The following is a 69,858-nucleotide window of genomic DNA, read 5'->3' on the forward strand; positions in this document are numbered from 1 at the left end:
GAAAACACGTATATTGCCTGGAAATGGTGAAGGAGAAGAACACCGGGAAAATAGCAAAAGTGCGTTGTGCTGTGGTTTAAAGCTGCAGGGGCTGGAAGGTGGAAGAGGTGGGAAGCCATTTCTTAAAGATGTTTTGTTGTTATCAGGACATTCTTCCCTTTTTTTTTGAAATTCGTTATCACTGCTCGAGTTGTTCAAGTTTGATCCCTCCTCAATAGTCATTGACAACTCAAGCCTTTGACCTTTGTCATGGTGTTTACTAAGCATGCAATGAAGCTTGCAATTATATTGCAATAATGAAAATAAAGGAAAACTTTCTGACGAATTTTGTTTTTTAAATACTTCCTTGTTCGATATATTTCTATACACTATATAATACATTACATTCGCAACAACCGGCATCGAAGAGGTAAAGTACTCAAAGCGTGATAACGGGAAGTTTTCTGACAATTTTCTTTTAATTCTAAATACTTCCTCGTTCGATTGATTATATATGTACACTGTTGAGTAAATAACATACACAATAAACGGCATCGAAGAGGTAAAGTGCTCAAAAGTGATAAGTCGAGCCAGCTCCTCAATATTTATTTAAAAATCGAACCTTTGAACTGTGCCGTGGTGTTTAATAAGGCTGCAACGAAGATGTTGCAATAATTTCTGACAAAAATTGTTTAGAACCATTACTTCCTCGTTCGATATATTCCTATACACTGTAGAGTATATTACATTCACGACAAACGGCATCGAAGACTTATTAAGGTAAGGAATATGTTCATGGGGTTTTTATTCATTTATATATTCTTGATTTGATGTTTTATCGTTGATTAAAGTTATTATTGGTAGGCTTTATTGAGAATATTTTGACAGAATAACATTAAACACACGATAGCGACTTCTTTCGAAAACTCAACTCAAGGGAAATTCCAATACCCCATTGTACATCTATATCCTATAGAAATCAAGTTCGGAATTTGCAATGCGTCATTGTAGGGTTCGCACGTTTCAAAACGGCGGATGAGGCTATTGAAATTGCCTTAAGTTGATTTTTCAAAGGTCTTTACGATTATATTCACAATGACCATTATATCGATCTCCATCCATACACAACTAATCATCAACCATCAAAATCACTCACAAATATCATAATTAACTCTTTGATATACATTAAAATATAAACTCAATAAATGTGATCATGAAATGGATCTCATCATCTGGGTAATTTTCCTTTAAACATCTCATAGGTTCATCATCTCGAACTACCAAGGATCGAATAAAAGAGGCGATCATGCCACCAGCAGATGTTTTTAAGCTGGGCGCCATGCTCTTCTGCTTGCTTCTTATCATTCCGTCGATATACTCAGCTCCTCTCTCCTCCTACCTGGTATCATCCTTTACCAGTCCTGACCCCACCCTACCATTCAACCACATCACCATCAACAACATCACTGGAGATGTCTATATAGGAGCACGGCAGAGACTCTATCAACTCAACTCAGACCTGACTCTCAAACACACTGTGGATACTGGACAATGCCCTTCACCAAATGGAAATACAAACAACAATAAGCTTCTTCTTGTAGCTCCATCACCTGAGGACAAGCTCGTCACATGTGGCAGCTGTGATGGTTTCTGTGAGACAAGAAGCCTGACTAATATATCACATGATGTAGAGAGATATGATTCTCATTATGCTCAGCTTGTTGTGACAATATCAGATGCACCCACTGTTGGAGCTGTTGTTTTGGGTGCTGACTTGGTAAGGAATGGCGAGGGTACTGTAGATGGTGGATTGTACTTATTCACAGGGACCAGTGATGCATCAGTGAGTTTTGCATCTGTCTCAAAGCACAGTCTTGTAGATCTGACACCTGTACAAAGGGTATCACCACCTCAATCCCACACCACACAGAACATTTGTAAACATTTGATCAATTACATGAAATATCTCTACTATTTCATTTCAAGGGAAGAATCTGTATACTTGGGGCGACTGTGTCGTAATTCATTAGATGGGGATTTCGCATCCTACACAGAGATAGAACTACAGTGTAGATCTCACAATGTGATCCTGTCTGCTCATATCGGACTGGCAGGATCCCAGTTAGGTGACTCATTGAATATTGAGAGTACTGATGACCTTCTGTATGCTGTATTTACAAGTGGGAGTTCATCTGCTCTTTGTATCTATACGATGAGTGATGTCCAGCAGAGCTTTGAAGATGCTGTCTTGGGATGTATCCAGGGAGGCGGAAACTGGTTAGGAACATCAAACGACTTCCTTCAAAACAGCTTCTGTGACTCAGTAAGTCAATTAAATTACAAGATATATGTGAATATGTATCATCATAATCATCAGAGTTTGTTGCAGTTCTTAGATGTGCACACCTAATTGTACTTCGATTGAGTTGAGTTGGGTTTATTTGATTTGCTTTGCTTTGATATGATTTCTTATAATTGTAAATGATTATATATTTTGAATTTATTTGATTTAATCTGATCTGATCTGATCTGACCTGACATGATCTGAACATGATAACCCCATCAAGCCCATTCACTCTGCATTTGCCCCCCCCCCCCCAACATTAAAAAAATCCTTTGTGTGGCGGCCATGCCTTAAACCATAATGCATGGCCCTACAGAGGAATTTTTCCTGTTGGGGACCAGGGGAAAGTGCAATGAATTATTGATAATTTATTGCGTTTTATTTTTTTATTTTTTTTGTATTTGTGAGGACGGCGACGTACCCTGGCCCCCGCTGCGTACATTCATGATGTGGCTAAGCAATGGTCTTGTTACTGTGAGGCCCCAGAATAAAAACCGTGTCGATCAGCTATGTTAGTGCCCTTTTGTGAGGCATTAATCCTCATTACGATCAGTTATGACTTAAGGACGTAGGTCCGCTAGTTGATTAGCATAGTAGCACACACATGCTTTAGCAGTCACGCAAAAAAAAAAAACTCTGGCAAATTATTATTCAATAAAATCTGAGAATGTATACTATTATCTAGATCTATTAGGAATAAATTATTGTCAAAATCATTCCATAAATTGGGGTAAAAATAAATATTCCACCTTTATGACCAACAGTGTATATGTAAATAATCGTATCCGAACACCTACCCCCTGAACATCTACCCTCCCGGGATAACCACCCCAAGTCAACTACCCCCTATAGGACAACTACCCCCTAGGGCAACCGCCCTCTATGACGACTACCCCCTAGGACAACTACCCCCAGACAACCCCCATAGGACAACTACCCCATGACAACTACCCCTTAGGATAGTTGTCCGGGTGTAGTTGTCCTAGAGAATGGTTGTCATAGGGGGTAGTTGTCTGGGGGTAGTTGTCCTAGGGGTAGTTTTCTGGGGGTAGTTGTCCGGGGTAGTTGTCTTAGGGGGTAGTAGTCCTAGGGGGTAGTTGTCTGTGGGTAGTTGTCCGGGGGTAGCTGTCCGGGGAGTATTCGTCCTAGAGGTTGGTTGCCCTAGGGGTTAGTTTTCCTAGGCGGTAGTTGACTGGGGGTGGTTATCCGGGGGTGGGTTCCCAGGGGGTAGGTGTCCTAGAACCGCAAATAATATCCCTTTCAATTTCTGATTCAAGTCAGAAGACAGATTTCTCTCTGTTGCAAGTTCAATCAGAAAATGTAAAACCTATTTTGTGTAGTATTTGGAGCAGTATCCTGAATTTATTTTGTATACAAATGTTTTTCACTGATGATATTGACACCGACATTTTAACTTCAATATTGTAAACCCAGGCCCCTCACCATACAAGTTTGGGCAGTCATCGCTGACTCATAGTGACTTGTTACATACAACCAATCACAAAATCTGTAAAAAAGCTCTCTTGCAAAATACAACATTACACATACGAGTAAAGTGATTACATTTTCTCTCTTTGCCTCGTCCATCATCACATCTTCTGTCATGATCCCCACCTCCATAGAGAGGGCACCATGTTAGGACTGTCATTGGAGATGATGTTTACGTGCTCCCTTTTTTTGCTGACCACTTTTATTGATATGATACCTCCACCTTACCTACCATAGGAAGACAGCTAGCCATTATTTTCAGCTTTCATTCTAAATTTGTATATAGTCCAGTATACAGCCTATTACGAAGAAGAGTAATGATTTTCTTATACCAGTGGAATGGTTCCCCTTTTTTCTAAACTGAAACATCAAAATTACCTGTATTATTCTCCCTCTATTGTGACGCTTTCATTGCCATTATCTCTCCTTATGTTCTTTTGGCAGCTTCCTGACACATACACTCCACCTGATACAGCACAGTGTACAGCTTATACTCAAGATGAGGGTGATCCTCCTGTGACTCTCTACCGGTATGCAAGTGGTACAGTTCCCCTCTCTGCCTCACCCATCACCACCATGCCTGGTGTGATACCCACCTCCATTGTAACAACCATAGAGAGAAATCACACTGTGGCATTCATGGGAGATACACAAGGATACCTACATAAGGTTAGTGTACATATGCATACAGGTGAAGGATAACCACAGTCTTAAAGATACTATGTTCCTTTTGCAGCCAACATCAAATTCTGTAGAACTTTGCAGGAGTTATGAATATGTCATGTATGTCCGTGAAATTTATATCTGGGAAATTTAAACGTTAGCAGTGTCCTAATATTCAAATTAGGCAGGGAAACCCGTTTACTTGCTAGACTTCACTGTCAGACTTTATTGAGTGACTGACTGGCGTTTTTCTTCTTTGGTAATAACATAATAAAATGAGCTGTAAAGGGTACATGAGCATTTGTCTACATCAATAACTCAATTCTTGAAATGGCCAAAATAAAATTGGCGTGACATTTTGACCAGGTTTGTTGCTTATTTCTCAAATTAATATTCGTATTGTCGATAAAACAAATACACGCATGCATTAGTGATTGCACTGCAATTATCCAGATAAAAGTCTCGTGCATTGTAATTAACTTGCCCGCAGTACTTTTTTACCATTGCACTCGTTTCCATTAATTACTTGTATATTAGTAGGTTTCATAGACTACAATGTATTTTTGTAGTAAAGCCTGATAAATTATTTGTCTCTTAATCCTACAAAAAGAATAATTTTGTGAGAGAAATTGATGAATATATGAAGCTACATGTAAATGTAAATGTATATATAAGTACTACTTTCATTGGATAAGTATATATTACAGTCCATTATTGTGTTGCTCTAGATAATATTTCACTCCTTTTGACAATTTGCGATGTTCATATTATTTTGTTCTCTTTTGTATTATTGAGTAGCCAGCTTCTCCTCTTTGAATGCGCTCAGTGAAAGGGTAGTGAAAATTTTACCTGATTTCAGATACTTTTCATATTCCCAATCCTATGTAAAGTCAAAACAAGGCCTCCTGAATAAAGTTAGAATTTTATCTGTCCAGTTAATACCTCAAAGGTACTATGTCCCATTTGCAGGCCCTAAAAAATGAAAAGGTTAAATTCCAACGGCATTTGAAAGATAATACTAATCTAGAACTTCCCTAAAGAAAGGGGGGGGGGAGGGTGTGCACCATTTGCTTTGAATGACATCACAGAACATGAGTGTAGCCAAACAGTCTAAGGCTATCACAGTGTGAGCATCAATGAGTGAGAACCCATTCTATTTTCAAAGGGGAAGTCCACCCTCAAATTGAGTCGGGTTTAATAGAAGCGGAGAAATGCAAGAAACAGGTCAGTGAAAGTTTTAGGAAAAACAGATTAAATAAAAAAAGTTATGAATTGGTGAAGGTGCGATCAATCATAAACCAGGAACTCTGTGACGTATCTTGTGAGCTACCCTCCCGTTTCCCATGTACTAACAAACTTAAAGCATTTCTATTTTCCTTTCCAATCATACATTCTCCCTAAATATAATTATTTGCAAATATGGTTTTTATATAACCCCTGTATGACACAAATCTATTCTGTCATACAGTTTTTAACTGGATATTGCTCAAACTTTCACTCATTTGTTTGTTCTCATTCTGGGTAGTCTTGCATATCCAGCTCTAAATAGGTACTACAGGAGTGACTTAAAATCGGTCAAAATACCAGCCAACACCATGAAGATGGATGCATGAATGAATGTAGCTTTATTTCAAGACACACATGTCGTCCCCATGTAATAATAGCTGGACAAGCTTTTTTTTATCCAGCAGGATAAAGAATTTTGTTCAAGACATTTAATTTTTGAATAATTATTTTATTGATATGTGGGCCTGCACACTTGTAAAATATTATTTGTATCGGTATGTTCTATGAATTTAATTTGCTTGTTTTACCAGGTTAATATTGTGAATAGCTCATTTGGCTATGCCTACGAGACTGTCCCTCTTGAAAGTGGATCTGTATTACAAGACATATTTCTTGATGAATCTACAGAACAGATAACATTGGCCACAAGTTCAGACCAAGACTCAAAGGTAGGACATACAAGTATTAATGTGTTAGTATGCTAGTGATGCTTGAACTAGATACGATTCTAGAAGAAGATGGGATGGGGGCTTGGGGTTCATGTATTCATTTTCTACATGTGCCTTGCTTAAGTCTATTCATAATCTTGAAAAACGTGGGGGAGATTGAACATTTTCTTAGGAGGGGGTGTCCCCCCCCCCCTTTTAAAAATTGTTATAGGTTCTGGCCAGTCATTGTAATCTATGCCCATTCGGTTAGTACACACATATAATCATTATGTACGATTATGATGAATCTTATACACATGTGTGTTCTTGACCTTGTACCCAGTGCTATACTTTGATTCAGTTTATCAACCTTGTCACTGAAATTAAATTGCCCTCTCTGCCCCGATGAAGAAGTTTGAAGTGAGACATTTTTAGAGTATCACTATATTAAATGCCACTCTGTGATTCAGATGATGATTGATTTGTATACCAAATTTTATTTGCTTTAAAATTGTTTGACGTGTATCAGGATCATCAACATATAGAAAATAATTTAACTCGTTTTTCATGTTATACAAACAAAATGTAGGTCCTAACATTGGATTTGACAAACTGTGGGCAATACCAGACCTGCGATGAGTGCATTGGAGGCAATGGAGGAAATGATGGAGACCCTTACTGTGGATGGTGTACTTTAGAAGCAAGGTGGGTACTTTTGTACAAGTGGGGGAAATAATGGAGACTCTTGCTATGGATTGCGTACTCATTGGAAAGGCTTCCCAACCCTTTTTTAAAGTTGAGGCCCACTTTGGATTTAAAAACGACACACAATATTGAGAATGAATTCTGTGATAATTGTGCAGTAGCATATCTAGGTATTGTTTTGCACCCGGGCCCTACAAAAAATTGCACCCGGCTCCCCTGTCTTAACTATCAACTGTTCAAATAAGTGAGCAAAATAAATGAGCTGTAGACTGTTTTCATAATCTTCAAAGACACATTTACTTGCGCATTCTACCCATTATGGGTAAGAAAATTAGCAAGGGGGCATCGCAGTGATGGGTGCATAGGTATATTGTCGCGGGGGGGGGGGCATGAGGCCACTGGCTGCATATTAACCATCATGTTATTAATGTAAAAGAAGGCAAAGAAACAAAAGATTTTAATTCGTCATCAAAATACTCTAAATATCATACATAAATATTCTCGAATATACATTTTAAGATGACGGCTGACCGAATATTCGATTATGTAATCCCTTGCAATCAAACGAAAGAATTTCTCATTTTGAACATCAGTAAGAGGTCTTCTGCTCGCCTCTTCCAATTGGATGCAAAATTAATGAAATCTCAGGAAAGCTATAGTCGAGAAATGAAGTAAGGTAACCAAAAGTTAGACGTCTTGTAAACGTTTAACCATTGCAAAGATTGTTGAAGATGCAATATTAAACAAGAGGATGATGAAACATAAAAGGGAAAAAAGCAACGAGAATTCTGAAATATGTTGAACCCTAATTATAAACTGTATCCTATTGGAACGCAAGAGTACTAAATCCTCAACAACATACGCGAGGGAAAAAAGGCAACCGATTTAAGGATTCTTTTTTCGGTTTATACCCTTTAGAAGTCCGTTTCCAATGCACTTCATCCTGTATTTAAATCAAATCAAATCATTTAAAAATCAAATCAATTCAAATCAAATCATTTATTCACTCAATATAAAAACAGATACATAGAATTGCGAATAAACGCATACATGTATAACAAATATAAAAAGATGGACATAGTAAAATCAGTAGTTGACAGCACAAGTAACATAAATCGAGTGGGGATCAGATTAAAGATCTATTTAAAGATCTTTTGAATTCGACCCCATTAGTGTAAATTGCATTGTATACTGTCGCATGTACAACAACAAGAGGGAGATAATACATAAACAGCTGGGTCAGAGAGAAACAAGAGAGGGAGATAGAGATAGAGAGAGAAAGAGAGAGAGAGAGGAAGAGGAAGGAAAATTGAAGGAGAGAAAGGCAAGATGAGAAGTAAAGTTAATACAAAGGATGAAATTAAAACCAAGCAGAATAATAATAGATACAAAATACAAAATAGAAATAACAATTTAAAAAAATTAATTAAAAACAACAAAAAACATACAAACCAGGGATATAACAATTAACATTGACATAAACAACAAACAACAGGTGACTCAATGTGAATAAGATTGTAAAAGCCTTACTTTGTATTGTCTCTTGAAAACAATCCGAGAGCATGCAGATTTTAGATAAGGTGGCAATGCATTCCATAGTTTGAGACCTGCATAGTAAATAGTCTTTTGAGAAACTGAAGTTCTTGCATATGGGATATGAAAATCTGCATTTGTACGAGGTGGGAGTGGATTGAAGAGTTAATGGAAAAAAAAGCATGTCAGGGATAATGGCAAGATCTGTCTCTGACAAGAGAACATACAAATGGCCAGTCTTAATTTATACAAATCGAATACATTCAAGAGTTTTGATTGAGTAAATAAAGGTTTAGTGGAGGCAAGGAAAGGCATTTTACAAATTATCTTTACTGCTCTTTATTTGCAATCTATATAGTCTCTACATTTTTTCTTGAGAAGCTGAGGCCCAGACAATATTGCAATATATAAAGGTAAATAGAGATAACAAAATATTTCTAGGCAGATAGTTTAGTTTGTTCATTACACCAATATTTCGTGCAATTGTTGTTCCAGCGATGGTTGTACATATGTAATTAACATGGTCATGCCAACGCAATTTGTCATCAATTTTAATTCCTAGAAATTTTGTATTAGATACTATTGTAATTTCAGAGCCATTTAGGTATACCTTATAGTTGGAAGTATCAATATTTCTTTTGGTGAAAATCATCATATGGGTTTTGTTTGCATTAAGCAGTACCTTGTTAAGTTTGAGCCAATGGGCGACATGTTCTAGTTCATGGTTTAGAGTTTGAATAAGGGTTTCTTCATCTTTGTTTGATAAAGAAATTGTAGTGTCATCTGCAAAGAGGACATAACTAAATTTGGAAGAACATTTATGAATATGAATATCATTTAGAGTTTAATATAAATAAAATATCATCAGTGGATGACCTAGTTTTTACACATCAAGACTAATGAATTTGTTCTCTACTCTGCCATTCATTCTAAAGGTGCACACGATATGAAGCATGTCCCTTCCGTGATGAGTCAACTCGATGGTTATCATACAATGCCTTACAGTGTGTATCCATCTCAGATGTCCAGCCAAACAGTCTGCCTTATCATCAGACACAACAAGAAGTAAATACAATTGTAATTTCACTGTCTCAGATTTCCTTTTCCCTTCTGCATATCCATGCTGGTCTGACCCCTTTAAAGGTGTTCAAAATATATTTTGCACTACATGAAAATATCAGCTATAAGTGATACTTAACTAGCTTATTTATTACTGACCATGCAGAGACTGCTGACATGATCAGTTATAAAAACAAATCAAAAATTATTTTAGTTTTCCATTTTCAATTTAATGTTTCAAATAGCCAGGGAATGAAATACAACTTATTAAAAGTGAAAGCAATAACATGTAGAATGACATGTGAGATTTCCTGTGCATGTGAGTCCTGTTGAGACATGACACTCTTTTTTCCTGCTCTTGTTATAGATTACCATCACAGTACAACAGCTCCCACATCTTGAGAGCGGTTTTCAATACATGTGTGCCTTTAACTCTTATGAGGTCTCTGCTACAATTATCGGTAATACTGTCACCTGTACATCCCCTCCTGCAAACAGCATACCTTCAATTCCAGATGGAAGTAAGTACATGTAAAGATGAAATGTGTATCAGTGCGGATTGTACATGTACATGTGCATTGTCTTTGCACATTTAATTACCCTATCTGAATAAATAGCATGTGCTGACTATTGATACGTAATTAAAATACCTGTGAAAAATCTTTGAAATAGGGCACATCTTTTATTATCTAATGTATTTATTTATTTTGTTGTTGTTGACTATTTTCATTAAAACTCATTAAAACACAAGAGACATGCAGGAATCCACGAAGTAGATTGAGTTGAGCGTTGAACACAAGGTGAAGTGTCTCTTTGTTTTGAGACCTTCCCATCGTATAAAGGTGTTCAGAGGTTTATGATATAATGTACATGTAGGACTGATGTAATTACCATGTATTCCTCTCAGTATCTGGCGCCCCTTTAATAATCTGTTGATTATCTTCGTCGGCAGTTACTACTGATCCTCAAAAAATTGCTGTCATTGGACAAAAAACAAAGAGTGGTTGCTCATCCTTCACTTATACATGATTTTGTCCGCATTTAAATGATAAGTATGTTTAACATTTCTTTTCATTTGATTGCTAGTGTACTTCTTGAACTTGCCTCTGTCTGTTGTCTCAACTGAAACGAGTGTCGACTTTGTGACCACAGATTTTTTCTTCTTTGACTGCAGTCACATTAAATCGTAAGTTCTTGGATTCCTTAAACTTCAGCAAGCTATTTTATCTATAGTTCTCGTCGGTATTGGGGTTGTTTATAATGATCAAATCAGACCTTCAGGCAGTATTGTAGAAAGGGTTCGACTGGCGCCATGGTGAATAATCATAATAACAGTTTTTGTATTAGTTTTAATACAACAGTCATTCTCAATTTCTTGCAGATGTTCATCTTGTGTTATGACCCGCTTCCCATGTGACTGGTGTGTTTATGACAACAAGTGTACAGATGATAGCAGCTCATGTCAGACAGGAGATACAGTTGTTATTGGAGTAAATGTAAGCACTTCATGCAGGGATACCAGTTTTCAAACAAAGTCTGATTTCAGGCTACGAAAGTGTTTTCATGCCATGGTTTTTATGCCCTTGCATCCTAAGGGAATGAAATGTACATTTTTTTACACACAATTTAATGTTTCTTGATCAAATAGTATTTACAGATATATCTCCTTATGTTTTATGGTAATTTAACCAAACTTTTTTTGGGAAGATTTCCCAAGAATGCTTTGTTTTTGGGGGCTTCATGTTGCTAATCATATATCAGGAAGCCAACCTTAAATTTGTGAACAACTGTTTATAATGCACATGTATAGCCTAGACCGAGATGGAGACCCTTAATCAACTAGGAAGAGAATGTCAAGAACTGAAGTGGACTAAAAATGTAAAGGTGCACCAGAATGGGAGAAGGTAGATTGAAATGGAGGGATGTTGCAGTTAACCTCCTATACGGGAGAAGATACTTAAAAACATGTTTAAGTAATGAATTAGACTATTGCTCATTTAAGCATGCATATCTAGCTTGCTTTATTACTATTATGTACATTTAATTATATTATTAAATATTTTTATAGCACACATATGCACTAAGTGCTCAAGGTTACAGATTTCCGTGCTCACATGTTACCTGTATGTTTGTCTCTATAGAATAATGATGGTTCTGGAAACAAAGGACAGGGGTTTTGCCCTCAGCTGCTTGGAGCAACAGAATCGTTTCTCATACCAGTCAGTATTCCTTTTGGCTTCTCACTATTTGCAAAGAACCTTCCTACAGACCAGTCAAAGGTAATTATATTATTATGAAGCTAGTAGGGCTACGAGAGATTCACTAATGCATTATAGTGAAGACCATGTGGTGGAAGTGGACTTACATTATATGTATTACCTCACCACCACTGCTACATGTTAAGTCACGAGCAGATTATGAACAAGACTTGACTTCAGTCAGCCAGTATGAATAGTATATGGCATTTACACATGGGTGTCGATCCCGGGGGATGGGGGGGGGGGTGGGGAGGGGGATATATCCTCCCAATATTTCAGGTGAGGGGGAGGGATGGCCTGTACAATCACCCCCCCCCCCCAATAATTCACCATAAAAAATATAAAAAATGAAGAGAAAAAAATAATGAGAGCCCGATGAGAGTAGTTAATGGTTATTGCTCGCAAGATGACCATCAATATACACATTTTGCTATCTCATTCTCATAATAGATATATATATATATATATACGAAGTAAATGAGACAACCGTATATGAGACAAGAATAAATTGAATTCTCGCTCATACGGCTTCATCAGGTATTGATGAATTTATTCAATTTTTTCAATCAACAGCATCATAGAAATACAGTGCGCCAAATGCAAAGCCGCAGCGTTAAAAAGCAACGAGCTAAATGTTAAGCGCGAAGCGCAAAAGTAGTAACTGCAATTAATGCACATCAAACAATTATGGACAGTGTAAACATAGATGAACTCTGTGACAAATTCGTGATTAGATCGGAGACAAGGAGAAAGATTTTCGGACATTAGTATGATTTATAAGATAGTTCACTAGTTGCTATGTTGTTTCCGTTCACCCTTTTTTAAATTCACGTCATGTATCTTTATTTTTATTTTTTTCACTCATTTTATTTTCTGATATTTCATAAAACATTTTTGGAGAAAGATTACTATGTCACATCTTATTTTTGTTTTATTGAAAAGCTGATGTAGGCCTATGTCACTGGCGTAAAAAATAAAAATAAATTAAAAAAAAAATAACATCCAACCATGACTTATTTTCAATTTCATACAAGTGATTTATAAATGTTCGTGATATCACGTGATTTTCAACAAAATGTCTCCGTTTGTCCATTTCTGTTGCAAACTGACACATTTCCAAATAGCCAGGATGAGCATATATTTTGTATAGTCACTAACGGGCCTAATTAGTGGCCGATAACACTAACAGTAGTATACAATTCCTTTCCAGAAGCTATTGCGACAAGCACCGCCGGGAGATAACATGATACCCACCACTCGGGCTGTGCATGCAAAACTTTGCGAACGAACGTTCCATATGTACATGTACATGTGGGGAAACGGAATTCAGAAAAGGATTAATATAGAGTATGTAGAGTATAGAGTTAATATAGTAACAGTACAACGAATCGTCTTTTTTCTCTAATAATTTAGTGAAACGGCAAAGCTTCCGCGCTTTGCGCGGGAGGGGGCAACTGAATTCAGACTAGGATTAAGAGTTATAATTAAATGAAACGTCAAAGTACACGGTACAACGAATCGTCTTCTTTTTCTAATAATTTAAGGAACGTAAAAGCTTCTGCGCTATGAGCGGGATGGGCGAAAATGATTTCAGACGTGGATTAAGAGTAATAATTAAATGAAACTTCAAAGCTTCCGCGCTTCGCGCGGGAGGGGGGGAAACTGAATTTAGACAAGGACACGATACAACGAATCGTCTTCCTTCCCTAATAATTTCATGAAACGGTAAAGCTTCCGCGCTTCGCGCGGGATAGGCGAAAATGAATACAGAGAAGGATTAAGAGTAATAATTCATTGAAATGCAAAGCTTTCGCGCGGGGAAACTGAATTCAGGCAAGGACACGAGACAACGAATCGTCTTCTTTCTCTTCTAATTAAATGAAACGTAAAAGCTTCCGCGCTTCGCGCGGAAGGGGGGGAACTCTGAATTCAGACGAGGATTAAGAGTCGAGAATGGTACATCGAATCGTCTTCTTTCTTTAATAATCTAATGAAACATCAGAGCTTCCGCGCTACGCGCGAAGGAAGGGGAACTTGATTTAAACAAGGATTAAGAGTTGAGAACGGTCAAACGAATCGTCTTCTTTCTCTAATAATTTAATGAAACGTCAAAGCTTCCGCGCTTTGCGGGGGAGGGGGAAAACTGCCTCATCCCTGAACCCAACCTCCTAGGGAGCGCGCTCTGTAAGTGATTCGCGTGCTCACTACCGCCCCCCCCCCCCCACACCTAAAATGAAATCCTGGCTACGCGCTTGGGGAGGGGGTGCAACCTGCCACACGCTTCTACCTCTTGGTTGCTCTGATCCATTGCCGAAAATATTTTGGAACCTATCATCCCCCCAACCACGGATACAAATCGACACCCTTGCATTTACACGCACATTTATCTTAAACTTCAGACTTGTACATTTGGATTGAAGTAATGTACATTACAGTGATTCAATTTTCTTCAATGAAAAGACTTTGGTTTCCTTATTATATCCGACAAGCACAACGTACATTATGACTAACAAGAAACCATAGTACATTCCCGACTGTGAGTCGACTTAATACTGTATGTTTGGCACGTAAATAAAACCCCCTTGCATATAGTGCTGATTAGACCGAATTGGTTCACATATTTAACAAAAAACGTGACATGTTGTATATTTCCAGGGCCCAGTAACATATGAGTGCATCCTTGACATTGAAGGAGAAGAAGTGAGAGTACCAAGTACCACTTTTAATGAAACCTACATTCTCTGCAATGATAAACAGGTAAAGTTATGCTCAAATCCAGCATTTATCAGAACTTTATCAGTATCATACGATTTGCCAAATAACGTGAAAGTAATATCATATTGTGCAAGTATTCATGGATAGTCATAATTCTACTCTAAAGTGTTAACCTGTATATTTAACATCAATGGTATGGCAAATTAAATTTACATACGAAATAGAAAATGATTATGTTGTCATTCAAAGAGCAGTTTTAAGGTCCTTGGTCGTGTGAATCTCTTTTTTGTCAACCTTTCTTGTCGTTTATTTGTAGCAGAATAAAGATTACTGAGTTGCCAGATATATTGCCTTTTGTTTTCCAACTTCTATTTGGTTAGTGCTAAAATTATACTGAAGAGACGATTGCGACTACAAAATCAAAGAATAGTAGTAAATAAAGACATACTGAAGCTTTTCGTTGTGCACATTATTCCCTTAATTTCCATGTATGTTGCCTGATTACGGCTTTCCGTTCCTTCTTGTGGTTTACTCCGATGAGTGGGAGACAACAAGCTTCAGTATATATCTATTCACTAGTATTCTTACTGGTTAACTACTTGTATATCCAAAGTCTATGATATAAATATTTCCAAAATCTTTATTTGCTATGGAATGAAACCCCGAGATCACCACATTGTTTGAGTGTATAATAAAGCTACATATTACTTGGCCAAAGTAAACTGTGGTGTTCACTGTTTGTTCCACTAGTTGACCATAGTGAGAATAGCTTTGAAACCATGTTGATAGACTTGCACTGCAAGTTCCATCTACTTCCACACATCTTCTCACCCTTCTTTTGTCATAACATTGTGTTTTATTGTTTGTTTTCAGTACATGTACAATGATAATATCCTCGAAAAGAATGTCAGTGTCTCTGTACAGTGGAATGGACGGAACAGCATAGATGACCTGTCAGAAACGCATGGTTGGTACAGTATTACATTATAATTTAAAGGTACTATGTCCCATTTGCAGGCCAGAAAACAAAAAGGTTAAATTCCAACGGCATTTGAAAGACAATACTAATTTAGAACTTTCCCATTTTCAGATCCTTTTACCGAATGGTAGTACGTTTTGTGCTAAAAAAAAATTCAATCAGTTTAATTTTGTCCATTACAAGTAGTGGGTTAATGATGTAGACAAATGCTACGTACCTGTTACAGCTCATTTCATATATTATGTTATTACCAAAGAAAAAAAAGATGTCAGTCGGTCACTCAATAGTGTCTGACAGTGAAGTCTGGAAGGTAATCGGGTTTCCTTCCATAATTTGAATACTATGACGCTGATAATGTTTAAATTTAAAAGATAGGACATACATGAAATATTAATAATTCCTGCAAATTTCTACATAAATTTGATGTTGGGTGCAAAAAGGACATAGTGGCTTTAAGACAGGTGATAATGGATTTTCGAAATGAAAAAGACTTGATGTAAAAAGAAAAGTATTCACAAGTTTCTGCTTCAAATATTACATATTGAAGTTTTGCAATTGCACTCTAAATTGTCGAAAAAGTGAATTGTCAGTAAACCAGTAGATAAAAGTAAAAACATAAATATTGTAATTAAAATCTAGTTCAAGGTGTCATCAAAAATGTACACTTGTGCATGCAGTTTTAAGGATGGATTTACTTCTTATGTTTTGTGATCGTTTTGTTAGGGGTATTATTATTTCTACTCTTTATCACTGTATTAATTGAGAAAATGGTCAGTCTTAAGGATTAATGATGAACCATATTTAGTTTTGAAATTCTGACAAAAAGGGGAAGTATGGGTATGTAGTCTGGCACCAGTTACACGACAGCGGTATTCTTAGGAATGCTCTTGCATGTTTAAAAAAGTTTTTCCAAAAGTGTCATTGTGAAGTTGAACAAGTATCTAAGTTGTCATAAAAATCGGTTAAAAATGAGTCTGAAAAAATATTAGACTTCTGAGCTGCATTTAATGGATATTTTGAGTGAAGGTCTGTTTTTTTGTTGAATTGCAGTCACCATTTACAAGTGTTCAGTTAACAGTGGAAGTTGCAGTCGATGCCTTTCCCGAGATGCAACTCCATCCATCTTGAAGTGTGGTTGGTGTGGTGATGACTGCAATGTCATTCAAAGTGAAGTTTGTCAGAACAACCCGTTTCTCCATCAGAATGAGACGCAGAAATGTTCAGCACCAGTTATCACTGATGTAAGAGAGTATTTGTTCATACAGGATATAAATCCAAACTATTAAGTTTTTCAGATATGCCATGGTAAACCGTGATCATTCTTTTTATGACGAAGCAAGTGTAAAACGCTTCACATTTCTTTATGTTATAACACAATTGTAAAGCACTAAAGCTTATATATAAAGGGAATATTCGTGCGACCTTTGTTGCGCCCAGTTTCATTCCTTTACACGTTGTAAAAAAACGGCGTGGCTTACCGCAACATAACTGAACAAGCCTTAAGCCTTTAGAAAAGTTTGTAATGTTTAGAATTATTTGATAAACATGTACATATAATTGATATTCATTATTTGTCTTATACATGTATACACATAAGAAATCTTATATTTGACGCATGATAAATACAAACAAGACAACAAGATTCTCAAATTTTGAATTATTCCTTTTAATGGTAGTGATAGACTAAAGTAGTATGATATAAAGAGATTTGATGAGATCAATTTATCATTTGTTTTTTCTTTTCCTGAAGTTTGACCCCTTGTCAGGTCCTATCAACGGCCACACAAGATTAGAAATAATCGGAACCGACATTGGAGTGGTATTTGATGATGTAATTCAAATATTTATTCAAGACTTGGAGTGCGCTTTGACAGACATGGACGAATATTACCAGCCAGGACAAAGGTAAATCTCATATTTACTCTAATTTATTAATTTTACTTCAATTTTCTGACAGGTGTATATTACATATATGAGATATGAAGTTTAACGTTACACAAAATATACTTTTTTCATTAAACCCATTTGAAAGTGTACGGGTTGACGTTATTGCTTCTCTATTGAAATAATTGTTTACAGTGTGGATTTTACAACAACTTAAATGTTAATCCCTGTCGCACTTCAAAATGCCCAAGGGGTTATAATTTTACAATACTTGTTTAGGAGTACACTTTTTTGAAATACCCGTTTAGGGTTTGAATTAGGGGGAAAAACACGCGAAATCCTCATTTAGGGTGTATTTTGGCTTCAGAAGTCCTCGTTTAGGGGGTGTCTGGAAAACCTGTGGTCACGCATGCTTACAGTAGTTCTACATAACTGAGACCTCCGGGCCTTTGGTACACAGTCTCGAGACGTGTCCACTTGCCTAAAACACCTCTTGTATAATTTCCTTAGTAATACTTGAATATTATATATATATATATATATATATATATATATATATATATGAAGACTTGTGAATGGCAAGATTATACAACGAAATGTTGAAGTAAAAAGGTTTATTTCAGGGTCACAAAGTCATATTTGGTCAAATGACACAGTGCTGATTTTTCCAATTAAATTACACTGTAACCGCGTATTCACATGTCATATGTTATTGTCTATCTTTTGCCGGAGGCATTATGTTTTCGGGTTGTCCGTCTGTCCCGATTTCTCGTTAACGAGATGTTTCAAGAACCACCTAAGATATGAACTTCAACATGATGAAAGCATGTATCATCATAAGAAGACATTCTGATTATATTTTGGAGTAACTAGTCAAAGGTCACAGAGGTCAACTTAAGGAGTTCAACGTATTCACCTCGTTATCACTATATCTCAAGAACCAATAGAGATATGAGGCTCAAACTCGGAAATAGGTCAATTTATCAAATAACAGGTTTTAACCTTGCTATTGCAATATATAAAGGAATACAAGAGATAGACTTTTTGTTTTCATTATGATATGCCACAAATAATTCCATGCATTTTTTAATACTAAATTAAGGGCTGGAGCATATAGGAGACGCAGTAGCAGTCTCATTTGTCTTGTTCGTTTTTGTTGTGCAGTGTAAGTTGTATGGCAGCAATGTCTACTGAAGTAAAATCAGGAGGCATTGAAATCACGGTGGCGTCAGGGGGACGATATAAGACAGGACAGAGCACTAAAGAATTCCAGTATAGGGTGAGTAAGATAAAAACCAGTCTTGTTGTTATCTCTACGACACTTGCTAGAGGCATTATTTTCTTTTTTAATGTGGTGTATGTTTGAATTTAATTTCATTGAATTGAATGGTTTACATGACAAACAAAAACAAAACAAAAACAGCTGAAATGCATTAATGATGTTATAAAAGTCTGCATGTAGACTTTAATATTGATTATTATACATGTAGCCGAGGTATCGGAATATGATTGTTGAGTGAAACAAATTATGGAAATATAGCATACGAACGATAGACATGTTTACATGTGTAAACAGCAATACTTCCTATTATTGCACCGGTAAGCTCTTAGTACATGTTCATGTATATTCTAAAAAAACATGTTTAATTCTTTCATGGGAGGGAAGACAATTTGATCCTAAATTCATTGTCAAGATGTAACGGATAGATGTATTGATTTGTTTGACCATACATTTCATTTCACATCCTTGAAATACAAGTATATACAATATGATAACATGTTGTGGTCTCTGATAGGATCCTGTGATCACAGGGTTTAATCCTAGAGAAGGACCCGTGGCAGGGGGTACAGAAATCACTATCAGTGGCATGTACTTGGACACTGGAAGGGACATTACTGCAAGATTCAGAGATGCAGACTGCATAGAGATGTAAGTAATGTGTTTTGCATTTAATGCTTGATGTAATAATTTTGTAAAGTCCACTATAAGTCTTTATTGTTTAAACTTTGCTTGTTATTAAAAGTAATGAAGCGCAATTGAATATTGAGAAGAATTTGTATAGCTAATGGGCCTTGAGAAATATTTCAGTGTACACATTTCTTCATTGATGCCATTTTCGAATAGTTTGTAATTAAATAGGTTAACTCCATCATATCCATTCATGAAAGGCTTCATAAATTCAAACAAATATTAGGCAAATATTAGAATAGAATTACATAAAAATAATATGTAAGTGGGAATTATTTGCTATTTTGAAGTTCTGTTCAAGACGAAATCGCAACATGCATCACAAGCAGCATACCGGAGAATGAAGAGGTTTCCGTAACCCTGGCCATGACATTTGATGGAGAAGAAAGACAATTCAGCGGTTACGACTTTACCTACATGCCAAATCCAAGGATTGAATATATTGATAGGACAACATCTATCATGTCGTAAGTAACTTGGAATATAAATTTGTATTTCTGTTTTCATCCTTAATTGCCATTCATTTACTTGTTTATAAAGAATCACCATGGTTTACGCAGTCATGATAAGCATTTGGGGGAATTACTTTATCATAGAATTATGACTCAGATAGAAACAGATTCTTGTAAGTTTCTGAAAAAATTGGAAGTTCTGGTATTTTTGAAAGTAGAGATAACAAGTCGTATTGAAAATTAATAATTGGCAATGTAGTAATATGTAATGTTTTACATAGAGAACTGTACCTTTAAAACTACCATTAAAACTATCCCTGTTCATTTTATCAATATAATATATTTTTTGATTCAAGAAGCAGCATGGTTAACATAATTTAACATGTGTCTGTTCCACCAAAAGCATTGGGAAGAGGGATTATATTCACTAGGTTGCACTATGTGTAAAACAACTGGATGAGTTCTCCATGGTATGACAGAATACATCATTATTGCTTCACTATTACAAGATTTTTCATATAATGAGTGAGTTCAACAGTGGAAAAAAAAAATCTAACCCTCTTTTTCTTTGTTCTATTTCTCTGAAGCTTTTTATTGAACTGTTACTTTAATTGTGTATGCTTTGGCCCAAACAAACATCTTAACATGTAAATTATAAAGGTATCAATATTTTTCATAGATACTACATACTATAAGAATATATAGCTCGACGATTTGTTAATTTTTTCTTCATTTTACAATTGACCAAATGTTATCCAGATATTTATTACGTAACAATTACGATCCTCGCAATCGATATCACGTGGCGAGCTCTGGACCAATCACATCTCTAAGCTATCTAATATAATAAAGTATTCCCTGTCTGTAATTTTCACATACGACTGTTTTCTTATATATATAGGTGTTATTTGAAATTTACCTTGAATTTATTTTTTATTTCAACAGAGGAGGTCCCGATATCACACTAACTGGCGTAAGATTTGATCTGATCCAAGAACCCAGGATTGTAGTTACATCTCTCACAACTGATGCTAGCAATTCTGAGGTATGATATCCATTCTCTATATTTCATTCAAGTCCCATTACCAGTAAAAGGTATCGGATTATCAAAAAGTATTTTGCTGTGTATGTAAGGTTATAGTAAATTAAAAATACGAGCTACATATATTACTTCTACAAAGAGATGTGGCAATTTTAAGTACACCCATTAAACAAAGATGCAACTTATGAGAAGATTATTTGATTTTCCTGTGCATGCTAATCCTTATGCAGGGTATTATGTTATCCTTTATTTCTTTCATACTCCTTAATTGTTTAATAGCGTGTAGAATGCTGGGTTAAGCATTTTTTGTTGTTGTTGATATTATACATTTTAGCTAAACCCATATATGTTTAGGAGATTGGTAACCATAGATATGTCTATTAACTGTATTTAGTAACCTTTAGATCAATTTATTTGACACAGTACTGCTTACCATACTTTGTATTTGCTTGTCAGTTTTATATACAAATAAATGAGTTGTTCTGCCATGCGAAAAGAATCTTCATTTGCACATGTAATTGTTAATCTACAGATTTATTCCCAAATTTTCTCTTTGAAATCACATTTGGTTGTGTTCATAAATTATTGGATCTTATAGATTGGCACATTCAAACATGTGATCATAGTGCAGTTACATGAAATGTAAATGAAATTTTAATACTTTTTATATCATTTGTTCTTTATCCTTTATCAATGCTTTGACATTAATGTCCTAAAGCTCTGCAATGGAACAGAAACCATTCTCACATGTCCAACACCAAGTTTTCCTGATGATGCTATCCCTGCCAGAAGAAGACGAGCAACAGATGATGCAATGATAGCGAATTTATCCTTTGACTTTGATGGAAATGTGATTGATGGCGGCACAATTGAATATTTCCCAGACCCTGTGTATGAAAGCTTCAGTGGGAACAGCAGAATTTATGAGAGTGATAATAAACGACTCGAGATTACAGTGAGTTTAGGAGATTTCTTCATACACACCTGCAACACCAAATTTCTGTTTATGACAAAAAATCATTTAGCCTGTATTGATTAATCGTTTCGAAAAATGTCATCATTACTTTGTATTTGCAGATACGTTTTGGTTCGCGTACATGATATATATATATATATATATATTTTTTTTTAATTGAAATTTGAATTGCTCTAATAGACTTTGTTATAGCTGTTAGATTCTGCCATGTAATAGAAATATTGTCTCTAGCCTATTCTTGATACATAAATAATGTTTGTCATGATTTTATGTAAATTCGCAGGAGAAATTTGCCTTCTGAAAATGAAAGCATACATTGTATACTCAATTACTTTTCCTTTTCACATAGTGAAGAAATAGTCATATGCTTATCATTAAATGTAAATGCTGGCTTAATAGACACTTGGATATTAAAATGTCATGTAACAGTTGTGGATAATTTTATTAATTTCCATATTCTCTGTATTACGTCATGATTTCTGCCCTTATATAAGACTACATTTTATAATTTTAATGTAATGTAATACAATAACATTTGTAAAGTAATGTTTTATAGCTGTGAAATTAATGTAATGTGGATATTTGTCAAATGTATTTCATTATTATTGTGTCTAATGCAAAGTGTATTGAAATATTTTGAGTAACTTATTGTTATTATTATTATTATTATTTGTATAGTTTTTGTTATTAATTATCTCAAATAGGTAAATTGATTTACACTAAACATTATTCGGTTCAGTGGAATATTAAAGGGCTTTGATTTGTTTTCTTTTTTAAAAATTTATCTTGTTTAGTATTCACAGGCTTGACTACACATGCTATGAGTAAAGTGATTAAAGCTAAAATTGTAAATTTTGCTTTTATGTTTTTCTAGGGCATGGATTTAACCTTGGCAAGTACAGAAGACGATGTACTAGTTTTGTTAGGGCCTGATGGAGAATGCACTGTTGATGATCTTGAAATGAATGTCCTGCGTTGCCAGCTACCAGATAACCAGCCTCAAGCAGGAAACTTGAATGGAACACTAGGTCAGGGAGATGCAAAAAATCTTCCAGCTGTGACAGTAAGTATATATTCATATAACATAATTAATCATCATCGTATATTTTAAAATTAAATAATTAAACAAAAAATATATATTTCGTATTGGTTGTTTAGACCTGTTTTGCATGGCGCTTCTTTATTGCAGGGTCATACACCTATAACGGTTACCTTACACATACATATTATTCCTATTGCAGCTTTCTTTGATATAAAATTAATAACTAAATTGTTCAGACTCTTTCAAAGTTTTGCATTTTTTAAATTAATATGCTAAAAATACATTTGTTCCGATTTATGTATCCTGAGAATGTGACAAATTAGAGTTTACAACTAAAAGTAATTAACCATGGCCCTATTTTAACCAGTCCACTTTTCGGAGTATGAATAATTCAGTTATTAGCTGTAAACAATTTCTGAATTTATTGGAGCTTATAAACGCTACTACAGTAAGGAAAGCACAGTTGACGTGTACATTTTCATCTCTATCTCCCTCGGAAATGAGCATTTCGCCACCCTTGGACGACATATTGCTGAAAAGGCTCATTTAGTATTAATCAGCAATTATAACGATGCTGTAGAAACTGGTAAATCACCTGTTTTAGTTTTAAAGTGCGTATATCTGGCGTTTCTGTTATTGGAGGGGATAGGGAGAAGGATATATGTGCATGTCATTGTAAACTCACACCCTAACCCACAATAACATAATATTAAATTGACGCTGTTGTCTTTTTAGGTTTTGCATGGGAACTTACGATTTTACCCAGGCTTTGTTTCAGCATGGTCAGCTACAGGTGACAGTCTAGTATTAGCCATCGTAATATCTAGTGTGGTGGGACTCATTGTGATCATCACTCTGATAATCATTCTGCTTTGGTGGTCAAGGAAGGAACAGCGTTACTTACAACGAGCTAGGGGAGAAGTAGAAATGGTCCGTAGTAACATGATGAATAGAATACGAGAAGGTATGTCTAACACAGAGTACAACAATGTTTTGTAGATGTAATGCATGTAATTATGTATGTGGGCGCTTGGGGTGTGCGAGAATATGGGGCGGACATGTGTGGGTGTGTGTGTGTGTGAATACATTTTGATCTGCAGTGTCTGCACTAGCTTTATTTTTAATGTAATTATGTCGCGGTAAATGGCGGCGGTTTTGTGTGTGTGAGTACTAACGAATAAACGATAAAAAGAAGAAGCTGCGTGCAACAATGTTCCTACATGTACTCACTTTTTGTTTTATCTGTGTGTTTTAACATATAATATGAAGGACATTTATTGCAATTACATTCATAATTATTCATAAGCCTGGTTACATCCGTTTGAAGTGATACCGCACCTGTTACAATCATATAATTCAGGATGCGCAGTCAGTGGCGAATCCAGGATATTTTGAGGGGAGGTTTTTGGGGGGCAAATTCGTGAGAAGTATTAAGCGGCGAATTAGCCGGCCGGTGAATGGGCAGGGGGGGGGGTGTAAGTACTCCTTTTCCCCCTCAACATCCACCCTCCCCCCTTGAGAAAATGACAACAATTTTTGTTTTTGCTGCCGGGGGGGGGGGGGGGGAGGTCAAAGATAAAACACAGATAAAGGGTGTCTTTCAAATCCTAAAACACCCCTTGTTTGCCAGGGGGTATTTGAACACCAAAACATACCAAATCGATACGCCAAAGTGCGCAGTATAGAGAGCGGGTCGTGGAGAAAAGTCCTTAATACAGACAATGATAAAAACGCTGTATTTAATACAGGAGCGATAGTGTCAATCAAGCTGGAAGTAAGCAGTCATTGTAGATAATCAAACACCTTTAGCAGTGCATTTGATAGGATTCCCCTTCAGATGTTCAGACTTTAAACTGATAGTAATATAAAGAAACATTGTCGAAGATACCTGAGTGTAGAACCGTGTAGAAGCGCCTCTTTCTGCTTTTTTTCTCTCTATAAAACAAATTAGAGGTGTTTATTTAATCATTTTATTATTCTTTTAAATTTACTCGAAAGTTATTTTCATGGTCAACACTGTGATTTATTTTGACTAAATATATAGTTTAGGGAATGCTCATTAATTACATTAAATTATCTTACCTGTTTGCTGTTAGTTGGTACCACGAGCTTAGATGTATCCGTAGCTGACGACAGAACACAGAAGCACGGCGTACCATTTAGAGGACACGTCCACTGTTTGACAATGATGTTGTTTAATGGGCTTGGTGTGCACCCAGAAACAACGGACCCTGAGGTAATAAAAATAAAATCATGATATGGTATTAAAAAATTTCAGATAATGGAGTAATCATTCCGAATAAGTCCCATCAAACTACGAATTTCTCAATAGAGTATTAACATGATTGGATAGTAAAACTGCACTAGTTGGAAACAAATGGGTTTTGTTCTTCACGACTAATCACATTGCAATTAGTTTTTTTTTGGGAGGGGGGGAGGGGGACATTTGGCACGTTGCCAAATGAAAAGCATTTAACTGACTTGTAATTAAAAAAAAAAAAATCATTCTTGATTTTAACTTGTGCACCATCAAGATGTTATGTCTGTCCTGAAATCTTTACTTGTAGTACATGGAAGACTTTATGGAACACTCGGTGATATCCTTCTACCGTATGCTAAAGAAGAAGGAAGTTTTGACAGACTTTATCAGACAACTAGAGAGGAAGAAAGAAGGACGTGGTCGTGAAAGGTATTTTAAAGGACTAACCATTTTTTTTAAACACCGTTTTTTTTAATCGATATAGCGTGGTCTAAATCTTAAACAGAAATAAGTACGATTTGTGATAATGATACTATACATAGTCACCACGCAATGTGCTCAAGGCGCTCTCATACTACCCAGACTCTGTGTGGATACCGTTTTCGGTGCTCATTTATAGCAATCAAGGAATTCATTGCTACCAGTACGACAAATGTAGTTTTGTTACTTGCCAAAGGTCTATTATTAATTGATTATGAATTCACTTATATATGGTTATTCAGTTTCGTACTCTCAACTTGTTGCAAAATCTTATGATGTAGAGCATCTGTACTACATTTATGCTACGAGGCAAATTTAATATGGTTTTCATTTTCCACCTCTTAGGGAAATCATCGCCTCTCTTTTGGCAATAACATTTGTCAGCGAGGGAAAATCAATCCACTTCACAGAGTAAGTCATTAGTTATATATGCCAAAGTACGTATATATATATATATACCCTTTTTTTTACTGCTCAAAGATGAAGTGCCATAAATCTTTTACTTATCATATATTGTCTGTAAAAACAATTTAAGTACGATTTCATTTCATCACAATTTCAGTGCCGATAAACCCAATAACTTCATCAAATGGTTTCCCGAACATTTTAACCCTATTTTAACTGGGCTATTTCAGACCAGATCTCGGCCGTTTCACTGCCGATCGCCGCGAAAATTTGCATACATGTCAAGTGAAGTGTATAAAATACTATGGTAATTTCAATATATTGACAAATTTACTCATTTGCATATTTATGGTAACTTATGCAAATAAGGTCATAAAATTCACATTTTTGCCCATAAATCATACATTATTCATATTTAAGCATTATTTTTCACTACATATATTTGATAGACCATTTGGAATAATAATACAACACAAAAAATTGGAAGAGCCAGGTTATTCCTTATGTTTTCTCTTGTTTTGATAATTTATTATGTATTTCATTGATTTTTAACTTATGTATTTTATTGTTTTTGTTGTTTTATATCATTTATAACTACAATTCAACTATTTTGACCTCAAAACAAACACCTAAACTTTAAACAAGACTAAATAACCAATGTTTTATCTCTTTTTAGGAAAAATGACATTTCCATATGTTTTGTACACAAATCACAAAAATGAGCGATTTTCGGCCTGACATGCGAAGACAAAAGGTCACGTGACTTTGTAACTATACGTCCGATTTTCGAAAAAATCGTTTAAAAAGATGCGTAAGACTCAAAAGAAAAAAGTCATTGAAAGGAAAATGTTATATCTGCCGCGGTTTCGGAGTAGTCGCGAAATTTCTACAGGGGGGGGGGGGTCAAATTGACCCCCCCCCCCCCCAGTTAACGTAGGGTTAATGCTTTCCAAACATCAACAATTGTATAACGCAATGATTATGAAGAAGTAACATAACTTAAGGGGCGAAGGACCGGTAGGGCATTAGACTGTCGGATATAGGACTGACGGGTACGAAAGACATGTGGGTTCTTGGAACAGATTAGCGGTAGGACACATTGGCCGGGCAGGGACAGGGAGGGTAAAGTGTTGTGGGACAGAGCGTAAAGGGGATCTGACATAGGACAAATGGGGTGACCAGTCGATGTAATTAGATTTACTTTTTTTTCTTCATTTCCCAGGCAACCTGGGCATGTACGGTCAACATCCCTTATTCCTTTTCTTCGTGGTGTACTTTATTGTTGAAATTTATTTTTTATGTTGAAATACCTAACAAAATAATTATGATAATAATGATGATGTAGAACATTCGACAAGAGGCGGCAATTTCTTTCCATGAATCGACAGAATAGATCAATGTGCAGTAATATTCTGCAGGATACACCGATACTCCCTGTAACAGATATTTATTGTGAAAATGACGAAATGATTAGAGTAAAACCCAAAACATTATATTTACTCTCGGAGATAATCAGATCATCCCAAGGAACTTTTGAGGGCTTAAATGAACCTAATTTGACTTTATTAATGTTACTAATAATATCATATATTTAAATATTTATATATATACATGGACAAACATTAAATACATTAATTGTATGTGTTCATCAGAGTTCTGCCTTCAAAAATTCCACACAAAAAAAAAACAATAAAAACAAATCAGTTGAGTTTGTTTTTTACAAGTAAGGTTTCATAAGATATTATTATTACTCATCATTCAAGTTTTATATATCATTCTATTCTCTTTTTTTTTTTATACGCCGGACTTCTTATTGAAGATTAAAGTATGACCTTTTGGCACTTCTTTCATTTCATTTCCTTTTCAGCGTCGTAATGTCACTTGTTGAAGATGAAGTCAGAATGGCATCTGAATCTAGTAGAGAGATGGACACACTATTCACCAAGTAACGTTTTAAATTCATCTCTATTATCCCTTTTTAGAGTTACACTTGTTCTTTGTTGTTCTTAATGCGTCTTAAAGAACATTCCCGACTTCTCATAATATTGAATAGGATATTAGCGTACTAGGCTTGTTATGAGGGCAGGAAGCCCAATTACAGGTTCTTTATAAATTAAACAAGAATAATTATCGTGGAACAAATGCTTTGTTAACATTAATTTTTGTTACTGCATATAGCACGCTATTCAAATATATGTAATAATATATTGTAATAGTTCATATCTGTCAGAAACGTTGCCACTGAAAATTATATTACACATATGTAATTTCCGAAAAAGTACTCCTTTGATAAACTTGTATATGATATTCGTATAATTTTATTTCATGTGTTCAGCACGGAAACAATCGCAGAAAAACTGGTCAGCAGCTGGTTTACCTTGTTCATGTTCTCTTACTTGAAGGTAATATTCATCATCTTTTACATTAAATTAAGATCTTACTACGATTTTTCGGATCGTTTTGTTTTATAATATAGAGGGATATTTTTATATGTGTTTTGTTTTATAATATAGGGGGATATTTTTATTTGTGTTGTAAGTTCATTCTTACTCTAGCTCCATCCTTATCTTGTACACCTGTGCTTTAATACCTTCTTCGTACGACTTCACTATCTTAATTCCATTAACTGAACAAAGTTCTAGGTTCTTCATAATATATTCACATTTTCTAAGTACAATTGAAATGTTTTGTTTCCTTAAATTACAAATATGATATTGTTAGAATGTTCAATATTCAACCTTTTGTACACCTAACTGTATAAGGTGAAACTACCTGATGTATTTAGCACATTGTGCTGGGAATTTGGAACGAAATTAAATGTACAATTGAAAGAATATTGAATGCCTGGGACAGGAGATAACTATGGAAATAAAACTAATTCCTACCATTTCTCCCAGTTATTTTTTATCCAAACTTTTGTGCCCCAGCTTAAAAAAAACTAACGATTGTCTAAATGGAAGCAAACAAGTTCGTTTAAAAGAGGGGAAAGGGGTATTCTCAGCCCCCTCCCCTCTCTCTATCTCTTTACAGTACCTCTATGATCTATTTAAAGAGCCAATTATTGTGACGTGGGTAAAAAGTAAATATCTTTAACACGATTGCGAAAACTTTCAAGAAATAAACCCAAGGAAATGTTGATACTTTTTTTGTGTATTCTATAGAAACCATTTCTAAAATACGTAATATGCGCGTATTAATTTTCAGTTGATTCTCTAATGTTTTTATTTTGACAATGCTTTGCAGCTAGAGGCTGGATTGCGCATCATTCATAAAGTCTCAATATATATATATATATTGTTTGTTATACTACAGGTGTACGCCTTCTACCCACTGTACATGTTGTATCAAGCAATAAAGACCCAGACCGAGAAGGGTCCTATAGATGAAGGGACAGGTGAAGCATACTACACGCTAGAGTTCAACAAACTATTTGACCAGACGGTCGAATTTCATTCTCTCGTAAGTACATGTAATGTCTGGCTTTGCCTTGTAAACTTATATTTGCATTCTAATAAAAAAAAAGCTATGATTATGTCAAATAGTATTACCACTATGCTGAACGGTTTAGGCAAAGCAAACTCAAGTGTGTGCGATTTCTATTTCAGTGTCTTGTTATATTTGTGTTCACATTTGAAAACTTCCTTGAACGTAAACCCCTTACGCATAAATATAAGAATACAATTTAACATACAGGTATATGTATGTATTCTTTATGTAGAAAGTTAATTATTAGGATGAGGCTAAATAAATAATATTTTGTCAGTACACTTAACATATCTTTAACACAATCTCTAAGACCTTCGAGAAACCAACTCAAGGGCAATTTCGATGCCTTTCTGTGTATCCCATAGAAATAATGTTTGGATTACGTAATACATCATTGTAAAGTTCTCATACTTCAATAGGGGATGAGCATTGATAGTAAAATTGCCTTAGTTTTAGTTTTCGACAGTATTCGTAATCTTATTCTTTGTATCACTTCTCTCATCCATTGAATAACCATTTGGTTGATGATGGGTCTAGATGTTGTAGATGAAGATGGTCAGGTTTATCTTCATGTGAATGTTCTGGATGTTGACAGCGTCAAACAGGTCAAAAAGAAAGTTCTAGATTGTGCGTGGAGAAGGGGCTACTGTTTGAAACCCAGAGATGTGGATGCAGTAGACCTGGGTGAGAATACAATGGATATCATCTCAAGCTTACATCAGATGGAAACAAAGAGGGCCACATAAATGCTTTGTGTTACATTCAGATGAAATACATACACACACGCGCAAACGCCCACCCTAACCTTTGTAGATACGTAAATGCATGATGTTCTCCTCATATGAGCTAATAATAACACAGTATATTCAATCACGGTTGTAAAAGTCATATACTACAATTGGGTGGAATCAAATAATTATGAAAGCATGAATAATATATATTCCATTGAATTATAATTACCAACATAAACATTCATAAACTGTATACGAATATTATCACATCATTAATTACATATTGATTATATTGAGTTATTCTTGAATCCTCCCCTCAATTCACAGTGTTGGTTCAAACTCATCAACAGTCCATTCTGCTTCGGGAGACGTCTGAGGCTCAGGGAAAAATAATTGCCAATACAATGAATAGCTACGGGGTAAGTCAAAATTGCTTTCGATGATTAACTAACTCTGTTCACTTTGATGTGTATTCCATATAATTTGTAGGGTTTATTTGCACTTTTTTTGTTTTGTTCAATATATAATTGTTTATCAGTCTATTTTGTTTGTTAAAGCGCTTAGAGACTTCGGTGTTAAACGCTTTATAAGTAACGTTTTTATTATTTTGTATTATCATTAATGTTTATTAACATTGTGTCTTTGGGTACAAATTCAGATATATCAAGAATATCTAGATACTCGAATTTTTGCGTACTGACAATATAGGAAACACGTGGAGGTGTAAACATAAAAAGAAAGAGTACCACGGCGCGCAACATGCTCAGACATCTATTCAAAGAAATCGTTTCTATGTTAGACGTAGGCAATTATTCTGGTACCTGATATACCAGAACACGTGCACATGGATGCATATACCGTACATAATTCTCGAAAATGCAGTTAAAGCACACTCTATTCTATTATTCCGTTTTGTGACTTTCATGCTTTAAGATTCAAGATGAATATCGTGTGGCACTGATACCGAAGCAGCATGGAGAAGGTGATGGGTATCAAGCTCTAGATCTGAAGGAAGTTGCTTCAGACAAGTGTAAGAAATCATTGGTTTATTTGGAAGATACATTATCTCAAATATTTGTAATTTAATTTAAAAAATCAAGTTCAAAATTAAAATAGTTGTGACGTCCAATAATCCAGTTCTTTTTCTTTAACATTTGACCATCTTCAATTCCTTCTTAATTTCTTCTTATTTAGTGTTTATGATTATTAAGATAAAACAGAAATAAATGGATTTTGCCGACTAGTACGTTAATATATGGAAAGAGAAAGAAAGTAGAGCAATATTTATTATTTTTTCATCCATATTTTAGATGTATCCTTACAGTACGTGACTGATGAAGATGTCCTCGATTCGCACCTACCACAACAAGGTTCAAAGGTCATTCATCTGAAGGTATGATAATTTCGGTTGATCAATTAATACCATGTTAATACAACCCTTGATAAGGATTTATGCTTGATTTGTTCTTGTATTAAGATCAATCTCTACTCTGATTAATGAACAGGAATTGCTTAATATTGTTACATATCCGTGGAAGGTAATTGTCATTATTTTACTATATGTCTTGAAATATAAAAAAACAGACGTTAAACAGGATCGACATAATCATAACATGGAGTGGAAAAGACTTTGAAATTTGGTAATGGTAGTGGCATCATCCTAACATGTAACATTGTCTGATATTCTGCAACTTTGATTTTGATAAATAATTTTGAAATATAAAGAACAACAACTTTTGAAAATCATTTCAAGGACATTATCACTGTCCTATTTGTAAATCCGAAAGGGGCTATCTCCGGATTACAAAATGTCCCATTGTAATGTTCGCAATTTTAGCAGTTGATTCACAAGGCTTTAGAAATTGCCTCAGTTTGATTTATTGAAAGTCTTTGCGATCGAGTGATTGTATTGATAGGTCCGCTGATAATTAGGTCTATAATGAATAATGAGAACGAGAAGGATTTAAACAAAATGCATAAACGCTTATTTTTTGCAGGACCTTGAACAATCTAAGATGAAGGAAAGTACTATGCCAGACCACATCCAACAGAAGAGAGCAGACCTTGATCGTAATCTAGCATTTCCTCACATGCTGACAATGAAAGTGAGTCGTGATGTCAATAAAAAGATATCCTCGACATTATACTTTATTACAGTATTACAGTATTACATTCTTACTCATAAGTATAATAAGGGAAATAATGAACTGAAAACTAGCGAAGACAGATGCAGCTCATCGTCTTAACCATCCTTTTAACGTTGGAAAGCTTTTCGTATTTTCACCCTTTGGTATTTGTTTCGAATGTTAACTTTTCGTTTGATTTTTGTGTTCCATGCACAGACTTACAAGAAAATAAATTCCCTCTTTCCTTGTTTTACTTAACCCGGCTTGGAGATTCATTTAGTAAAATATCATCCGAGATTAACCTCATCGTGGTATTTATGTTCCAATGCACTCGATTGCCAGTTTCAGATGGAATTTATTTTATCTACATGGGTTAATATACGCTGATTAAGCTCTATCTCTTTCACATTTAAGGCGTCGATCAGCCCATATGTGGATGGTATCTTCGAAGTAATGTTCAAGATGCCAGCAAAGGTACCTCTACCAATCAAACATCTCTTTGATACGTTTGACGGACTTGCTGTGAAGTATGGAGAAGCCTACGCGAAAGATTGGAAGAAAAATTGGTGAGTAGGGTTAATGTAATTTTAAGGTATAAATTTGACATATGTGTCGCTCAATTTCGTTGTTTAACAAAATCTACTTTATGATATTCACTATAGCATGACAACTAAAATACTATTAAAGTTCGTGATTTTGTACTTATTATACCCACTGATTGTGTCTAATATATCAATCGTGTTATAATGACAGTTCCTCTGTGTATTGCCTTTGTGTCATTTCTAAGAGATAAAGGTTTAGAACACAACACCAAACATACGTTTCCAGCAAGCCAACGAAAGGATGCATAGCAATTTTCTGAGCCTCAAAAGGTGCACAATTGCACCCTGAATGAGATAGGCGAAACATTGAACCTTGAGAGGGGCAAATGTGCACTTCGAGGGTGTTGAATGTGAAAAGAAAACCTGAAAGAGAAGCATATCTGCACCTTTAAGCTCTTTTTTTTTAAACTACACGTATCCTATGTAAATTCCTCCTTTCGTAGCTTGTCAAATTTCTGGCGTTCAGTGCTCACCAACCTGCCATCGTTGTTTGAGATGCCGAGATCCGAAACAGCTAATAGTTGTGTAGACATTCTTGCTGATGCTCTCAAGCATGCGACCAAGACCATTTCCCTGAAACAGGTGACAATGTTTTTATTAACTATATCACAATATAGCGTAACAACAAGATTCATCCCCAGTAGTTTCTTCTTTTTCGTTCCACGGTCACCTTTTGATTTCAACAAAGGAATTAAGAAAGTCAAATGAGACAGGAAAAGTAAAAGCCTATGTCGTGATCTTTAATACCGATTACGTCACACAATTTAGTAATTGAATTGAAGTGTAGAGGGGACAGTATTTAAGTTAAAGTACTTGTTTAAAACAAAAGCGAAAAAAATCATACATACATGTATCGATTTACTAAAAACGATTACAATTAATATTTCAGTTGTTTTGAAAAGTCTAAATATGTGTACAATCGTTGGATCAATCATATGGCCACTAATTCGATTATTACTTTCGATGTTAGGAGATTTTAGATGAAGATAACAATACAAGATGAATATTGTACACATATTATAACCTCCGTCTTTTTTGCTCAATACAGGGCGAGTCAGATCATCTACCTTACTACAACGAACATCCCTTGCAAAGAAAAATGGTGATGGATTACTGTAATGAGATAGCAAATCAGCCAAAGCTTCGTCCAATAAAACTGAATAGAGCCTGCTCAAACATCTCAAAGGTATGTAAAACTATTGTATATTAAGGCGAACCCGTGACATGTGTCATGTAAGACATCATGTTCTTTCTCTCAATAATTTCTTGATTTGACTATGTAGTAATGTCAAGAGATTTTAATTTCTGGATAAAATAGATTGATAAATGTCATGTAGCCTACAATGCCTGAATGGCCCATCATATATATGCATGATAATGCAATTAACGTCGTTCTGAATATGAAAATGGACAGTCCATTTGACCCTTTTTTCCTGAACTCAATGTTTTCAACTTAAAGGGATATCCATTACATTTGACACAGACGGAGTTTAAGAAAAACGAGATTAAAGTATGGAATTATGAATTGATTGTCCTTTTTAATTTACAGGAGTTCAAGGACCAGTTCAGTCATCTTTCAAACATGATGCACCTTTACAACCTTACCAAGAGCGATGTGGAAAACCTTTTCAAGTAGATCCAGGAATTCCCAGTAGACCGACAGCCCATGAGACCGCTGGTCTAGTGAACCCTCGGAGAAGTGGACAGAAGGCCCAGGCAGCCGATATTTCGGTCGCATGGGCCGTTAGCTTCATGCACTGTCAGTCTCTACAAAATTAAGCAGTAAACCGAAGCTGGACTGATAGCCAATATAGACATGCAATATATATACATGCATTTTGCTTTATTTGTGGGGTTCAGATAAATGCCGGATCAAGAAAAGTTGATGAAAGAGAAAATAAGAGGATCTTGGTAGATTAGCTTTTCTTTTTAATGATTTTAATAATTATGATCATTAGCTTGACATAAATCATTACGACACTTGTATGCAGTGATTTATACATATGATGATCTTTGAAACTGGATTTCTGATCTTGTTTTAAACCAAGTTCTTTTTCAGAACGGACAATTTTGACCTTCATGTACACTTGGGTCGAGAACAAAAATAGCGACTAGCAATATATATGGCCAATCGCCCTGAATAAATGGTGACAGAAGGTACGAAAAGTTATAAGCTGTTCCACTTTTAAGAAAGATATAAACTATAGGTAGATATGCTTGGTTTTTTATAGACTTGATTCAATGAAAGGAAAATGAAACCGAAAATGAAGCGAAAATCTTCGATGATCACACAACTCGTATACAGCATTCCACAACCGATCGGCAACTGCTTTACAAACGAAAGGCAACTGATCGCCCACTAGACGTTCCTGCAAATTGGTTGTCCATGGACGCAGTTAATGTTGGTTGTCAGAAGTTGGCAACCAGTTGTACGCCTAATGTGACTTGGGCTTTAACAAGGTATCCTATATTTCCAAAGTTAACAGTTTTCTTTATGACAATATTCCCATGGAGGGGAGTGCCATCTCGATTTAAAGGCATCGATTAACAATGTTAAATCCGATGTGCATGGCCCTACGTGTTATCAGTGACCGTGATATGGTGTAATATTGAAAACCTAACAAAATTGCTCTTCAAAATGGTCATGAAGTGCCTCAAAAAAGTAAAAATCTTTGAGTGGCCGGTTTTACCATACTCATTTCCCCCAATCGACTGTAGTCTTAAAGAAACCGTTAGGAAAACGGTTTTTGACAATATGAGTTCCAATCAAAAATATCTTGATAATCCAACAGGTGATCAGTTTGTAAAAACATGGGATTCCTGACTGACCTAAAGGTTTATAATTATGATTGCAGCATGAGCTACATCCAGGATTTCAGTGTTTAGAACCTTAATCTTATTTCAATAGTGATGTTAGAGTAGTACATATCCATTGACATGCATAGAATAGAAGAGGTTGTGCAACCAAAGCCAGTAGGGACTTTTAGATTTGCCGAACGACAACGTGGATTGCTACGAGCGACGTCCTTTTAATGCACTGCCTTGAATGGACGTCACACGTATCAGTCCACGCAAATCTAAAAGTCCCCATTGATGCAAATTAAGAACGACCATCTTGTTTAATACTCCAGCTTCTCAAACAGGTGATTTCTGTGAGCAGTTTTATTTACGTCTTTTGAATAATGGGCTGAGCTTTATCTGGTCAAGTAACAACTTATGCATGCCAAATGTTGCTTAATAAAAGAAAGTGCTCAACTGTTCCAAATGGCTGAACCAAATATCTTGTCGCAATTAGGAGTAAATATAAATGGTCTATTCCATTGTTATGGCATCATTTAAGAGGTGTGTTTCCGATATTGAAGGTAAAATACATGTCAGTGGGTACCTCGTTAGACGTATTACTTTCATATCACTATTTTTATCAAAATGGCTACTCCCAAAGGAAAATGACTAGCAATAAATCTGCAACTTTTGAGATATTCTGTAAGTTTTCCTTCCCAGATAAAAAGATTAATTTCAAGATTTGTTTAAACTGGGCGACAATTTTTTAAAAGATTATCAGCTAATGTTTTAGGGTTTAATTTTCCTTTAAAGAAATATGATTTTTTTTTTTTTTTATAATAATGGAGATTGTAAAAGCTTGTATCTTCATTGATCCTTACAATTTGTAAAATGTACATGTGATAATTTGTTTTTATTCGGCAAGTGGTGAAATGAAATGTATGCCTGCAACGATGAAATTGATTCCAAAACAAAAAATTTAAGTAGCCGTGAAGTAATAAGATATATTGGTATGGTGGGTAAACTATTTTATTAATTATGTAACTTTAGTATTTTTGTTATTGTTGGTTGATATGCTTACTTGTCAGAAGATATTCGGGTGCTGCAGGAGGGCGAATTGATCGTTGTAAATGATGATGTAGTAGGGGGTTTTGGGGCGGCTACCAGCGAATCTACCGGTTTACTAACATATTCAAATTTATGGATGTTTCTTTTCTGGGGACCTAGTAACGAGTTATTCTATTAACCTGTTATTAACGAATGAACTACAATATTTTAAATCCAGTATGCATAATATTCAGTTCTTGTATAGTGCATAATACGTTATGAAATATCTTTATGCACTTCCAAAGAGCTTTGGAAATTATTACCCAGCTAGCTTTAGCTCCGGCGGCCGTTATCAGCGCACAGTGCATTTCAAGGAATATTCCTACCAGGTACCCCATTACCTCACCTGGGTTGAGTGTGGCAAATGTAGATTAATGTCTTGTCAAAGGACATTAGTGCCGCGCTGGGGCTCGAACCGCGGACCTCGTGATTCACAGTCCGGTGACGTATCCACTTGACCACGACACCTGTATGTTGTTGCTTTGTCGGGCAAGCCTCGGACATATTTGTTAGGTTTCAAAAACAACTTTTTTTATGGGTATACATAATATTTGAATATGTTAGTATATCTGTCTTTTGTGGAGAGAGAAAAAAAAGATAAATCAAGCCCTTTTTGCTTTTGTAATATTTCCGGTTTATATGAGGTCGGATTTTCATTAACCTGAATTTGTTTTAATACTGTACCTAATGATAAGTTTTCTCAGTATTTTAGGTGTGTCAGTCACCGAAACTTGTTTGCTGTTGGCGTTAGGGGTAACATATGGCTATATATGTATACAAACTATTAGCTGTTATATGATGAAGCATTTGATGCTCTTATGATATCTTGCATGTATACACTCATAATTATGTAATGGTACATATAAATATATATATATTATTCTGTATTCCGTGCCGCGACGTAGTATTGGAACCTTACCACTGAAATAATACAAACCCTCTACAAATATTGTATCCATCCTTGTCTTGTCTAATATCCATGAGTTCCCGTTCCTGTGATAATGTCTGTTTTATCTTGTAATGTTCTCAATTTCCCCCTTGCCAGTCCTCCCTTCCCTTAGCTTATACTCCCCTTTCCTTCATTAATTCCCTCTTCTTCCTCCAATCTAATTCGGGTCTGCCCCCAACAAAGTTTCGCTTCACTGTAAGCCCCTTCACTAATGCTTTATACAATGAATGATGAAACGTACTTGTAGGCTTTATTATTATCTTGGCTATTCTATTTAGAAACCAAACGCTTGTAGTTAAGTAGTTTACTGAAAAAGAGTGAACAGAAAAGGGATTATATTGTGTAATGAAAAAGAAAAAAAATTATGTGCAAAAATGAATGAACTTCAATTTGAGCTTGAGTTAATTAACGCACGCGTACACACACGCAAAAAGAGGGCGCACACGGAACCAAAGTCTGACTGAGGATCTGTGTACGCCCTTTGTGTAGGGTTTTTGTTATCCTTTCTTTTCCTTTATACTCCTGAACTGTGGAAATGTACATATATAATGCCACTTAAGGTTTTTGATTATGATTTTTACATTCTATTTACACAGATTTTTTTCAGGCGATTGGTAATCTTTAAAGTACATTTAGTGTATTGTGATCATGGTGCGGATCCAGGAGGGGGCCCGGCCCCCCCCCCTTGAGAAAAAAATCATGCAAAATCACACGATTTTTACCTTTTTGGGGGTTGGGCCCCCCCCCCCCCTGACGCTCAAAAAAAATTTCGAGGACCAAAAAAAAAAAATTGTGCTCACTACCCCCCCCCCCCCCCCCCCCCCCCCCCCCCCCCCCCCACTGAGCGACTTTTCGGCCGGCGCGATTTTCAAATTTTCGGGAGCAAAAAAAAAAAAAAAAGTTGGCCCCCTCCCCTAAGAAATCCTGGATCCGCGCCTGGTATATGTGGCATTTCTTTAGCGACGTAATGATTGTAAAATGTACTGTTTGGGGCTGAAATAAATTTGCTGTGTTGTGCGATTGACGAGTTGCTCTTTTTATTCATATGAGTGTAGTAGAAATGTGAATGATTATATTAAGGGAACATTTATATTCATGCTACCCTCGTTGTTAGACGTGACATAGCAAAGTAAAAGTTTAGATCCTAAACAATTGCTTCCATACCTTAGAAACAGAAGCACATTTCAACACGTCACTATTATCAATAGCTCTTTTATTGAAAAAATATGTATAGATCCACAAGTTGATTTCCATCCGCCTTCTTTTTTTACAACAGGTTTTATCATTGTAGGACATAAGTAATTCATACATGTGAATCCGTTTAAAAAAAATTATAACATTCGCCTATATATAACTTTTCATTTCAATAAGAGTTGATATCGACATTGCTTTTCTTCTTCCCGATGTATATATAGCGGTAGGACCCAGATGTTATACATTGTAATATGTTTTCACCAGATAGTTTAGTAATAGAAAAAGAGCTATATCAAAGAGATTTCCAAAGTTAAAGCATTTTGAGCACACACTCTGAAGTGTATTGAATACAGCATCCCTTTGTGGTAGCATACCTTAGTTTTTAGAGCTTACACTCATTTGTAATATTTACATTGCATGTAAAGAGAAAACCAAGCCTGAATAAAGAGGGGGCGTCGATACAGAAGGTGGGGTGTGACACCCTTATTAAAGCTGTTGGTAAATCTCAAATGCATTTTGTTTGTACGCCAGTAAAAGATGTGAACGTCTGTCAGCATATTCGAAAAACCGACAAACGTAATTTTCCTTGTCGGCAAATTAGAAAATTTTGAGCTGACTTGTCGATAACTTTGTTCGACACTCCACTCCCCATTTAAAATGGTCTGGTGACGGCCTTTATGACTAAACCACAAAACAGTCGGCATTATGCTCATTTATAATGCCTTAACAAATCATATGAAACTCATGAAGAAAAAAAAGATTCAACAATATACAGAATAATGACGTCAATTCCCTGGTAAAAGTTTAATTTTACAGTTCTTCATGTATATTACAGTGAGAAGCAGTTCTACATTTTTTAATCACCCTAAACAATTTATCAGGCAAGTGTAGAAAAGGAATACACGAATTACCCCCCCCCCCCCCTCAAAAAGAGAAGGACAAATATTCTTCTTGGATATGAGAAGTATAGGTTCATATAGATAAGCCGTCCCCACTCTATAATTGCTTTCTCGTTCATACGTTTAGAACAGTGTTACATAATGATACACAAGTATAGGTATATATATATATATATATGTGAGAAATGAAAGTAAAATTACGAAAAGATTATTGAAATCGATTCAAATAAGGGGAAAATCATCTGAAATCATTTTCCAAAAAGATAAATAATATTTTTTTCAACAATTGCATTTGAAATATAATTCATTATCGGTCATAGAAATATAAAAGATATATAATGCTTAGTCTTCAAGATAAATTTTAAACATAATTTTAGCCAAATAATAGGTACACTGATATCTGTATATGAAATATAGAATTGAAAAACTTGGCTTGCACCAATAAAATATATTTGTAGGGACGTTTATCTGACTCTGTGAAAGGATAAGCGATGGTACTAGTTAATACTTTAGTGGATAGGGAGTAGAAATATAATTAAATTTCAATCGGATTCATGCCTTTTGATAGAATCCCGTGATTGAAGGGAAGCAATCAAAAACAAGCCTTCATTTTCCCCAAAATGCCATTAAGATTTCAGTCCGTTGAAAATAAATTCTTACAAAGGAATGGTTGCGAGTCCTTTCAATTTTGTTTATGACCATCACATTCTTCATATAATATAATCAAGTATAGCTGCAACGGAAAAGCGTGTAGAAGATACATTACAACTATGTTAATCTTTTGGATATAAGCGAGGTCCATTCATATATTTTTCCATTATCATGATTCTAACTTGATGTAGAGCCATTATTAGTTACATGCGTAACCAAAATCATTTACAAATTATAAATGTAAACCTTAACTTTCGTTCTTCATCTCGTAATATAATGCTACCATCTTGAATTTCTAAATCATAACATTGCCCTCAACATTGAGCGTACATCATTTTCATTCGGAGGCCAAAATAAGCTGGTCTCGTTTCTGAACCGGCAAAATAAATGGCCTTCGAACCATGATCAATACTTCAAGGGCAAGTCTCTACTTTTTTATTACATGAACAAACATTTTGTTCTCTTTCCGAGCCCAACAATGGGTCGCCTAATCACTTGAAATAGGCCGTTTTAAATGCCCTTCAATAGGGGTAAAAAGCACAACTCCAGGAATCAAACCTGGTCATGACTGGAGACTGGAGAGGCATATTTTATTTGACTTACGAGAAGAAAAAACTGCAGCCACTCTAAATCTTTAGTATATTGCTATTTGTAAACATTAAAGATATAGGGTATATATTTCGAAAAAATACAATTTAGTTTTTGTATGGATAACATCTCATTGCGCTTCCACAGTTATTCCCCATCATGAGAAAACGAAACACATCTTCTTAATCCATTAAATTTGGTTTTTCGTTGGCCAGAATTCTCTTCATGCTTTCAAAAAATGCCGATGCATTATGCTCGTAGCAGTCATCGTCAGCTACGGATTTTATGACTTCAGGAGTTGCGGTCATTCCTTGGGCCCCAGAAGACATTAGAAGAACCTGCATTTTTAGAGGATGGAGAGAGAGAGGAGAGGATGCGTGAATGAATGAATACATGGAGGAATCTCACTTTGGAAATATTCCTGTGTAGAAAAAGACCCAAAATCATAGATATGATGAAAAAGGGATCCATAACATCAGGTAATCTTTAGACTGAAACGTAATCTAAGCCTTCTCAGTTATTCCCTTTTTTATAAATCAAATAAATATAAATATAAATATTACAGTAAATGAACACAATCTGACAAAGCAATTGGTAAAATGTAGTACGATTTATGGGGCATAAGTACAAGAATGTCATAGCATAGCTCTATGTGTACCTCCTGTACGACACCCCCCCCCCCCCCCCAGAGTATTCTCTATTGATTGATTCCGTGGTCCCGCGTTTTTTTTTTGTTTTTTTTGTGGGGGGGGGGGGGGGTGGGTTATTATTTTTGGGGGTGGGAGGTTCATTATTTATGTCATGGATTTAACCCCCCCCCCCCCCAAAAAAAAAAAAAATAAATAAATAAATAAAAATAAATAAATAAATAAAAAATTTAAAAATTTAAAAAAAAAATTAAATTTAAAATATTAAAAAAACTATAAAAAAACTATCGCTTTTAATCGCATTTAATATGAGCAGAATGTACTCATGAATGTTTTGTCTTGTTATAATATTTTACAAACCTGTATCTGGGCCGCTCTTTCGAGATAATACAAATTATCAAATGCATCGCATGCTCTCTTGGCTACTGCTAAGACTCCATGCTGTCCCATTAAGAGAAGGTCCTTGTCTCCTAATACCTTGGCTAACCTCTCGCCTTCATCAGAAACGTTTGCAAACCCGTCGTACTGCATGTCATACGCGATCTTGTTCAGAAAACGCATGCTGTTCTGACTCAGGCCAATCTTGAACGGTTCAGGGTCCTTCATGCAAGCTAGAAAGATTTAAAAGGAAGATTGATATATGAATTATTTCATTATACGATCTATCCCCATCTATCGTACATAAACCTGGTACCCCCTCCCCCCCCCCCCCCAGTTCCCACAGTTCCCAAAATTTCCGGTAAAGTCCAGGTGCACAAACAGCCTTAACGAGAGCATATCGTCCCCCTCACCACGAACCGTCCTCTCTAGCAAAATTTGCTATTTTTTCATTTTTCATTTTTTTTCATTTTTTGCATGTACTCATGGTTACCTACATCCTGTAAAAATTTCAGAGCGTGAATATGCTTGGTTACGTAATACCGTAATCATCACAAAGCGTCCGCTCAGCGATTATAGGATTTGTCTGCACCACGAACCGTCCTCTGTTGCGCGCAGTACCAGAGCCTTCCATTCAATTTGTACACGCGCGCAAGTAGAGCGGACGGTTCGTGGTGAATTCGCTTAGCGTGATCGCGCATTTTATCTTTTCCACGAACCGTCCTCTCTGTTTACAAACCAATTGTAGCAAAACTACTCCAACTCAAGAAAATCTAAACACACTGTATAAAACTTTAAGACCTAAGCTCTCAAGTCGTCCCATTGATTTGTAATATAATCTGTTCTAAAGTCTAACAATTACCGTTTCAAAAAGTTGTATCTTTTAAACGCGTTTTCTGCAAAACTGACCTTCGCTTGGAAATGCGCGGAGAGGACGGTTTGTGATCCTCTTTAGCAAAATTTGCTGTTTTTTTCATTTTTCATTTTTTATTTTTTTTGCATGTATTCATGATTACCTACATCCTGTAAAAATTTCAGAGCGTGAATATGCTTGGTTACGTAATACCGTAATCATCACAAAGCGTCCGCTCAGTAATTACAGGATTTGTCTGCACCACGAACCGTCCTCTGTTGCGCGCAGTACCAGAGCCTTCCATTCAATTTGTACACGCGCGCAAGTAGAGCTCACGGTTCGTGGTGAATTCGCTTAGCGTGATCGCGCATTTTATCTTTTCCACGAACCGTCCTCTCTGTTTACAAACCAATTGTAGCAAAACTACTCCAACTCAAGAAAATATAACACACTGTATAAAACTTTAAGACCTAAGCTCTCAAGTCGTCCCATTGATTGTTAATATAATCTATTCTAAAGTCTAACAATTACCGTTTCAAAAAGTTCTATCTTTTAAACGCGTTTTCTGCAAAACTGACTTTCGCTTGGAAATACGCGGAGAGGACGGTTCGTGATGCGAGCGACGATATGGATCGTAGAATCAACGAATGAAGACATGTATCATTTATCTTCTTCAAAGAAACTCCTAGGTCCTTGTTGTGATTTTATATTGATATGCTTTGGGAATCAGATAATTTCAGAGTACACAATTAAGAGTGCAAAGTCCTCGAAACCGGGCCTCGAAATAACTAATACTAATCTAATGAATACTGTGCCTACAAATCAGAAATATGTAAAACTATAAATTACAGATAGAAGTTACGTAATATTAATTTTGGCATCAAAGACATTCGCATAACATCACCGAAACAACTAACGAAAAACTAACCCAGGGCAAATTAAATAGTCCTGTCCATCACCAATTGAAATGTGCGCCCATTAATTACTTAATCCGAACATGATTTCTATATGATGTACAGTAGGGTAATGAATTTGCCCTTGAGTTAATTTGTCCGACAGTTTAGTTGCAATTATGTCGTATCAATCTCTTCACGCATTACCAATAGTTTGTATGGATTACCGATGGTTGTAGTGTAAGGTTGGTGAGTGTGCAATACTGCTGTCATCCCGTCTATTGGATAACGTGCATTATGGATTGGTCTGTGTATGCAGGAAGCAGAGATATTCGGTTCTCCATCTCCCTCTATAACTTCTCCGGTGAAGAAATCCATTCCCAGTAGGCCCGAAGCAGTCACCTTATCAAGAAAAAAGTGCACACTTCGTGAAAAACCGTAGAACTAATTCACTTTTTATATTCCAGTATTCTCACCTCATGGGATAAAATAGGAGTTATAGATATAACATTAAAAGTGTAATAAGCTATACCCATTCCGGACCATCTGCTGAAACTATAGGAAGCATACATATAACCGCGTAGCCAGGATTTCATTTTAGGGGGGCGGAAGTGAGCACGCGAAGCGTGCGAATCACTTATGCTACAGTCACACGGCCATGTTACGGACCTGCGGATGCCTGCGTATATTTGGATAACGTATTTTACGTATGGATAACGTATATTCTGCGGATGCTTACGTATATTTCATCCGCAGCAAAATTTTGAGATTTTCAAAATTCCGCTGCGGATCTGCGTATGTCTGCGGATCCTGCGGATTGAATTACGGATGGATACGGATGCTTACGGATGATACGGATCCTTGCGGATGCTTACGGACTTTTATCCGTAAGCATCCGCAGCTACCGTAAGTGGCCGTGTGACTGTGCCATTACAGAGCGCGCTCACTAGGAGGGTAGGTGCAGGGAGGGTGGAGTTCCCCCCCCCCCCCCCCCCCATCGCGAAGCGCGGAAGCTTTGGCGTTCCATTGAAGTATTAGAGAAAGAAGGCGATTCGTTGTACCATTCTCAATTGACTCTTAATCCTTGTCTGAATTCAATTTGCCCCCTCCCGCGCGAAGCGCGGAAGCTTTGACGTTTCATTAAATCATTAGAGAAAGAAGACGATTCGTTTTACCGTTCTCGACTCTTAATCCTTTTTCTCCCTACGTCCTCTTTCTTTCTTCTTTTTTTCTCTCTTTTTTTTTTTGGCCGGCTTTTTTTTGGGGGGGCGACCGCCTTCACCGCCCCCCCCCCCCCCACGGGTGCTGGAGGGTAGAATGATCTGCCAATAGGAATGTGCGTGATGATGTGTGTAGCTTGTGTGGGGGAGGGGGACGTGTTGGAAACAATGTGTGAGGCTGCTACGATACTTACCTCTTTCCAGTGCATTCCGTATGGGATGAGTAGCATCACATCTTCTTCTCTGACGCGAGATGGCGCTCTAAGAGTCAAATGGTTACAGATGCCCTCGCCCATATCAAAAAATTCTAACGCTCTGTATGTTGTAGCCAGGTCTACACGGGCCTTGTAATTTGCTTCATCGCGACTAGATTGGTCTTTAGGGCGACTGTGTTGAATAGAAATAAAAAGGAAAGAGATTATATTGGTCAGTTATTACGAATGCGAATAAGCCAGATCAGCAGATGTGTTAGCAGCTCTGCAAGTTCTTGGTATGACTATGCTTGTCCGAGCAGCAGTCGCATAGTAAAATATCGCTCTCCGTATGAAACCGAATTTATGTCCTACATAAACATTTCTATCCAGCGATACTAGCAACAGGCCAAACAGAGCAAACAAAATTCAGAAAGTATGACAACTTGGATTTTCTTCAAAAGCCATATTGGCAGCGGTTTTGTTGTTGTTGTTGTTGTTTTGGTTTTTTTTTTTTGGGGGGGGGGCGTAATTAAATGATTTGGGACCAAAGTGGTTACCCATGTATTTTCAACATCACGATTCACCCATAGTAAGTGGAAAGAACACAAGCTGTGAATTTGAGCACATTATGCTACAGATATTTAACGTGAAATTGAAAATTATTTAGAAATACCATTGCATATTACGTTACACATTATGTTATAACAGTTTGTTTAAAGGAACACTAAATTACGATTAAAACAGTTTCCATTTGCTCAAGCAGCTCAACTCAGATATTATATCTTGATATCACATGAGAACGTACAAAATGTTTTGCCCACATGCAAACTCGAATGCAATGGCAAGTTTGAATAACAGTTTCCTAGATCATAACATAATTCTGTTTTAAGTGTGATTTGTAAGTTGTAGAAACATTAAGAAACTTACCTCGGGACAAGCTATCTCATATGATTAAATCGTATTACCATGTACAAGGGACTACTGAATAACAGGAATAGTTTGACCAGAATGCAACGCCACTCATTGGGGTTCACAGGGCTCAAAGCCGACCCCCCCCCCCCCCGCAGCCTTTCTCACTCGTAGGCTTAACCCCCTCACTGGTTTGCTTCCAATGTCCATTCACTTGAATTTTGAATTGCCCCTCCTCTCCTTCCCCCCCCCCCCCCCCCTCACAAAAAAATAGGTATTCGCTCCAGAAATGAGAATCCGTCCATTTCATTGATTACATAAGAACTAAATTGACTTGCATCCTTGGGTTTTGTACAAAAGTAACAATACACACATGATTGTAAGCCTACTCGTAGAAGGAATTTGGAACGGATTAGTACAAAGTCCCATTATAATGTAGAGTTTACGAGACTGATAGATAACGTGGTTTTCGCTTAAATGATGACTGAAGAAAATAATAAACACCGTTGTGTCTGGGACTGTGTATGCACCTTACAAACCGATATGTTTTCTCAGTTGCTACATAAATACAGTTAAGTATATCACTCACATCAACAGGCTTAATAAGAAACCATGACACAACAGAGGGATAGCTAAACGGTACACAATTATGTCAACCGTAGAGGAGTGTCTGAACTGAAAGATTATGCATGGTCTACTTTACTGGATTTCATAATTATATCGGCCCCGTTCGACCATGGACTAGTAGGTGCGTCCATGGTTTAGAGACTCACAAGTTGTGTTTAGCTCAAGACTTCGTGAATTATTGCGTTTTATTGTCGAAATAGAGTCTATGGCTACTGACGTCAAGGGGTACAAGGGCATGAAGAGGGGAGACATTACAATAACATTTGATAGATATATAAATATTTATAGAGTTATTTATTCATGTTTTCATTTCCATTATATAGTTTAAATTCATGTTATCATCCCGCCCCCTTTATTCCATCTAGGACCCCTCACAAATGAACCCAGATATCAAGAAGTCTTACCTCGATGTGACGGTTGATGCAGTGGTCTGCCATCTTAAGTTACAGAACTGAGTTAAGAACAATGGTTTCAGCTTACCACTGCAAAAGCTATAACAAAACAAAGACATTGAAATATGTTGAACTAAGCACATTGTCAAACGAATAGATTAGCGCCACAACCAGAAATACTGACTACATGTATGGTGAATTGACCATTTCAAAAACGAATAACGTTTACATAGCGACTAGCTATTACCAAAGAACTACTGCAGACATATATTCTTTGTTTTTCAAAGCTTTTTTACGGAATTACCCCCAAAATCACTTTCTAGGTCTGTCCGTAACAAAGTATATAAAATTCAATATTTCATAAATTTGATGAATTTGATTGAAAGGAAACCCAAATGCGGTGAAAGTCAATATATCATATCATTGATCTGCGGATCATCATTAAAATGTCTACGATATTCTCCATTAAAGAGTAGAAAATTCCCTGGACAAGTGACATTCCGTAACGCTTGGAATCTACCTTAATTTAAATGAGGTATGGGGTTGGCTCTGACAGTGCACACTCAGACGGAGGCAATTTAACGTGGGGGTAAAGGTCGTGTTAAGAGCTAGTCGGGGTAAATATGGTGAGGTAGGTGTAAAGGTCGGAGTACACTCTACAAAATATTGGGCACAAAATTACTCAATTTTTACCCAACATGAGGGCGATTGCTTTGCCACTGAATCATTACTCTGTACGGCCACGCCTTGTGGTTTAAGGCATGGCCACACAGAGGATTTTTCTTTATATTGGGGACCGGGGGAAAATGCAATGAATTATTGATAATTTATTGCATTTTCTTCGTTTGTGGGGGTTGCCCCCCAGGGGCGGATTCAGCCGGCGGCAGGGGAGTGGGCCCAATTCGTGAAAAAATATTTAGCGGCGAAATAGCCCCCCCCCCCCTTGAGCGCCAGGGGAAGGGGCCCATCTCCAAAAAACTAAGGTTAAATTAACATGTTTTTACACATTTTTTCCGTGGGGAGGGCCCCCCCCCCCGCCCCTGGATCCGCCACTGCTGCCCCCTACCCTAGCCCCCGCTGCGTACAGTCATGATTCAGTGGCAAAGCAATGGCCTAGTAACTGTGAGGCCCCATGATCAAAACCGTGTCGATCAGCTATATTAGTGCCCTTTTCTGAGGCTTTTACCCTCATTACTGTCAGTTATGACTACAGATGTAGGTCCTCTTGTTGATAAACATTGTAGCATATACATGCTTTAGCAGTCATGCAAAAAAACACTCGCTAATTATTATTCAATAACATCTGAGAATGTATACTATTTTCTAGATCTATTAGGAATAAATCATTGTCAAAATCATTCCATAAATTGAGGTAAAAAACATTATTCCATTTGTATGACCATCAGTGTATATTTAGAAGGCATATAAAGAATATAAACATTATACACATACATGTAGTTACTATGATGATAATTTTGTACTCTAGAACTATCAAATGTACATTGGGTGAGTGCTAGATGTACGTTCATTGTGACGTTACAAGTGTTAATTTGTCACATTATGCCTACCTTGACCATTCTTCCGTTGATTGATTCACAGCCAAACGTAGCAGCTTTCTCATAGTAAACATGTTTGTATGAATTCAGTTACAACTAACTATGAACGAAAGAAATACGTAGTACGTGGCACCGGTGTTGAGTAGCAATCCGTTGGAGCTGATATTTTTATGATAATCCTAATGGATATACGTCTTGTATTAGTAAACAAATACAATCACGAGCACCAGATAACACTCCTCCAACAAAGACGTGCCTGAATGCGTCACATTACGAACGGTTGCCAAAAAGTCGTCGAATTTCAAACCCGCCAGGGAGTCGGGTGTATTTTACGCTTGAATTCTACCCTGTCACATATTGGACGGGGCTCGGACTGATACGGCGCTCCGCGGATCCACGGGCCGTTTCTACCTCCCCCCCCCCCCCCCCCAGCCTCCCAAACCGTTAAAAAAATAGGATAGTTACGTAAATTTTACCTTAAAAAAACAACAACAAAAACGCCCTCCCCCCCTGATCTGCCAGTTACACAAATGCGGCATCAAAATATTTGTGCTTCTCTGACCGTAATTAAATGCCTAAAACCCCTGAGCTTCTTGGGGCTCCGCCCCCTGAACCCTCCACACCAATTTACGCTCGCTACCCTCTACGTGATCGTAAATACTTTAGCCCCCCCCCCCCCCACTTTGATAAACGTTCCGCGGGGCCTGTGTATATACGCATACAACACTGATCTTTATGATGTCTTTAACGTGACATATCTATGAACATGACTGACAAAGAAAGCGGACAAAATATACAGTTCCTCAGGTAGACAAAGGAACATCCCTTCACTGCTATTATGTAAAAATGTGTAGAACAGGTGTCACATGCATATTCACCTTTTTACATAATAGCAGTGAAGGGATGTTCCTTTGTCTACCTGGGGAACTGTATATTTTGTCCGCTTTCTTTGTCAAACGAGAAAGAAAAGAAGGTCATTAAAAGGGATTAAGAGACAAATAATGATTGTGATTCAAATTGATGCGAATATTTGTTTGAATAAGCACTGCTATTCACCAGAATCTTCTTTGCAAAAACAACTTTTACAAATATCAGCCGTGCTTACTGAGTTGAGACGTTCCATTCAATTAAAAATACTCATCAAAGAATACACTTCTCCTAATCTGAAAACGATCTTTCAACACAGTGGCAGAATTGCATGGCTTATTTGTAAAAGTCGTTTTACAAGAAGATTCTGGTGAAAAGCATTGCTTATTCAAAAAAATCCTTGCATCAATTTGAATCACAATGATCATTTTGTCGCATGCGTCGCATGATCCTTTTATTAAAAAACCTTGGTTTCTTTTTTATATGCAGGGGGAGAAGAAGCTATGTCAATAAGAAATCACAAAGATCGGTTGTATTATGCGTATATACATATGATAACAGAACAAAATGTTGATTATCAGAATGTCATTTTGGAATACCTCTATACATGATACCGGATCTTACTGTGCCGATACCATATTGTCTTAAGCCAGTATCAGTATTAGTATTAGCCAATGTAAAATTATTCTTCTTTATTCAGTTCAGTATAATGCTTTTCCTCAAAAATAGTTTCGCTATTTTTTTAGGGTTGAGACGCTAAGAAATGGTTTCAAAGCAGCAACAAAAAATTAGGGTTATCTGGGATAGGTGAAAGTGAGAGTTAAAAAGAAAGTCATGCTAAAACGGCGCTTCACCTCCAACCCCCCTCGAAAAAAAAAAAAAAAAAAAAATAGTGGTCCTCCTCTTCAGCACCCCCCCCCCCCCCCGCTTTAATATTCACCGGCCGGCTGAGTCGGCGCAAAAATGTTCCCAAAAAACTGGACCCCAAAAAACAAATATATGTGCTCTTATCCGACGCCACCCCCCACTCATTCGCCTTTCGCCGGCTGGCTGATTCGCCGCTAAATATTTTCTCAAGATTTGGGCCCCCCCCTTTGCCGTCGGCTGGATCCGCCCCTGGGTGGGGGGCACAGGAGGCACAGAGCCCCCCCCCCCCCCCATTTTCAGGTACCCCCAAATTGCCCCTTTTTACATAGGGAAAATGCCCCCTTCACTTTGTAAGAACTGCCCCTTCCACATCTAAAAAGTGCCCCCTTTTCCTTTTTATAAGTGCACCTCCATTTTTCTTTATAAGATCCCTCTCACTTTCTCATAAGTGTCCCTTTCACCTCTGATAAATGCCTCTAATACATGATTAGTGCCTCTTTTCCTTCACAACTGCCCCTTTTCCTTTGCAATAAGTGCCCATTTCCCATTCTCATAAGTGCCCTTTTTCATCTCTGGTTAGTGCCTCTTTTCCTTCGACAACTACCCATTTTCCTTTGCAATAAGTGCCCATTTCCCATTCTCATAAGTGCCCTTTTTCATCTCTGGTTAGTGCCACCTTTTCAGGTACAAGAAGTACCCTTTATCACCCCTGAGTAGTATCCTCTTCACATCTAATAATTGCCCCTATTCAAATCTGACAGGTACACGTTTTACTTTGACAAATGCCCCTTTTCCAGTGAAATAATTGCCCCCTTCCCCTTCTGATAAGTACTCCTTTTCATCTTTGATGAGTACCATATTTCCTTCGGTAAAGTGCCCCTTTACCTTCTTTATAATTATGATCACCTTTCTCTTTTTAATCTGATAAATGCCCCTATCAAAATCTGATAGGTGCTCTTTTACTTCAATAGATGTCCCGTTCCATTCTCGAAACTGCCTTTTTTTCAACTCTGTTGAGTGTCCCTTTTCAGATGTAAGAAGTGCCCCATTTTCACCTCTGATAATTGCCATTTTTACTTTGACACATGCACCTTTTCTTTTCTAATAACTGTCATTTTCCCCTCTGATAAGTGCCTACTTTTCCTTCCTCCATAACATGATCCCCTAATTCAAAGTGACTTAGAGCCCCTTTTTATTTAATGTTCCCTAGAGCTTGCTCGCATTTGTAGTTGTTATAATTATGTTACTTATCAAATGCTTCTTTATAAGATGTAAGTTTACACAATGCGACCTCACAAATCTTAAAATGTTTGCTCGTTCGAATATTAATATCCAGATCATCACACCCAACTGCAAAGTATGTTGCTTAAGCAGTATATTGTACCACGTAAAGAGATAAACAAATACTGATGTCATCCCTGGTCGTGTTATCGCAATCATGATTATGTAGGGAAATATACCAATGTCTAAAAATGGTGTATGTTCACTTAAGAGGTTTCCCTTTGTAGGTGCCCCTTTTTTTCAAGAAAGTGCACTTTTTGTGGGTGCCAACCCCCCCCCCCCCCCCCCCCCCCCCCCCCCCCCCCCACTTTGGAAGACACTCCACCGCCCCTGTGCTCGGGAGGTGCCCTTTGGACACTAGTGGCGTCCATCAATAAACAAACGGGAGTCCGGCGAATCCAATTGTTGACCTCCGATAAATACTCAAGGCTTCCATTGGTTAACACGCAAAGACATGTATTTTAAGAATGATTATGCTACCCCTAGAATCCTGTTGAAATGATGTGCAATGGAATTTATATGATGTTTGAAGAAATTGATAACCAGAAAATAAAACTCGAAAAAAGCAGGAAAGAATAAAGAAAAAAGGAAATAATTCTGAATCATGTATTTGCTTGCATGACTACGCTTTGCAAGTGTTTAGTCTGCAGTTTATTCACCTCAATAAAATAACGAAAAGGGAATACACTTTATCATGTATTTTATTGCCAGTGCAACCTTGTTTCCTCGTAGTTAAATTAAAAAGAGAGTTATGTTGTGTGATCAGAGTACACGCTTTTACAATATTCATTCACAATACCCCACACACACTCATAATTCCATAAGATCATACCAATTCAGCTCCACTTTCATTTATGGATATTTCAGCCGTCTCTGAACCGATTTTGATCAAACAAAGATGATTTTGTCATTTTAATTGTATGTTCTTTCAAATTTGACACTCAATTTTTCATTTTCTTACACAAAATTATTCTGTGTAGCGCCCTCTGCAACAAAACTAAAATATCCCTTTATACTTTTAAAAAACTCCTATATCGAAGTATCTACATAATTGATTTCACCATGTAGTAGGCAATTATTATTGATATCTCAAATTTTGGTCATATTGCAACTCATTTTTGCAAATTTCGTATTCTATTTCGTATTCTTGGTTTCCTGTATTGAAAAGGCAACATTTGTTTCCACTCCACCATACAACACAGAGCTACGTGCATATCATAGAGATATATATTAATAAGACACTATTCGCTACACACACATACAAACACGCACGCGGGGGTGAGGGGGGGGGGGGGTAAGAGGACACTTTTTTATCTCGAAATTGAAAATTTGTCATTATGTTCCGTTGGGGGGGGGGAGGTCACCTTTTTTAGGTCAGCCATTGGCATAATTTTTTTTTTTTTTTAAAGGAAGGGGGGGTTTCACAAAAGACATACACAAAACATACACATAAAAAAAACTCAAGGGGGGTTTAACCCCAAACCCCCCCCCCCCCTGCGTACGCGCCTGCACACACACACACACTCTCTCTCTCTCTCTCTCTCTCTCTCTCTCTCTAGTTAATCCGTTTCACGCCGTTTACTATCATTGGTGAACGGTTCATTTATTTTATTTTTTATCAGCATTTAGTCAAGGTTTATCGAATTTTAATTTGCTACAGTAAAAAAAAAGTACCACATTCTTATGATCTCCTTTCTCTTTTTAATCTGATAAATGCCCTATCAAAATCTGATAGGTGCTCTTTTCCTTCAATAGATGTCCCGTTCCATTCTCGAAACTGCCTTTTTTTTTTTCGAATGTTAATTTGCTACAGTAAAAAAAAGTACCACATTCTTTCTTTTCATGTACGGCATTTACCTATTTCTATCAAGAAAGTATGACAAAGTACAAACAATAACAGTTTGGCCAAAACCAAATTATCTGAACAATTATGAAACCGTCTTCTATGCTGCTGACTTAATTGCACCCATTCATGTTTCCCTTTTTTCTGTTATTTATTTCACAACCGGGAGGTCGTGGGTTCGAACCCCGGCCGCGTCATACCAAAAGACGTTAAAAGATGGGCTTGTTTGGCGTTCAACAATAAAGGATAGAGCAACGTCGATCTGGCGCTGCTCAGTGGCTGCCGGGCTCACGATCAATTGGGCAAAAAGAATTTCCGTTTCGGTTTAATAACATTTGGAGTGGACTATAAGGCTATTATTATTATTATTATTATGAATGCTTACACACTTTTTGGGGGGGAGCGGAAGTTAGCACGCAAAGCGTTGCGAATCACTTATAGAGCGCGCTAGACGCGCTCCCTATGAGAGTGGGTGCAGGGAGGGGGAGTCCCTCCCCCCCCCCCCCCCCACGCGAAGCGCCGAAGCTTTGACGTTTCATTACCTTACTATAATACAAAAGAAGACGATTTGTTGTACCGTTCTCGACTCTTAATCCTTGTCTGAATTTTCAAAAATAATATCATTTTTTCATTGGGATAGCTTGAGAAATGGGCTTCATGTATGTGATAAATATATTGACGTTTATCACCAATCACCAAGCAATCAGCATTTCATCATAATATTTCCATAATTGCTTGCGGGAAATAGTATGTTAGTCATTATTTGCCACATTATTAGGACTTATTTCTTGGTTACTTGTGGTATGAGAGCGGGGTTGTATCTACATAATGGCTAGCAAGTCCTACACTCTCCTCAGCTGCTCGAAGTAGAATCTCTCTTTTCTCTTCTCTTTTTCTCTCTTTTATTTTTGGCCTGCGTTTTTGTAAGGGGGGGGCGACCGCCCCAATCGCCCCACCCCTTGGCTACGCACCTAGTGTGTTAGCATTATATAGATCTTAAGACTTATTCCCCCCCCCTCTCTCTCTCTCTCTCTCTCTCTCTCTCTCTCTCTCTCTTAACATGGACCTAGTACATGCTCTTACCCTCCCTCTTTATCCCTGTCTCTTTCGCACTCGCTCTCTCATACATATAATAGGTCTGTGAATTTCCTGGGCGCCTTCATCATACTTTATATAAATCGTAAGACACTCTATCTATGGACATATTTAATTCTATAATTCTACCATATGAATGTAGTTGTCAGTTTGACTTGAGCATGTTGTATATGTCTAAATCAATTAAATTGAACAATCGGAATAATTACTTTTTCTCTTTCTCTTTCTTTGTACCAGAGAAGCATTAATTGTACGATTGTGACTATCGTCGACTAAAGCTGGCGAAGGGTTAATCATGGATGTCATCGCTAAGTTTTGGTCTTATTTTCCTAATTTCTCCTTTTTGGTCTTTCTTTTTATGTTTGTTTTGTTCTTGTTGCTTTTCCTATGATATGCTTGCGCATTACCACATCTTGTTTTCCTTCTCCTGGATCCTATCTGGATCGAACCATACCTTGTCCAGGTGCTGGCACTATTTTGTTGTGTTTGTATTTCATTTAGAGAGTTTATCAATCAGGTATGATCTAGTATGAGGACGGACTCACCAAGGACTTGTAACACAATCCCTGTCCTCTCAAGCCCTACAGAGAACGATTTGGACGTGCGCCACCTACGTTCTATAAGAAGATTATCGAAAATTGATGCGGTAATCCGTTTCTATCAGTAGGGACTTTTAGATTCGCACGAAGACAATGGGGATATATTGCTACGATCGACGTCCTTTTAATGCACTGCCTTGAATGAACGTCGCACGTATCAGTCCACGCAAATCTAAAAGTCCCTATTGCTGCTAGAACTCAGCCTCAACACACCTCATTTAAGCTAGACACGTTCGTTTGAAAATGTATCATATCGTGCATTGTGCAAGGCATGTTCAAAACGATACTTATAATATAAGCTTGAATTGGACCTGACCTCGTTTGTGAAAATGCGAGTGGAAGATACTTTATTGTTTTAAGTACACTGCTATGTGTAGACCGGTTTACTAACAAGTAAATTTGTATGCATACTTTTTAAATAAAGGTTGTTCTTTACAACATAAAAGTTTGCCCGTCATAGCAACTAGTAATATATTCAAACCAGATTCCATGTTAAATTGCAGTTCATTCATTTATAACAGATTCAAAATATTATCTTTTCATTTCTTTGAAAATGTTTCTGTCATGAATAATAATTAGTAATGAATTCATTATATTGTATTATGTAGAGTATTATTCGCCTTTAAAAAAAAACGTATTTAACTTGTGAGAAGCCCCATGTACCTGCACAAAAACTGCTTGATTTGTTTACGATGCCAAAATAAATTAAATTAAACTTAGAACATTACAAAAGTTTAATTACAACTTATCCTTTTCATATTGATAATTCGATATTACAACAGCATCGAACATCATCGTCAAAGAAAGATTTTGTGAGGTCCGCTGGGAAAAACCCCTTTTTTACTTTCATTTTTTTTTTTAAATAACCCAACACAAGGAGAGAAGACAGGAAAATCCATAATTCCATTGATTATAGTCTTTTGAAACACATATACTTTGTATCATAGATGAAAATAATGATAAATATATGAGGAAACATATTACCGCATCCTCGAGCAAATGAAATAAAGATCAGTATCAAATACTATCATTCATTTTCAAACTTATTCAAATCTAATTAAATTGAAGAGTCAGCGTTAAAAAGTTATCCTAAGACCGCAGAATACCTCTAAACGAGTTTTGCATGAATGACGAAATCTCCTTCATTCAGTTTGTCGGGGGGGTCCATTCTTTTAGAACGTGTGTGGCGAAAAGTGAAATAAATTGAAAAAGGAATAGGATTATGTTTTTGGGGCCGACTATACTTCAAGTCAAAGGAATAAACAGGGTGAAATTGAAAAAAAGGTATAAATCGAATAGACTGTACTGGGGAATTCTGAGGCACTCGATCAAAACAAAGACGTTCCCCTAAATTCTCGAACATGTAAACTGACAAAGATGACTCAGTTTGGGCCAGAGCCTAAGAACTCCACAGGGATCCTCCCAAACGGATTCATTTCAGCAGACCACTTGGGTTGGCAAATCCTCTTTGCTCCTAATATTTTCCTTTCACGTCAATGGGTGGGGCTGAAGATAGTGAAAGGATGGGGGCCTAGTTTTTTTCTTCTCACCATCTGAATTCTAGAACAAACAGGAATGACTTTTGACATTAAGATAAGTCAAGTTCGCAAAGGGTAGCCTTACAATAATTCGATAAGTCAGGAAGTAGCTACAATGAATAGATGTGAAGGGTAAAGAAAAAACTCAGTGGTCCACCAAAACAACGCTACCCTTCACATTTAAGCCTCTGAGACTTCTGATTGGTCAAGTGTGTGTGTGACGTCACTTTGGCTAGGGAACAACTTGTGGGATGTAAATTCGACACCACGGTTTTAAAATGGGATTTATAAGGTAAAGGTTAACTTGTTATAAGATTAAATAGAGCTATCTTTTCATTATAAATCTTCCTACATCGGAGAAAGATTTCATACTGTACACCAGGCTGGAAGCTGATAAAACCATCTTCATTCTTCTATCAGCTGTCTTCAAATACATTATATACTTTGAGAGATAAAATCTGACTTTCACATCTTGATATCACTAACAAGGTAAGAATATTGTATTTCTAATCGATGCATTCACAGAACTCCATCCTCTCATGCTTGAATGTTTATTTATTTATTTTATTTATTTTCTTCAGTTTATTACGCATTTTACAGATATGTTTTCTTCCATCGGGTGAAAGACATAATAGTCTAGCAGGATGTAATTCGCACTAAAAGATAGCCCTCCTAAACATCTGAATGAACAAGGTCATTCTGAGATGATGTCATATGTTGCATGATGACAAAGTATCATAGCGGGGTAAAATTCATCACTATTACAAGGTTACGAATATAGATTTCTTTATGAACGATTTTTCCCATTTTGCTTGTGATCGGCCAAGTGATAAACAATAATGTATTCACTGGTCAGACTGGTGTATTTCAGCAGTCAGAGTACAGGTTGCATCCAGGATTTGTTGCTATGTTGGGAATGTTAAGACAAATGTATGCCTTTTAGAGTAATTCATAGTCAAGGCTGTATGCATATAGATGTACTTTAATATGTATTATCTAAAACTTTTTATCCGACGATTTAGTGTGTAGGAAAAAGTTAACAAAAATCTTAATCTTAACATAAATAAATCGTAACATGAATCATAACCTTGACATTGTATTACCTGATATTTTTACCAATATGTTATTTTTAAATCATTTAAATTTCCTCATTTGCTCGGATCAAAAGCCATTTTTTGTGGGAATTAAGAATGTTTGCAAGTTTTTTAACAAATATGTTTTATTTTTCAAGACCATAGCATATTGAAATAAGTTCATGAACAGAGTGAAAGTTGATTTGAAATTCGACGTGTATTCCTCAGATGCTTTCTGTAAAATATACATTGATAATGATGATAATATGATATAGATAATAATGATGATAGTTCTAATACTAATTCTAATTCTAATAATAATAGTAATAATAATAAGATAATAAACAAAAATTATCTAATATTAATTATGATAATAACAATTAAGAATAATAAAAGTAATAATGATAACAATAATTCCAATAATCATATTAATAATAATAAAAATGAACATAAACGTAACTTTAACCAGGGTGATGTGTCCCTTTTTGAGTGTGTGTGCGTTAGTTTTTGCATTTTTGTGTAGGGTCATCTACCTATACGTTTCTGTAAATATGTTGATGATCCAACTACTTTGTAATTTTCTTTAGTGTATTTTCCATTTTATTTGCTTATCTATGTTTGTCACAAAAATGTCATTGTATTGTTTGAATTTGCATAGATACTATGTGCAATCAATCGCTAAGCAATCGATGGTACGATTGATTGTTTGTAATGGGTTGCATAGGTACTATGTGCAATCAATCACTAAGCAATCGAAGGTACGATTGATTGTTTGCAATTGGTTGCATAGATACTATGTGCAATCAATCGCTAAGCAATCGATGGTACGATTGATTGTTTGTAATGGGTTGCATAGATACTATGTGCAATCAATCGCTAAGCAATCGATGGTACGATTGATTGTTTGCAATGGGTTGCATAGATACTATGTGCAATCAATCGCTAAGCAATCGATGGTACGATTGATTGTTTGCAATGGGTTGCATAGATACTATGTGCAATCAATCGTAACAATCAATCGTACGATCAAGTGGTAAATTTGTACTAGTAGGAGTAATATTAGTATTGCTCGTATTGTTGTCATAACCGTCATTATTTTTGTATTGGTTACATTAAAATCATAATACTCACCATCATCATCATCATCATCATCATCATCATCATTATGATTCCCCTAAAAGTACCTACCGTCTTAATTACACCTGGAATAATAACAATCAAATCCATATTAAATCAATATGAATTCAAGTAGAAATTTACCAACTGTAGTGCAAGTGACCCAGGAAGCACATCGAAGGCATGGAGAAGTAGGTTACAAAAGCCAAAATATGTTAGGAATTCTATGCCTTCAGAAACAACTCAGGCTTCAATTTTAATAAACTTGATACATAATAACCTAAACCTTGTCGAATTCAAAGATAAACTTGTGCGACCCTGCCTGGCCTTGGCCCAAAGATGTCACACAGATAAAAGTGACTTCCTCGTTTCCATGGCCAGCTGTGGCCGGCCAAGCACGTACATCTCTCGTCACGCCGAGCTTCCTGACTACGCCACGCTACGCCTTCTCCAGACTATAACTCTTTTTGTTCCAACGGTGATTAGTTCGTTGTTTTTGTTAAATACCAGAAAACAAACGATGCTTAAATTTCAACTTTTTGTAATTCTTTAACCATGTATTGTATCACAATAAAGTGTTTGGTTCAAAAGTTGAAGGATATTCACTAATGCACTTTTTTCGTGTTTATAAATTATTGTAAATTATAAGGATAAGTTACTTTTGTTTTAGTTCTTCATGTATCTGTTCCTCATTCGTTTAGCATTTTTTAGATTTAAAAATTAGAAAAGATCCTGTTAGATCCTGTACGAAATTTGCAGATTTCTCAAAAAAATGTCTGTAGCGGCTTATATACATTGCTGGATATGCAGAATGCTTAATTCCTTCTCTTAAAAGTGATATAGTTTGACGACCGTTAATTTATTTCTTAATGGAGCAAGGTGTGTATTAAACTACATAGTATGTATATCATATAAACGTTCCATCAGTGGTTCCGCACACCAAGAGTTAAATCAAATGTCAAGAAAACGACATGGGTGCGAGGGCGGTAAATATCTCTCTCCAACAGGGGCGTACGCAGGGGGTGGTTTTGGGGGTTCAAACGCCCCCCCCCCTTTGGTATTTTAATGTGTGTAAACCCCCCTAAAAAAAACTAAAAGCCCCCCCCCCCTTTTTTTTTTAAATTAAAAAAAAAAAAATTATGCCCACGGCTAACGCAAAGTGACCTTACCCCCCCCCCCCCAACGAAAAAAAATGTCAAATTTTCAAATTCCGAGACCAAACCAAAAAAAAAAAGTGTCCGCTCACCCCCCCCCCCCCCCCCCCCCCCCCCTCCCCCACTGAGCGACATTTCGGCCGGCGCGATTTTCAAATTTTCGGGAGCAAAATATTTTTGGCCAGATTTTAAACCCCCCCCCCCCCTTGAAAAAATCCTGCGTACGCCCCTGCTCTCCAATCATTCTGTATCAGCGAGGATGAATATGAAACGGGAAGAGAAGGAGATGAGATAGGGCTAGGGAAGCATGATGCAGGAAGAAAACATACACAAATCTAAATGAGAAGCCCATAAAAAGAGAGAGGGAGAGAGAGAGAGAGAGAGAGAGAGAGAGAGAGAGAAAGAGAGAGAGAGAGAGAAAGAGAGAGGGTCATGTCCTACTGATAATGCCAAGGATAAGTTTGTGACTGGGTTATACTCTTCGTTATAATCATCACCCTTATACCGGCATAGGAACTTACGCTGTCTATATTGTTTCGATATTTCAACAAACAAAGAGACCAGCCAAATTATGATTCTGTTTAAATACTCATGAGGAAAAGTTGTTTTATATTTCAATAGTTCTGATGAGTAAGGGAAGACGTGATAAACGTTATAAACGTGATTAGACCGTCATGGTATTCTCATTCATTTTTTCATTGTATTTCATTAAATACTGCCAACTTTTCGGCGATTATAGTTTGCAGTGAATGGTGGAGATAATGAAATCAAATTTTGAAGTAAAAATAAAATGTTGTAATATCTAGGCACGCCTCAACAGCCCCCGTGAAATTATCGTTCCCAAGGTGCCTGGTGTTCATTTACAGTATTTTCTGCTTAAGCTAGATATAAGCATAGCCAGCTTTTTCACTTTCGGATTTACAGCAGTCCAAGCGAAATGTGCCGACAAATGAATACAAATACTTTCTCCAAAATAATTTTACTTGTGTTAACAATATTTCCCCAAAACCATAATTAGAACGGGTAGGCTATAATGACACGATGCTTCTAGATGTCACTGGAATGTTACCGTTTTCAACGCAATAATGCGTATCTTTTGATCTGGCCTATGATTAATTGTTTTACTCTTTTTATGTACGATACTTTTGTTGTTCCATTTTCTAACTGATATTCAGTGATTGATTCATGTTTGCTTTCCACAGATGAAGCTGTCACTTGTCTTGTGTTTGATAGCGCTCCTAGTGGCCTCCACTAAAGGTAAATACACCCATTCTTGCATTGACATTCCCAGTGGCAGGTCCAGGATTCTCTGTCGAGTGGGGGCGGCTGAGGTGTCAAAAGGGGATAACAACCAAGAAAAAAATCTAGGGGGAAAAGGTCCTTAAATTTATCCAGAAAAGCACAGGAGCATTTGTAATACCAATTTTTACTCTGCAGTGATCTAAAGGTATAACGCATTTAGTTTGGTAGGAGTGGAGGTGGCGTGACCCCGGTGCCCACTCCCAATCCATCCGCCATTATTTCTGCTTATGATTTTTATTCCATATTTGGTCATGCATTTCAAGCATATGATTCAAATTTGTCAAGATCCCCGTTTTAAACCACAATCCATTTCAACCACAATCAATCGCAGGGCTACTATCGCCTTATTCTAGTATGGTCTAACAATACATTAGTAACGAAACGAATTGATACCTTATGTACTGATTATCATAATTCCTGCTTAACTAGGGGAAATTAAAAACCCAATAAATAAGCAATATATAAATGAGAAAATAATCTTTAATTTCTACTTTGCATAATATCAACTTTTAAAAAATGATCCATTTATGTTGTGTCTATCTTCAGGGCAAAGTCGTCAGAGACAGTACCAACCATACCGGCAACAATACAATCAGCAATACCCAAGACAACAGCAATATCCACCAAACTCCAACCCAGGATACAATCAACCATGGTATCAAAACCAACAGGGTACATGGGGGATGGATCCAGAAGAACAACGTGAACAGCGAGAGAATATGATGGAAAACCAACGAGAACAGCAAGAGAATATGATGGAAAACCAACGAGAGATGCAGGAAAACATGAGGGAACAACAAGAGAATGCCTATGAGAACGGACAGCGGTGGCAGCAACAACCAAGGCAACAGCAACCATGGCAGCAGCAACCACGGCAACAACAACCGTGGCAACAGCAACCGTGGCAGCAGCGACCAAGGCAACAACAGCCATGGCAGCGACAGAATGGGCAGCCATATTACAACCAACAGCAACAAGGTTGGCAGCCTTATTACAACCAGCAGCCACAGCGACAACCCTACAGAGCCCAGCCCCAGCGACAGACACCTTCATGGTGGAATCAGAACATTTGGCCTCAGCAGCAGCAGGGCTTCTACCCACAACGTCAATCTGGATTGGGTGCTGCCGACCCCGAGGCACAAGAGAATATGATGGAGCAACGGGAAGAGATGCAGGAAAACGCCATGGAAGACCAGCAAGATCAACAGGAAAACGCCATGGAACTGGAACAAGATAGGCAGGAGGAAGCTCGTGAGCTTCAGGAGAATGCACGTGAAAATGGAGCTCCGCTGAACTGGAACCGTAATCCCCGCGGGCGGCGACCCACTCCCCAACGTCGGCGACCAGCACAGCGATTCGACCCATAGGTCCACTACAGGAGGGAAATTGAATTCTGAAATAATGTAATATATCCTATTTTAGGTTTTCTTTGATTTTCTTTTCTTCATGTAAACATTCATGAAATAATTGTAACCAAGACAAAAATTACCAACATTTCTAAAGATCAAAGTTAAAATTATCATAGTGCAAGTAAATCGACATACCATGACACATTTAGACTATTACACAATAGCATGATTAACATAAAATCAACATCTAGTGAAATATTGTTAAAGATCAACTTGGTAGCTTATAGTAAATATTGTTCTTAGTTGTTCATTTTCCTAAACCATGTGGAAAGTATAAAGAGCAAAGGATTTGCAAACATCTTCCTATTAGCACACTAAAAGTTAATTATTTTCTTTGAGACTTACTGATATTTCCAAAATGTTGAATGCAACATTATTTTAACCGGCATTCTGTACATCATCAAGATCATGAGCATAATTTTTGTTGTGGTAAAACGAACACCAATATGAAAAAAAATATAACTGTTGGTGTTGAACAATCCTGAAAAGATTTATATCTGTTGGAGGCCAAACAACAGTAAAATATGTTTTGCAATAAACATCACTCGAGAACGAGACAATACTTGGACATGCCATTTTTATGTCATTTTTAATTTATGTGATGATGGATTCATTGGCTGATTAAATTAACAATTCAGTGAGTGAGAGGGATTTGTTGATTGAGTTTCGTGAGTGATTAAGAGAGAGATTGATCGGTTGATTGATTGATTGGAGGAGTGATTGATAGAGTATGTGATTAGTTGATTGGTTAAGAGAATGAGCGGGTGATTGGTTAATTAAGTGAGTGAGTAAGAGAGTGAGTAAGAAAGTGAGTAGGTAATTGATCGATTGAGTGAGTGAGTGATTGAATGAGTATGTGATTAGTTGATTGGTTAAGAGAATGAGCAGGTGATTGCTTAATTAAGTGAGTGAGTAAGGGATTGATTGATCGATTGATCGATTGAGTGAGTGAGGGATTGAATGAGTATGTGATTAGTTGATTGGTTAAGAGAATGAGCGGGTGATTGGTTAATTAAGTGAGTGAGTAAGGGATTGATTGATCCATTGATCGATTGAGTGAGTGATTGAATGATCATGTCATTAGTTGATTGGTTAAGAGAATGAGCGGGTGATTGGTTAATTAAGTGAGTGAGTAAGAGAGTGAGTAAGATAGTGAGTAGGTAATTGATCGATTGAGTGAGTGAGTGATTGAATGAGTATGTGATTAGTTGATTGGTTAAGAGAATGAGCAGGTGATTGCTTAATTAAGTGAGTGAGTAAGGGATTGATTGATCGATTGATCGATTGAGTGAGTGAGGGATTGAATGAGTATGTGATTAGTTGATTGGTTAAGAGAATGAGCGGGTGATTGCTTAATTAAGTGAGTGATTAAGGGATTGATTGATCGACTGATCGATTGAGTGATTGAATGAGTATGTGATTAGTTGATTGGTTAAGAGAATGAGCAGGTGATTGCTTAATTAAGTGAGTGAGTAAGGGATTGATTGATCGATTGATCGATTGAGTGAGTGAGGGATTGAATGAGTATGTGATTAGTTGATTGGTTAAGAGAATGAGCGGGTGATTGCTTAATTAAGTGAGTGATTAAGGGATTGATTGATCGACTGATCGATTGAGTGATTGAATGATCATGTTATTAGTTGATTGACTTAGAGAATGAGCGGGCGATTGCTTAATTAAGTGAGTGAGTAAGGGATTGATTTTTTTTTTTTCATGGTCATTTTTTATTCTTTTCTCTCTTGAAACAAATTATAATCATAGTACAAATTACAATCATCATATGTAACTCTCACTGCAAGTGTGATGACATTATAAATCAGTATAAATTTTGTCTTACAAACGGCTTCAAAAGAAACTTACATAGTTAGTTCCTATACATCATATTTGAAACAAAAATTCATATTTTCAAAGAAAACATATGTAGTTGTATAATCCAAATTTTTTTGTTTTAACAATGTAGCAACTTATACTTCTTTTTATACTGTTGTCCTGAGAGAAAAGTTTTCTCTTTTTGTTAACCCTACCCGACCTCTCCCTTATCCCCCTCCCCCCCCCCCCCGCCTCTTAACCGGTGGACGACTGGCTCTGGGTTCCAATTGTTTGTCTAATACTCAGGTTTTCCCATTTAGAAAAATGAATAGTGAGAGTTCCCCTCATTGCTGCCAATTTCCTTTCTTCTACTTTATCCCCTATTATACTATTCTTTATTTCATTAAAAGAGGGTGGTTTTTTAAGTTCTCTATTTCTATAAATCAGATATTTAACAAGAATTAAAACATGATTTATTAATTGATATTTTCCTTTATTTCTCTCCTCTTTCCAATACAGAATTTCCTCCAAACTACAAATATGTATTTCAAAGTCTAAAAATCTCGTGCACATTCCCCACACTGATTGTGCAAGTTCACAAGTATAGAATAAATGTTTATATGTTTCTTCATCTTTTTCGCAAAATGAGCATAAGTTAGTCGAGACAAGACCAAAACGGAAGAGGTGATGGTTTGCATATAATATATTATGTATAAGTTTGAACTGAAACTCTCTTAATCGACTGTTAAGTGTACACTGTCTTAGTCTTAAAAATATGTTTTCTATTTCCTTACAGGAAAAACCATAGTTCCTTCCAATTCTCTCAAAAACCAAAGGTTTAAAATCATCTTTCTTTATTAATTGTACATAAATTTGTTTTGATTTTAAATCAGCTATATTAGCTGTTTTCTTCCCCAAAGTGAAATCAGTTCCAGAATTATTTTTTTCTTCTCCCTTTCTAAAATTATTTTTCCAACAAACTGGTAAACAGGCATAAAAGTGCTTGATCTTTTCAATTTCATTTACTTCAACACCTAAATCGATAAAATGCCTGCCACTTTTTAGTTTACCATCGTTTTCCAGAATATGTTTTAATTTGTAAATTCCTTTGTCATACAACCTCTTATCGTATATACAACTTCCTTTATATCGAATAAGTTTATTATTAAAAATTACCACATCACCAATGTCTATACTCCTTATATGTCTCGTATTCACCCAATCTTCTAATAAATCCATATAAAATTGTGGAGCTGTCACTTTTAATAAACTTGGTATATAGTCACATGAAAATCAAATCTCCACCCACGTGTTCAGTGACAAAGTTAAAATATTGTTTCCATTTCATGTCTTCATCGAGTGATCGAGTGATTGATTGAGTGAATGAGCGAGTGATTGAATGGTCATGTGATTAGTTGATTGACTTAGAGAATGAGCGGGTGATTGCTTAATTAAGTGAGTGAGTAAGGGATTGATTGATCGATTGATCGATTGAGTGAGTGAGTGATTGAATGATCATGTGATTAGTTGATTGATTAAGATAATGAGCAGGTGATTGGTTAATTAAGTGAGTGAGTAAGGGATTGATTGTTCGATTGATCGATTGAGTGAGTGATTGAATGATCATGTAATTAGTTGATTGATTAAGATAATGAGCGGGTGATTGGTTAATTAAGTTAGTGAGTAAGAGAGTGAGTAATTGATTGATTTATCAATTGATTGATTGAATAAGTTACTGAGTGAATATGTGATTTTTGCTTGCTTGATTAATTGATTGATTAATCTATTGACTGAATGAATAAGTCAATTAATGAACTGATTGATAGTTGCTTGATTGATTGGTTAGTTGATTGGTTGGCTGATTGCTGATGAATTGATTAATGATTTTAAAAAAATGGTTTACTTGTTTCACTAAAGACGGGCTGATTGTAGTGTTATACAGTATACAGAAGGTCTTTTAACTCATATCATTCTGTTTCAGTGATAAATGATTTTCTGGTCCTCTATCCTTCAATGTTGATTGATTGATTCATAATTTGATTTAATCAAAATGGAGTTGTCCATGTAAATAACAAAGTTAGTGATGAATAAATTAACGACATTCACAATTTTAAGAAACAGATTTTAAAACACAATCTGAAAATTACCACTTATCGTAATAATACTAAAACAAACTATTGGTCAATACTGATATTACGACATTTTTCAACTACGGAAGAAATTATGAAATGGTAGGTCAACCGGGACAAATCTCTAATTGCATTATTTCATTTCTTCTACCACCTATTTTGTTTGAATTACATTTTATTTGCATTTCTTATATTAAAGATGGTTTAATCATGGAAATTCGTCCACCTTTAAGTAGAACTTATTTCTCGTGTAATATCATGGCCCTAGGTCGATGGTAATATTCAATACATTACTGATGAGAATGTCATCCTTTTCAAAAATATACATTAAAATACATGTAGAAATCATGCTACATCAACATGAAGATTGGCCATATTAGTGATGAACTACAAAACATAAATATTTCTGGGATCAATTTCGATCCCATCTTTCAATTTTCTGATTTAACAATCGCCGTTGAGCAAACATAAAATACGAAAATACATTTTGTTTTCAGGTCTATGTGTAGGGACAAATCACAATTCTACTCACGGTTTCAAACTTGTCAAACAACTGTCACCTATAGATGACTGCTAGGTAGAGGTCAGTGCTGCTAGGTCGTTAAAATGCGAAAAATAATTTCAATCACATGGGTTTGGAAGTGAAAAAAGACTGTTATGTGATTTTTTTTTTCAAGTGCGGGAAACACTGATTATTATGAATTATAAACATCGTACATATCCTCTTCATGACATATATTGAATTGCATATTTTTCATCACATTTTTTCTGAAATGCGTAAATTTCTACAAGAATCATAAGTGCCATTAGCTGGTTGCCAGCATTCATGTCCATAAAGAGGCTGAGGGGAATGGCAGCGTAAAAAATGTAGCAACAATTTGAATCATAGAAATAAGTTATATTCACCGACATCGTAGCATATCAATCTACCAACACAATTTATGAATATCGACTATCGTCCTACATCCCCCGTCCCGTCGGTTTTGACTATACTAATGGTACAAAATATAAATTATTCGAAAAGATTTATTCATTTCCCATTGTTGAATATACCCTTCAAGATTTAAAACACCCCATAGGTGATGACAAGTAGAATTATTTGGATGGCATCAATGGAATTCACGTAGAAAGCCTTCAAATTACATTATCATCATCCTATCATGTTTTTTGTTTAGATATATAACATGTTTAATTAGAACATCGTTACATGACACGCAAGTTTTTTTTCTATATCAAATCTTAAAACCCATAAGTTATTAGTATTCAGATTTAGATGAGATATGGAATCAGGAAAATAAATATAATCATAAGTATATCAAAATTCAAACATACCCTTTTATAGAATAATGATTCGTAAAGAATGCTCGAATGCTGAATATATCTTTCTCTCGATCCTTTAAGTTCTACAGAGCGTAATGAGTGTTTGACTAGTTTAACCCATGATAGGATATCACATGCCATGAACATGATTAATATGCATCAAGTATAACACGTTTTAAAGAGAAGATTGACACCTGGTAAAGAAGAATTATAATTTCTGAACTTTTTCATTTTATGTCAGATAAGATCAATATCAGAGGTGTCCACTGAAAAGAAAATGCTATTTGAATGCCATGCCAGCTCACCACAGACCACACATTACGAAAACTCATGATGTCTGGCAACATTAGGCATATCGATTTCTCAATTGATGGCCAATTTCATAAAATCATGCTCTTGGCCTATAGGCCTACTTTTACGAAGGTCAAGATTCTGCTGTCGAATACTCTATATAGAGTGCACAAAACGAACTTTGTCCCACATTCATCCCATCATCACAGACAGGGATGAGGCCTTCTTTCCCAAGGGAGGAGGATGAAGTACCTCGTGATGATGACTGTCCATCCGTTTCCATAGAAACCATTCCATATTGTGTTACTTTCCTTTCAATATTTTTGAAGATGATTTTGACGCAACCTTTAAGTTTGTGTAATGTACGAAGTAAAGAAAGCCTTATCTCATCAAATCAGGGTGTGGATTTGAAGGGCAAATCAACATCTTACTTAAGTTCATCTCATCACAAAGTGAAGGTTAACGCAACACTTCGCCCTGTAGAACCCATTGTGACAAATTTTACTTTTTTTCTGAAGATAATTTGACCGTTGGATTTTAATACTTAAAACATGATATGACATCGAAGCGACGATTTATCCGCCAGTTCATACACTGTCTTATGATCTTCCTCTCTACGATTTACGTATTTTCTTCTTTTTCCGTCACCCACTCCCTATGAATATCTGCATTCACACAACCAGAAGGAAAATAAAATGTATTCATGGTATTTACATGTATGAAGCATAGGTGGCCAAAAAACTTAACCTCTCTCTCTCTCTCCCTCTTCCTCTCCCTCTCCCTCTCCCTCTCTCTCTTTTCATATGACTACTGTGATGCTAAAATCAGTCAAACTAGAAAATAATGGTGTGGGTTGACCTTCCAGGTGCGTTCTGGTTTGAATTTGGGGGGTCTTTTTAGGACATTTTATAAGTGTTAAGTTGTGCCCGCTTCTTTCAATATCGCTTATACATCTAGGGTAATTACACATTTTTTGCTTCAAACAGCGGTCTATAAAATACATGTACAATAATTTATTTTTAATAGACTCCTCTACTCATGCTTGTTTTACTCTGTCCGGATTTGCTTTATATTCTAATTTGCTTTATATTGTAAATTACACCCAGAATTTTTTTAGCCATTGTTATCACTTGTATCTTTTCTCATACCACTGTAAAGCGTTTGTAATGTAATTTTCTTTTCAAAGGGGTTTGTCTTATCGATGTGTGGATATTT

At 36.4% G+C, this 69,858-nt stretch overlaps 4 protein-coding genes across 4 annotated transcripts; 3 read left to right on the forward strand and 1 right to left on the reverse strand.

The window, feature by feature from the left end:
* The first annotated feature begins 1,285 nt into the window (after nt 1–1,285).
* LOC100888449 (plexin-A4) lies at nt 1,286–19,241 on the forward strand. Its single transcript, XM_030972648.1, has 16 exons — nt 1,286–1,625; nt 2,094–2,302; nt 4,256–4,480; nt 6,292–6,429; nt 6,998–7,113; nt 9,582–9,711; nt 10,073–10,226; nt 10,792–10,891; nt 11,087–11,201; nt 11,847–11,984; nt 14,619–14,720; nt 15,552–15,645; nt 16,708–16,898; nt 17,408–17,562; nt 18,706–18,820; nt 19,203–19,241. The coding sequence occupies exons 1-16, from the start codon at nt 1,286–1,288 to the stop codon at nt 19,239–19,241; spliced, it is 2,361 nt and encodes a 786-aa protein (XP_030828508.1).
* Nucleotides 19,242–19,314: 73 nt separating this feature from the next.
* LOC100888388 (plexin-A2) lies at nt 19,315–35,746 on the forward strand. The gene is made up of 21 exons (XM_030973508.1): nt 19,315–19,471; nt 19,801–19,977; nt 20,908–21,007; nt 21,723–21,959; nt 22,855–23,043; nt 23,758–23,986; nt 25,119–25,258; nt 25,590–25,711; nt 26,108–26,173; nt 28,035–28,112; nt 28,503–28,569; nt 29,480–29,626; nt 30,184–30,337; nt 30,712–30,803; nt 31,318–31,414; nt 31,695–31,777; nt 32,382–32,489; nt 32,925–33,076; nt 33,556–33,694; nt 34,161–34,298; nt 34,662–35,746. The coding sequence occupies exons 1-21, from the start codon at nt 19,410–19,412 to the stop codon at nt 34,746–34,748; spliced, it is 2,664 nt and encodes an 887-aa protein (XP_030829368.1). The 5' UTR covers nt 19,315–19,409; the 3' UTR covers nt 34,749–35,746.
* Nucleotides 35,747–39,804: 4,058 nt separating this feature from the next.
* LOC115918315 (putative aldolase class 2 protein CC_1201) lies at nt 39,805–49,203 on the reverse strand. The gene is made up of 6 exons (XM_030973155.1): nt 48,963–49,203; nt 47,407–47,493; nt 45,467–45,659; nt 44,280–44,454; nt 42,289–42,539; nt 39,805–41,619 (listed from the first exon to the last, which is right to left on the reverse strand). Exons 1-6 carry the CDS (start codon nt 49,022–49,024, stop codon nt 41,464–41,466), a joined length of 924 nt encoding a protein of 307 aa, XP_030829015.1. The 5' UTR covers nt 49,025–49,203; the 3' UTR covers nt 39,805–41,463.
* An 8,121-nt stretch (nt 49,204–57,324) lies between these two features.
* On the forward strand, nt 57,325–63,662 carry LOC115918310 (putative uncharacterized protein DDB_G0271606). Its single transcript, XM_030973003.1, has 3 exons — nt 57,325–57,529; nt 61,586–61,640; nt 62,232–63,662. Exons 2-3 carry the CDS (start codon nt 61,586–61,588, stop codon nt 63,050–63,052), a joined length of 876 nt encoding a protein of 291 aa, XP_030828863.1. The 5' UTR covers nt 57,325–57,529; the 3' UTR covers nt 63,053–63,662.
* Nucleotides 63,663–69,858: the final 6,196 nt, after the last annotated feature.

The sequence above is a fragment of the Strongylocentrotus purpuratus genome, unplaced genomic scaffold, assembly GCF_000002235.5.
Source record: "Strongylocentrotus purpuratus isolate Spur 01 unplaced genomic scaffold, Spur_5.0 spur5_scaffold_6, whole genome shotgun sequence".
Classification (NCBI taxonomy): Eukaryota; Metazoa; Echinodermata; class Echinoidea; order Camarodonta; family Strongylocentrotidae; genus Strongylocentrotus; species Strongylocentrotus purpuratus.

Bases quoted from the DNA above. Each gene is read 5' to 3' on its own strand.
- LOC100888449 (XM_030972648.1), top strand. From the start codon at position 1,286: ATGCCACCAGCAGATGTTTTTAAGCTGGGCGCCATGCTCTTCTGCTTG. The intron at 2,303-4,255 runs GTAAGTCAATTA...TTCTTTTGGCAG, and splicing joins AAAACAGCTTCTGTGACTCA to CTTCCTGACACATACACTCC. The intron at 14,721-15,551 runs GTAAAGTTATGC...GTTTGTTTTCAG, and splicing joins TTCTCTGCAATGATAAACAG to TACATGTACAATGATAATAT.
- LOC100888388 (XM_030973508.1), top strand. From the start codon at position 19,410: ATGTACTTGGACACTGGAAGGGACATTACTGCAAGATTCAGAGATGCA. The intron at 23,044-23,757 runs GTAAGTATATAT...TTGTCTTTTTAG, and splicing joins AAAATCTTCCAGCTGTGACA to GTTTTGCATGGGAACTTACG. The intron at 26,174-28,034 runs GTAAGTCATTAG...TTTCCTTTTCAG, and splicing joins AAATCAATCCACTTCACAGA to CGTCGTAATGTCACTTGTTG.
- LOC115918315 (XM_030973155.1), bottom strand. From the start codon at position 49,024: ATGTTTACTATGAGAAAGCTGCTACGTTTGGCTGTGAATCAATCAACG. The intron at 42,540-44,279 runs GTAATCCATACA...AAATCTTTCTAG, and splicing joins ACCTTACACTACAACCATCG to CTTGCATGAAGGACCCTGAA. The intron at 41,620-42,288 runs GTTTGTAAAATA...CTAAAAATGCAG, and splicing joins AAAGAGCGGCCCAGATACAG to GTTCTTCTAATGTCTTCTGG.
- LOC115918310 (XM_030973003.1), top strand. From the start codon at position 61,586: ATGAAGCTGTCACTTGTCTTGTGTTTGATAGCGCTCCTAGTGGCCTCC. The intron at 61,641-62,231 runs GTAAATACACCC...GTCTATCTTCAG, and splicing joins CCTAGTGGCCTCCACTAAAG to GGCAAAGTCGTCAGAGACAG.